This window comes from Empidonax traillii, unplaced genomic scaffold, assembly GCF_003031625.1.
Source record: "Empidonax traillii isolate 1590-97213 ecotype Southwest subspecies unplaced genomic scaffold, ASM303162v1 scaffold576:size640842, whole genome shotgun sequence".
Lineage (NCBI taxonomy): Eukaryota > Metazoa > Chordata > Aves > Passeriformes > Tyrannidae > Empidonax > Empidonax traillii.
The window spans coordinates 467,756-539,844 of record NW_020955769.1 but is presented as its reverse complement, the minus strand read 5'-3'; the positions used below and the strand labels follow the sequence as shown (position 1 = coordinate 539,844).

Here is a 72,089-nt window from a genome sequence, read left to right as displayed (position 1 = left end):
CCGACTTTGTGGGTACCACTCACTCATCTGTTGTGGTTTTCAGTTATTCATATAGCTGATGGAACGAGACTTTAGTCTAATTAACCTGGATGGATGCTGGCATGCTAAATGTTGCTTACTCTGATTTACAGATGATGCCTCAAAAGCTTATCCTAGCAAGGCTTTTCAGAATCCCATTTGCTTTTCACTTTCTGCTGTTTGCTTTTTCCTTGGCATTTCTTTCTGATGGACAATGGAAACAGACATCTAGCTTTCAATTCAGTTTCTATTCTCACATTTGTGTTGCAAGCTCCCAAAGGGGATTTTTACTTGTTTTTGTTTCTTTCGTGGAATATTTTCAACGAATTGCTGTGCGATATTTTTATTGGTCTGTGGTATTTATGGGGCAGGAAAAGCTAGACTGAAGGTTAAGCCCTAGCCTTCGCTTTTCCCCCAGAATGGTGGCCCCTGTGCAGCACTTATGTGAACCTAAAACATTCATCACAGACTTCCTTTGTGCATGAAGGGAAGAGCAGGTATCGACAGTCTCTTATCTCCATTTCTGGCCAGACGTGTTTAGTATCAGGGCAGCTAATTCTTAAATCACCAGATGAACTTCTGCGCCATGTGATTCAGAGAGATCTGCCAAAGAAGAAAATAGTAGGTCAGTCTCAGTGCTTCTGCGTTAACCTGGTGATGTTCATTGCACAGGCGTGAGCCTCGTCTCCTGGGTGATATTGAACAATCCAGGAATGATTCCAAACTCCTCAGGCTTTGCTCTCGCTAGCCTGGTGCACATTTCACCCTTCTCCCATTAGCGGTAAAGTGAGACAAGGAGTATATGGACGCGAAGATGAGAAGGGATCCCAGCGAGGCAGGCAATAGTTTGGCAGTTAAATTTACCATCAAAACCACTCCAATGTATTCTAGAGCCATTTTAAGTGCACTGCATTAAACACAACTGGTAATACAAAAACAGAACAGAAATATGTCTTTGATTTGCCTGTGTTTTACTGCTCTAGTGTGTGCTCTGTAAACCACGTGAGCATTTGCATCCAGGATAAGGCAATAAATGAGAGCGAAATTCAGTGGGCAATGTTCCTGCCTCTAGGCAGCAGGGTCAGAGGTCTGGATTTTCCTTCAAGCTCATACCTGCTGGTGGGAAAACAGAAAAGGGCTGGAGGGATAAGTTGCTTTTTGGAGCAAGAATTAAACAGAGAAACATTGTGAAATGCAACAGGGTGAAAATGAGGATTCACATCACTCATTCCAGAAACATTATAGCAGAGTATGTACATCTGACACATAACAAAACTTATTAAAATGACAGTACAAAGTCAAACAGTGAAAAATTAGGAAAAGGCAGGCATCTTCAGGCAACCATTAGTTTGCTCCCTTATGCATTAACTATGTGGCTACACAGTGTTTTCCCTGCAGGGCCCTGTTTCATTCACTGTGCAAGATAGACAGTGCTAACTTAATAAACAGCATTTCAGTATTTCCTTCTCCTTTGTGTTCACTCTGCTGCCTCCGCGGTTGGGTTCCTCATCTCCTGTGCCCCTATTTGCTTTTTTGCTTCCTGTGCTCCTTGTACTCCCTTCCCTTGCTGATGCTCCATGACAGAAACTCTCAAGTGCAACACCAAGTCTTGCTGCCCTTTTCCATCAGTGCCTCCAAGATATCCTGTCACATTAGTCCTAGCTCCCCTACGTCCTCTTCAACCCACATCCAAGGGTTGCCAGTGCCTCTTCAAGGTGCCACCATCTCCCCACCCAACCAACCTCCATCACCGAGGACTGGCCCCACAGGACCCTCGCCCAGCCGGCCCCAGTCAACTGCAGGGGAAGGGATGAATGGAAGGACCAAGGAGTCACCCCTGTATCCAGGGCTGCGGGGGTTAGGCTGTGACACGGAGAGATGCCCTGCAGAGGGTTTGCGTGCCAGCACAGGCTCAGGACTCCGCAATACAGGCAGATTCCCAGTTCTCATGAGCTTCTGAAGGTTTAAATCACCCAGGGAGTTCAGCAGATGACGTCCCTCCCACAGGCTGAGAGCCTGGGCCCCATCTGATCCAACAGAGAGGTGTCCATCTGAGCTAATCATCTGATGAGCCTTTTGTCGTCAAGGCAGAGAAAACACAGCAGTCCTGGGGCATGATTCATCCTAAGCAGGCAGTTAATATAGGTCAGCAGAAATGTTCCCTATGAGTGCCACTGGCTGTAAACAGAAATAGACCTGGTGAAGCTGTGTCAATCAAATGCCATGCTGGTGGACAGGAGGGGGAGATCACACCATCACCTAGACATGGTCCCAGTCTCCACAGTCTCAGTCCCAGACAGATTCTCTGATCCCATTTTCCTTACCCAGGCCATTTTCCAGGCTCAGTCTCTTTGTTCATCGTGTCTCAGTATTTCACCCTTCTCCAAATTCCAGCCCGGTTTCCCTCTCTCTTGGTCTTACCAGTCCCCAGGTAAAACTCTAAACTTCACTAGGCTCCTGTGCACATCTGCTGCCCCAGCAGCCTCTGAAAGCTGGTTCCACATGGCTACAGACCTTGTACAGCAAATTCCGCATAGCCTGGGGCATCAAGCATGCTGAGGACAGAGGGACTCTTGGGGCAAAAAATTGCTTCTACAATCCAAGTAATTCCCAGAAGACATGTGCAAATTGCAGTTTTTGGAGGCCAGATTTGGGGCAGGTTCATAAAGAGACAGAGGGCACATTTCTGACTCAGAGACTACTCAAGTGCTCAATTCCACTGCATACTGGACACAGAACATTTAAAGAAAAAAATCACCTTTATTTTTTAATATGGACAAAGGCATAATTTTTTTCAGGCTTCATTCTTCAAAACTGTTACATCATTTTGAATGAAACAGTCATAAACACATGCATCCCAGGATGCAAGGAAGACCAAGTAATCATGAAAAATCTCTGCCCAGAAAAGGTCTTACATAACAAAAAATAAGATTTTATGATGGGAAATTCTGGACAAGCTAAATTATATATGAGGCTAACAACCTGCATGTAGAGATGAGACACTGTCAGGAATTGATGTGTCAAAAGAAAAAATGCTAGAATGAATGTGCTACATTAAAGAGCTATAAATCACCAGTCTCTGATGGCCCAGGTTAAAGAATCCTGAAGGCTCCTAAGAAAGAAATTCTGAAGGAAAACACATAATCTCTCAATAAAATTAGTTGACTGAAAGATAGCAAACACCAAGTCTACCATTTTCAGGAACACTAGGGTTATTCATGCAAATCAATACATCTTACTCTTACAAACAAGTTTTGTAATGAAAATTTAAAACATAATTACAGCAGCACTGATTGAGATACATTAAGGTCAAACAAACAAATTTTCAACACAGGAAAATCATGTTTCATTGGTCAATTTGACTTCTTTGTATAAAAAGACAGTGGAGAATGGGTTGCTACAGGCTATTGGATTCTGACAGAACTCTTGACAAAGTCTTTCTTAAGACAGAATTGCATAAATTAGGTAGCCAGAGCCAAAGTAACATAATAAACTAGAGCAAGGCTGCAAAGTAAAAGAAAATCAAGAGGAACAAATTACTAGTTTTCATTATGGTAAAACACCATCAGTGAGATACAGTAAGTTTTAATACCAGGGGATCATATTATTTAACATGGTCTTCTGTCATCTTGAAACATGATCAAGCAGTATAGCAAAAAAAGGAGTCAACAAAGTCCCTTTATTTAGCCAAGGCTGTATAAGCCAAGGCTGTATAAGGCTGATCTAGGTGCCTGGACTACTCAAACCTCCAGTGTGGCCACCACTGGACCACCAAGCCAGAACTCACTGGCTAAACAGTGTATTTACCTACAGTGCTTTTGCAAGCCTGCAGCTGCTATGTTGCATCTTTCCAACTTTAATTCAAAGTACAACTGGTCTTCAAACAAATGCTCCCTTAAAAATCACAGATACTACTTATGAAGCATAACCTTCCCTGCTGGGAAGCCATCAAGCACAACCCATGACATACTTGATTTGGACTTTGAGGATTAATATTCGTACAAAAGGGGTCTGTTCCTGGAAACCTTTGCTTAAAACTCCGTGAAATTTCCACCACATTTTTAAATAGCAGTGTTTCATGTACATTTATAGCATTATAAAAGTTAGAATAGTCTTTCTACAACAGCCAGTCTGATCTAATCAAGGATCAAGTCAAACCAGGTCCTTTGTCCTGGCACATTTGGATAGGAGACTCCTTACACTCTTTGCAGGGTCAACCAAACTGAAGCCAGTCGCTCCGGAGGGTGGCTGTTTTAGTGCCTCACGTGTCTCTGCCTTTGAAGTCTCTGCTCAAAGCTGCTGAGAATGAGGCACCTCTAATCCCAGAATCTGGGCATGCATCCACAGAACACAGCTCCCACTCTTTTGGGCCTGACCCCGCTTTTTGTTGGGGCACGAACAAATCTCCCAGATGGTGCATATAGCGGGTGATAAACATGCCTCGTTCTCCCAGGTATACTTTACTGCTGAGTGTGGGGAGCCAACAAGGAGATGCTGTTTTCTGTGGCCTCAGAAATATTTCTCTCTTGGGATTTTCCTCTCTCATCTGGTAGGTAGGAACTGCAACACTCAGGAGCTCTCGAAAGCTCTCCACTCACAGCAGGCCCCTACAGCACTGCAAAGAGGAACACGGGGAGGGATAGACGAGGAAGAAGAGGTAACAAAAACTCTCCAGGAAGAAGAGCCAGAAATGGGAAGCCCTATTAAGCCTTCACCAGCAATTTAATTTTCATAATGGTCAGGCTTATTTGGAGGCTGTAATTCTGTGCTAGGGTTTGGAGAGTGCTCTGGAAAGAGCTGGATGGTGCCCCGTTTGGTCTCACTGATGTACGGCGTCAATATACCCTATGGCAAGTAATCTCCAGGCAGCGCCAGACACTGGGACAGACACTGCCCATGCTCTCAAACAGGGCTGTGTTTTTCAGGGGGACTCCTTTCTCCTCCTTGTGCAGTCATTTCCTTCTCTGCACACGGTGTCAGATGCTCCACTGGAGATCACAGCAATCTTAGTGATCTGTCTGCTTGTAATCATTAACTGTACAGCACACTATGAAATTGCATTCACTTCCTTTTCCCTCTACCTCTCTTCCATACCATATAAGCCACCGCCTGTCTGCACAATCTGATGTTTGAGCTCAGACTCCCATATGGAAATTCAAATTTTCCATAGTTGACTATCATAGGGAGCCTTCCCCAATACCCTTTTAAGAAGTGAATAACAATTAAGATTTTTTTCCTGTTCTTAGACAGTACACACACACACACACACACACACACAATATTTACTGTTCCTCCAGCTATTTACAAAAGCAGGTTGACATTCCCACACCAGCAATGGTGGGAAGTAGTGAAAAACATAATTCAGGGCTCCTAAATAAAAGCAACTCAACAGAGCAGCCAGCTGAGATGAGCTCTAGCACCACTCCTCTGCTCCCCTTTCACTTCTCACCCCTTTCTCCAAGTCCCCAGCTGCAAAGAAGAAAGACAACAAATCTTCAGAGGTCAAACACTGGTGCTGGTTTGCCGGGGTGGGAGAGTTTGGTGTCTGATGTCAATGTGGGGCTGTTTTCCCCAGTGCCCATTTCAGCATGACAGGCTGTTTTGAGGATGACAGCAGTAAGATGAATATTTGGGGTCTGAGTTGGATGACAGCTGTCTAACAGATTGAAAAGAAGTGTAAGAGGACAGTCATGTGGGCCTGCCAGCAGGGGACCAGCCCTCTGATTAATATCTTCACACATTCTAAAAACTAAAAGCTCTCCCACCTGTCCCCATATTTGACTGCTTCAGAGATTGGGGAAGCATTTTTTGAAGCTCCTCTGGCAGAATAGCATCCCTTGCAGCAAGGAGAAAATGGTCAAAAGCAAGGCAGCTCTGAGGCATTGATGCACTCAGGTCTCCCTGGAGTGATATGCAGAAGGTACTGGCCTGAATGTGCAGACTTTAAAAAAAAAAAAAAAAAAAAGGAAAAACAAAATAAAACAAATCCACAAAACAAAACAAAAAACAGTCTCAGCTACCTGAAAGAGAGTCAGTGCAAGGAAAATAATAAAACTTCTGTATTTGTGCTATGAGTTTTGTGCAAGAGGGACTGTGTCACATGTGCTTGTGACTCAGTACCCGCTGTAAATAGGGGAGGTACAGGGGAGAAGAAAGCTGCAGGCCATCTTTCTCCATGCACAACCAGATATTGCTAGCTAGATTCCACTGTCCTTTGCAGGCAAAAGGAGGTGACAGGGACTGCTGCAGCCTTCTATGTTGACCCAGCATGGACAGATGCAGGTCACGTAGGTGGCAAAGCACATCAGGATACCTCCAGTCCCTTGACAGTCAAAGCTAGACAGAGCATTTGCTCTCTCCCCCACTTAGACCCAGGGTGCAATTGCGCCTGCCATCAGCGCACACCTTGAGGTGCTTTGGTTCTGTGCCTAAACCATGGGGGAAGGGAGATGTTTCAAACAGACCTTCTTGCCCAGACAAGGGTGTTATATTAAGGCATCCAGTGATATAAGCAGTTGAGACTGTTGGAAACTGAGGGCAATTACCACCAATTTTTTTTTCTACTTTGCCTCGGAAAAAAAAACCATGGACTAATTTGGAAAATTTTCATGAACTGATTTTGTGAGAGAAGTTCATAAGTTGGTAAAGCACTTGAATAGGCTGCCTAGACAAGGGGTGAATACTTCATCACTGGCAGTGTTGAAGGCCAGGTTGGATGGGACTTTGAACAACCTGGCCATGGCAGAGGGGTTGGAACTAGATAATCTTTGAGGTCCCTTCCAACCCAAACCATTCCATGATTCTATGAAGTTTGTGGGGAAACCCAACAGGTAATGCAAAACTCCCCTGATGCTTCAATGTGACAAATGCTGGGGCAGGTAAAGAGGGTCAGGTAAAGACCAAAAGCAGCAATTGTTTGACTTTCTTGACAGTGACATGAGTCCCAAACAACAACCTCAGGCATCTTCATAGTAGTGCACCTTTTCTTTTAGTGGTAAGGCTATCGCCTTATCCTGCTCTAAGCAATACCACAGGGGAAGCAAAATTCCAAGATAGGCTCTGTCAAGCTGTCTTCCCTTCAGCTAAGCTATCACAGTTGTTCAGCTCCACAGGATAGACACATACAGCAGTTTTAGCCGGGCCAAATGCACTAAGTGTGAAGCTGTGAAAAGGTTTATCCTTTTACAACATTTTGTCAATGGTTTTCTCTATTAGACTTTTTCTTCAATAGAAATTGTTTCAATTGAGACCCTGAGGGATAGTCTGTGCATAATTTTTCATACTGACTTAACTATATTAGCTTCAAAGCCAATGTAATTAAAGTAGTATTCCCTCCTCCTCCACAGTCACACTTTAACTGGTATAAAGGGACTTATAATGGTACTGTTTACATGAAAATTAACTGCATTAATTTTTCCTTCTCTGCACACCTGTATTACATCCAGACAGCTGTAACATCACCAGGGGATGGACTAGGGATGAAATACCAAAACCCTTCTGACAGATTTAAATGCGTAGATAGATAATACTAATGAGGCAGACTATCTCACAGTCTGGTCTCGCACTCAGTGGGACAGGCTGAGAATCAGCATCTATGGATTTAAGGAAAAGGAATCTACAAGAGTTTGGTTTGGGGCACTCTGTCAAGAAAGTCCAAAAAGGAAGAGGAAGTTATAGCTTCTGGTCTCACACTAGCATCAATCAGGATCTCCACTCCTGATGACAGAGAACTATGTATTGGTTACAGCTATTGCCTCTAGCTATCTCCTCGTACACACAGCCCTGTCAAGTCTCACAAATCCTTGTCTGGTACTAAAATTTGCAGCCATTCTTCCACCCTCCCTATCCTGCTTTTCCCTCTCTCAAACTCGAGGTCTTCTTTCCAAAGGAATCAGCTGCACCCCACATCAGATGAGCACCTCTGAAGTCACCGTAGTCATCTTCTCTGTACAGACACAAACAAAGTGCAACATAATTTCACATTTGTCACTTTCCAAGCTCCTTTCCAGTCTCCCTGATTTGTGATTTCTATTTCAGGAGCTCTGCAAAGGAGTTCCACTGATTAATCCTCCATCTATGAACTAAAAGTAGCTGTAAGCCCAGGCATGGGGGAGGGACCCTTAAACATTCCTGGCGGAAAGAGGAAGTATTAATTCTGGCATGGAAACAGCACTTAGCTTGCCTGCAGAATGACTTCATTTGTTTCTTAATGGACACAACGCTTTGCTGATAAAAGCCCTAAAGTGCCTTTAAAAAAAAATTAAGAAAGTGATTGTTCGTTCTTTACCCATTGGAGCTTTCATTTGTAATGTTTATGCTCCAGCCTGGAAAGCAGAAAGGGTTATGCTCCGGATGGGAAGTTAACACATGTGCAGTCTCAAGTACTTTGTTAACTTTGAAATGGGAAGGCGAAGCCCATCATAGAAGAAATGCTGAGAGTGGCTATTTGTAGGAATTACTGTCCAGCCAGAGCTTTGGGACAGCGCAGGAGGGATGCTTAGACATCTGGGGACACTTTTTTACCTCCAGTCTTGTGTGTTATATGAAGAAGAGATTGGAGATTAAACTCTGCCTCTGAATTTCCCCAAAACTGGATAGTGAGGAAAGTCAGCTCTGCCATGTATCAGGTAAAAGCTGGGAATAAACACCACTCCTTGGACAAAAAGTGTTATCAGCCACTTGGCTCTTCCTTCTGATGCAGCCTGCAGGTGCTGGTATTTTCTTATAATTGCTGATATCTCAGGGAAATGGAGGAGGAGGACTGGTAGATTTTAGAGATGGGAGTAAAGAAGAGCTTTTTAGATGATACATGACATCAGAATACCAACCGAATATCCAGAAACTGAAAATCAGATTCCTTTCCAGCTCTGGATTCTGGCCCAGGGCTTTGTTTTGGCCATTTCTGCAGGCTGAATTTGTGCTGCTGACCACTGCCAGAGAGTCTAGCTCTGAGCTAGACGAACCGTTTGTTCAATCTAACATGACAGTTCCTGTGTACCATAAGGCATGATGGCTAGTACCTTTCTAGGGACCCAGGTTTTCATCTTAAGCCCAACATCCAGACTTTGGTACCTATGCTAAAGTGTTGGGGCTCCTGCTTGTACTCCTTTCCACATTTGCCTGGAGTTGCTGGGTGTGCTGGGTGAGTGCCAGCCCCGCACTGCCATTTCTGCACATCTCCATGGCAGGCAAAGTCCTTCTGGCATCCCCTTGGTATGTATATGGTATGTGCCTGGGATGGTGCTGCAGCGGGGTTGATAATGTTTCCTTTCAAGGATAGTGAGTCACCTGCTCCCACCCTCTTAGGTCTGGGATCCCTTGTTCAGTTAATTTCATGCTGTGTTTCTTGGAGATGCATGATTGACAGGCTACCACCTCCTCTTATGCCTGGAAGCCTCTTCCAGGAAGGAGGGGAAAACAACTTATTCTCAGAGATTCAACCAGGATAGGAGCAGCAGACTGGGTCAGAAAGAGAGAGCTTGGATGTCAGAGTCTCCCCACAGCAGAAAGCTTCCTCCTTGTCCAGGAGATGAGGATGGAACAGCAGAGCTTCTGGAGGCTGGACCAAAGTAAATGAGAAACCAATGTAAAACATTTCAGCTCACAGAGAAAACTCAATGATCCAGAAGTATCAGTGGGAAGAGGGAAGATCTTGCAGAGATCAGTGCTATAAAGAGCAATAAGGCAAAAGACTATGATTAGGTACTCAAACTAAAGCTCCTTGAGTAATGTGTTAGCCCACGCAGGAGTAAAATACCCTATGTAATGTACAGAGCAACTAGGTGCAGAAATCCTGGGCCAAAACTGAAAGTGGAGGAAAGTGAAGAAGAATCTCTGTTTTAGTGTCGCTCTGTCGTAAGCTCTCACCAAGGCTCAAATGCCAGTGAAAACTGCATAGCCACCTGCCCTGATGAGCAGAAAGGGCACCCTTGTGTCTGCAGAACAGGCAGGATGAGTATGAGAGAGATGCAGGAACTTGACACAAAATCCCGTTGAAATTGAAAATTCCTTGACACGGGCAAATCAAGGTGGAAATCAGTGCAGGAAGCCCTGCGCTCTCTTGGGCTTCCCTTCGTCTTGCCTAGCAGGTCAATATGTTGTTACTTGCTCAAAGAGGAGAAACTAGGGAAATCCCATTCCTAAATGTGCTGTTCTCTGGCACTGAACATCCAGCCCAAATCCTGATTTCACTTTTACAGGCATTAAGGCAGGTTTAACATCATCTGAGCAACTTTCAACTTAGAGTGGTGTCACCACGATCAGAATCGTGCCTTTAGTCATTCCTGGCATGAGATCCTGTTTCCCTCCCCCTCCTCCTCCCTTTATTTTCTGTGGTCTATAAGATTATTTGCTAAATATATTACTATGTGTCGTTTGTATTGGCTGCCTCTTCAAGATGTTCCTATGCTGTCATCCCTTCCCCATTCCATTGTGTGGGAATTTCATAAATCACTGCAGGTTACACTCACCTACCATGGGGCCATGCATCACCTAAATACCGTCTTCACACACTGCCTTTCAACTCAAGGACAATAAGAGAAGATGCTCGTGCTGGCTGGTCTGCTTCTTGCCTCGCAGAGGATGTGTGAGGAAAACTCCAGACACAGCAGTATATTGATCTAAATTAAACACATACACACAATCTAATAGCACTGACAGGAAACTGCTGTTTAAAGGCAGAAAATTAAAGCTGTTAATATAATAATGAACAGTTGTGCTTACTGTCTGTGCCTCTGACATTTCATATTGTCGTCTCACTAGCTAATCACACCGCCTCTCCCTCTTTTGTGGGAGTTAAACTGTTTTCATCCATTCACCCAACAAGGTAGCTCCCCAATTGTTTGACAGTTACTAATATATCCTACCTGCTAATGAGCCACCGAGGTGGAGCTGCACAGGTGATGGAACAGCAGCCACCCACCGCTCCACAATAACCCTGGTCAGGTCAGGCACAGCGCATTACATGCTTGCTTCCCACTCACCTTGGTCCCTTAGATTAGGGCAGCCCCCCAGGAGCCCCACTCACTCCCTTGGTGCTGATGGGAGGACATCAGCAGCAACTCTGTCTGAGCAAAGATGCTAGGCTGCTGCAGGAGGAGGGGAGAGCCACAGCCATTGCCTTTGGCCAAAAAGGTCCCCCCCCGGGTCAGGGCTGAGAAGTCAGACCCTGGCTATGGTTGTCGACCCCAGCTCAAGCTGCTGCACCGTCCATGGCTTTGCAGGGGACATGGGCAGGTCTGCCCATGCAGCTATTCCCAGAACAAGCTGCAGAGGTTTTTGAGGCACTGCACTAGGCACTGGTCCTGGCTTTTACAATAATTTGGCTCCTTTAACTTCCATTTGAGAGCTGTGAAGACTGCAACCAGTTAGGCTGCAGGGCTGGGCCACTTCCAAGGGTCTCCTCAAGTTTACTGACCAGCTGCCACCTGCCTGCTCTCCCAGATTCAGGGGCATGAGCACTGCAGCTCAGTGGCTTTTTTTTGCTTGGGGAACTGTGCTCACTGGTAAGTAAATATCTCTGCTCCACAGACAGAGAGCCTGTGGGGAGGGGAGGAGGACAGGCTTGCTTGTGAGTCAGCAGCAAGACTGGGAAATGGACCCCTGCCCCAGCCCCCCGCACTGCTGGTTTCAATTTCAAACAGTAGAAGAGGGAGAAGGGGAATGAGGCTCATCTGCCTTTAAAGACAACCTGCAAGCTGATTTCCTCCAATGATTTTCCAATAAACTTGGCTACATCGCTTGAGTGGTTTCTTGACAGCCTCAGCATAACAGAAAGGGCACCACATTCCCCTACAGTAGCCCCCACAAGGGCTGCACAAGCTCAAAATCTGTGGAATAAATGTTACACTACCCAGGCCAAATCCTGCTTTGTGCTGCCCACCAGTCATGTCCTAGGTGATGTGTAGCTTCCTTGTTAATTGTAGTGGGATGAGCTTGAAGTGGCCAAAGTAATTGCACCTAGTCATCATCATGACTGGGAGACACCTTCTTCTGCTTGCACAGCCAGTGTGTGCGGAGTGCCGTGTCCAGAAGGCAGGAGGGAAGGAAGAAAGGAAGGCAGGAAGGCAGGCATGAAGGCAGGCAGACAGGAATGAAGGCAGGAAGGCAGGCAGGAAGGAAAAGACACCATTCATTCTCAAATCTGGCTCCATTGGCTCTGGAACTGGCTCTTGAGACGTTGACTTGAAACATGGTGATGAGCAGGAACTTTAACTGGTGCTGTGGTCACATCCTTATCAAGGCTTCCAGAGGATAAATGAAGAAAACTCTGCAACATATAGAATTATAAAAGCATGTATCCCTTGGTGAAACTTCCTCTACCACCCATCTCATAGAAACTGGTTTCTGCCATGAATCACGGGGATTGAGAGTTCATCTTATGAAATTAAGTTTATTTCCATAATCCATATTCATGCATAATTTTTTTGTTTTGTTCTCACTCTGTTTTTTGGACACATTAATTTTTTACAGCAAGGAGTTCCACAAACCTGTAGCTATGTATTACACAAAAATAATTTTCTAGCTTCCTATATGCAGTTTTTCAATGTAATGAATCATCTCTGAGAAAGAAAGTAATTAGGAGCCTCCAGTACACCCTGTCTAACCCATCTATTGTTTTACTCTGGTCTACCATGTCCTTGTTATATATATCCTCTGTTTGATAAAAAGATACAGTATTTTCCACCACTTCTCAAGTTTTTTCTGCGTGGTTGCCAATTCATTTTACTTCTACATCATTTGTGGACAGATTTCCAGGGGAGAGTATAGTATTGCAGGTAAAAGCAAGCCATCTAGACATATAATGGCATTGCCACGTAGTTGATCTCCTAACACATTTACAGCTGATCTTTGCCTTGCTTCACCACCTTTCTGCATACTGGAGGGGTCTCACAGAGTTCTCCGCACTGGAAATCTGATTTTTCCTTCTCTTGAGTGAAGACACATCAATGTCACTGAATGGTTTAAATTCTCTCTCCCTGCTCCTCGCTCGTGATGGCACCCACATCTTTAGGAAATGGATTATTGGCTTTGTTTGGGTTGGCATTTTTCCATCCTCTGCATTTCTGTCCACCTGTCAGCTTCTCTATCAGCTCTGTCTGCTAATGGGCTCCACGAATTATCCTTCAATCATTGAGTCAGCCCCACATACACAGACCCACACTCGTTGCTGGGAGCAGCACTAGATGAAGATGAATGGAGACCTCTTCTCCTGCAGGTTTCCCTAAACTCTCCACTGAGGAGCAACAGGAAATCAGTCTCCGAGCCCAAGCTTCCCATTACCAGAGACATGAGGAACAAAATAAATCTTCATTCACCCAAGAGGGAAGCAATACTCAAGAGGTGACATTCAGGTTCCTGCAGGGAACAGTGAAGCAGTCAGACAGCTCCAGTTGCTGTGCAGCTTTCCCAGGTTTGCTTTAGTGCTTGGGTCGATAAAATCCAGAGGACAGTCAGCAAAGGCCACTGAACAAGCAGGGACAGCAGAAGTCCTGTTTCAGAGGGAGGGAAAAGACAGCGAGGTAAAGTGTAGGGGATCTGTTGTGTGGAGCAGAGCCAACTCCACCATCTTTACCACCACACTGCAGAGCATCAGCATGCTAGTCCCTCAGGATCACTGCCAGAGAGTGGGATGCTTGGTGGAGATGCCTCACTTCTGGGCAGCCATGGCCGCTGGCACCACATGATGCGTGGTGAGAGATGGAAAGTGGTGACGGGGGCGATCAGAAAATCCAAGATGTGATTGGCCAGTCCTGGCCCACATGGAACAGCTGGTGGGCATGGGGTGCAAATCACTGCTACTGCACCTGCTTTTCTCATTGGGACTGAGCCCACTAACATCCTGCTACACATGGATCCCATTCTCTGACAGGTAGGTAGCATCCAGGCTTACTGTGCAATTAGCCACTCAGAGGTCTCTTCTAGGGCGTGTTGCTCCTTGCTTGGCCCACAGCACAACCAAGAGGAATGCAGGGAAGGATGTAATTTCCCACTGCACAGGCAGTGAAAGTATCTTTCCTAGTTTTATAGGCACCTGCTGTCAGGCTTTAAAAATAAGGGACCCAATTTCCCTTTTCATGGCGTTCCCTTATATAATATAAAGGAGCTTTAAATTGGAGTGATCTATATTCAACTCATGGTTTCTTTCCAGTGTCATGGTGCTGTAAAATCTGTTGTAGTGTAAATGAGAATCAGGTCCACAGTGTTCATCTACAGCACAGAACAGCACTGGCCCAAGGCTTTGAGCAAGGAACCAGGGAAGGGGGAGAGAAGGAGAAATCCCATGGTCAAGAATGGAGTGATGTAAGAGGGCAGGAAGGAAGACATGACCTTGATAGGCACATTTGAGAAATCATCCTCTACAAGCTCATGGCTGTAGATGGCCCTCAGGGATGTGAGTGTTCAAAGAGGATTCGCATGGGTGAATTAATGTGGGTCTAGGTTTGTGAGAGAAACAGGCACCATGCAGGTAACACCTTCAGTGACACAGTATATTTGTGTATGTATAAATCTATATATGTATGCTTATGGATGTCCCTGGGTTTTGGCAAATCTTTTCAAATTTGTTTCAATTCCACCAAGATCGAGTGGAACACTGATAATTTAGAGTTATCCTTCCTGTACAAGATAACCAGTTTCATACACAGTGTAAGCAAATATGTCAAGCAATTTCTTGGTTCACCCATCTGTAGCTGCCAGTCATGCTAGGATTTATATGTATTAACTGTGTTGGATCAAATGTTGTCTCAAACGTTGGATAATGTGGTGAGAGAGGCCAGTGTTTTTCCAACTGAAAACATGCTGGAAGATGGACAAGACTGTGAGAAACAGAATAGTTTTACTTTTTTAACACCTGACAAATTCCACGGGCAAAAAGGCCTCTGATTTCAAAACTGGGTGGATGACTGTGGTTTTAGGGTATACCCAGCTTGCATGGAGGTAGCCACTGCCACAGGCAGCATTCTCTTCTGACCTCCTCTGCTATGCCTGTGGGTGCAAACTGATAGTTCTGACTCCTGGGCTTGGAGGAGGAGAAGGTATCTCAGGTGCCAAGTCAGAGAACAACAACTGCTCAGCACAGGTTTCTGTAACAACTGTCAGCCTTCCCCAAAGCCCGCCTTTTTATATCAGGGTGTCTATGCAGCCTCTCCTTTCACTGCTGATGGCTGGGCCAGCACAGCTTGGAGGCATTTTGGCTTTATCACAAAGATCTACAGAGGTTCCCAGGTCACTCTGTGCATTCATCCTCCAAAGAAATTGGCATGGAAGGATGAGGCGAGCAGTGTCCTATCCCTTGTAACCTCACTGAGCTCCAGAGAAACTTTCTAGCTGGAATAAACTGTGCTGAATGAAACCCTGGGACCTGAACCAGACCAGTGGCTGAATGCTGGCATGTCCCAAGACCCCTACAGAAATGCTTTGAGTACTGGAGGAGAGACAACCTCTCTGACCCTTGTGCCTTTGCTCTGGCTGAAACTGCTGGATAAACCAGTAGGTGGTCAAAGAGGAATCTTCGGCTTCTCCCTCGGAGCATCATGAAAAAGTCAGCTACAGGTTTCTGGGATGCTGAAAGAGAAAGGAAGGAAGAAGGGAGCTTGCCAACTCAGCAAGGATGAAATGTCATGAAGTTTGTAGGAGGCAGCCTCCAGCCAAAAAAGAGGCTTTTTCTAAGGCCTCTGGTATATAAAAAAGTTGTGCAAAGGGCAAACTAATGTCCTCTCACCACGGAGTTACTGTCACTACCTGACACAGCATTTGGGGTGACAGACAGGACCATGTGATTGTCAGTGGGGTGGGTAAGAGACCAGGAGATCCCATTAACTCTGTCCTCTCATGGATTTCTTCTTCAAAACAAATTGACAGTTGGCTTCACGCTCCCCATACAGAAAACAGCTTACTGGTGTCCAACTGGTGGTCTTCTCATTCTGCAAACATCCATTGCTCCTCACCATCACGGAATTCTCTTCAAAGAGAGAGGTCAGGCACAGTTCAGCTATTCAAGCACTGCACATTTGCCAGCCAGAAAATGTGAAAAGAGCTAAATGAATTGAGTGGGTTAGAGCTGGTACAGGATGCTGGTACTCTGTCCTAGGGAGAAAAGCTCAGACATTTACAAGGGGTTAAAGATATCACTAGCTGTACAATTTGTCCAGGTCTTCCTGACTCTTTTGTTGAGCACAGATTCAAAGGGCAGAGTGTGGCTGTTCCCCACAAACCAAGTCACACCAAAACACCAGTGCCGTTTCTTATGGCAGCTAAGTTTCCTTAATACTGACACATATTGGCGCTACTTACTCTGTAGGACAGGTCATCCAAGGGACACCATGTGCTTGTCTTCTTCCTGTAACTTTCTCTTGATGAGACCAGTCGCATCACCCTCCAGCCACCTTTGCCAACATACCCCAAGCAGAGAGACTGCCATCACCAGCTGAAGCAGAACTGACCGAAAAAGAATCACAGCACTAGGCTCTTCCAGAATAAGACCTGTCCACAGCAAGCCAAGGGATGAGCACGTCAAGAGTAGCTTTTCCCAGGCTCCAAGGCAAGAAGCTGTTCGTAGCAGGTTGTGCTTCCCAGAAGACTTCTCTGGTTGGCATTGTTCCTCCAAGGCTCCCTTTGCTTTTGCTATTTCCTAGCTCATATTTGACTAGTTAAAAGTTTTATCAGCCAGGGCCATAAATTACCATGACAGCTTCTAGGAAAACTCAGCCCTTTCGTCTCCTGCTCATTTCCTCTCTGTCCCTTGCCATTGATCAAACCTGCAGAGTTTTAGCCTTCTCAAAGCAGAAACAAAGAGAACTCCAACCCTGTCTAATTGAGACGTAGGTAAAGTTAAAAAGCAGCCGCCATGCATGTCTTTGCCTCAATTAAATTGGCTCCTTGATATTTCTGATAATTCCTTTCTCTTCTTTCCTTTTCTTTTTTTTTTTTTTAGAGCAGTTTTATGATTAATGGGTGCTGTGATGTGCTGACATTTCAGCTTTTCACATATCCCATGCCCCTGTTAAATGGTGGGGGCTCAAGCTCCTGTTTGCAAGGAGCAAGAGAACTGCAAGTTGACTATTAATCAAAGGGGTAATTCAGCTGGGGAGGGAGGGAGAGCTCAGAGCCTGGCTCCTGGCAAACACAATACCCCCCAGGAAATTTGAAAACGTTTGTATCCGATGCACTCAGCAGCTGAGAGCAAAGTGGCTCAGCTGAGTAGCAAGCTCAAGGCAGTATCACTGCACTGCTTGAAGGTCATTAATTTGTGTCTGATGAGGGAGAAAAAAAGCAGTGAAAGCCAATGCTTTTCCAATGTGTGGATTGAGGGCTCTAACAGGCCCTGAAGAGCTGAGGCTGGAGAGCAGGAGTTGTGTTTCAACCCATTAAACCCTGGCCTGACTTCCAATGTCAAAAAGGAGATGGATGATGGTGCTGAGAGCACAGTTTCCTTGCACAGGAGTTTGGAGGCCATATAGTAAACTTTGAACTGGAGAGAGTGTGGGGAATATCAGGCTTTGCTGGGGGCTGCCTCTGTAATAACAAGAGTTTCAGACATTGTAACTGTTTTCAGTCCTAAAGCACTTCAAGAAACCCGAGTAAAGGAATCAGTCACCATGCTAAGAGAGGAAGGGCAGCTTGTCAGGAAGGTGGGACTGATCCTTCCTCTTAAAGGGAGGACTGAGAGTCCAAAAGCAGTGAATGAGTCTAAAAGTAATGTTTAACCATGCCCCTATGATACATCCTAAGTTGCATGAGCATTACGGTTGCTTGCCAAAAAGCCTCAGATTTCCATAGTCAGGTTTCTTAGTCAGGTCTCTGCTAGGTCAGTCATTCTGCAGCAGGGGAGATCAGATAAGGTGGTAGCCTGAGATGGGTGATAAACTTCATGCACAAGCAGAGGAAAGCACAGCTGAGGGATGGACCATCAGGATTCTCCCCTTTTTCCCGCGGTGCAGCATTTCTGAAGAGGGGTGCCAGCCCAGCATTTAGCATCTAAAGAAGCAACAAAGCATTGAATGTCCTTTCATCTGAATGGGAGCAGAATATACTCCCTTGCCGTTGAAAGGGGAGTTGCACAATGTGATGTGTTTAGCAACAAAAAAAAAAAGACACGGGTTAAAAATAAGCCTTCCAGAAAAGGGCTGGAGAAACTAATTTCAATCTTCTTATCAAAGCACAGAACACAGCAGTGTCAGGACAGCTGAGGGGGCTGCAAAACGTGGTACAAGAGCAGGAATTTCTTAAGTCAGCTTTGTGAGCAAAGGAAATTCATGATGTAATTACACCATGCCAGCAAACACAGCAGCAATAGGTCTCTTTTGTCTCTGGATTTCTGTTCCTCCCTAGATGTGTATAGTAGAAGCAATCCAGCCAGTTCAAGCTACTCCGCGTAAAATAGCAGCAGTGAAGAAAACTGTAGGAAGCTCTGTCTGCTATGGCCATATGGGGTTTGTAGATGATGTTCCCGGTCCTAGGAAAGTCTTCTCTAGGAGACCAGGGCGCCTACAAATCACCATACTGTCTAACTACTGTGGAGATGGAAAAAGTCATGCTTACTGTTTGGGAAGACTTGTAGAGCAGCAGCCCTCAGAGAAAGAATCAAAGCTGGTGCAGCTGCTGTGGTGGAGCTATTGCAGAGCGTGCTGTGATTCAGCACCACAACAGTAGTTATTCCACGCTGGCTGGGAGGGGAGAAAAGAGCAGCAAAACAAAGAGGAGAAGCCCTTGGTCTATTTTGCATTGCCACCTCTCTTTCCAAAGCACCAGCAGAGACATACAAGAGATGAAAGAGTCCCTTCTTGGGCAAGCAGTGTCCAAACACCCTGTCCTTCCTTCGGCCCTGACAAACCCAACTTGGAGAAGTACTGAACAAATACTCTCTAACATAACTAAACCAAGGGATGAGCAGCAAGTGTTTTCACTGAACTAGAGCAGTTCCCAAAATAAGGGTTGGGAGGTCAGGGGGATCCAAGAGAAAATAATTTAAGGAGGATTTGACAGGGGGCTCAGGGCCACAAGCTTCTGAAGAAGAAACATCAGAGGGACATGTTGGCACAGCTTACCTTGCCTGGACAGTTTCTGGTATGGGCGAATGTCTACTGGGAGACACACAGCTCTAGCCAGCCCTGCTGGGGTAGGAGGATGGACCAGCAGATTTTATGATATTCTATTTACTCCCATTTTCCAAAGCTGCTATGAAAGGAACCTCTTTGCAAATAAAACAAATCATCGTCTTAATTCTTCCACAACCAGGCTAAAGCAGAGCAAATAGATTTAGATATAAAACCCAAGGGACAGGCAGCTCCATTGGAGGCCAGGGCTTTATCCAGCAACCTCAGCCACATCCTTCTCCCCCTGCTGAATAATTCAGAGCTTCATTTTCTTATCTCCTCTAATCTGGGTTTGTACAAACCAGCCCTGCTGTTAAGTAACATGAGCGAGATAAAGAACAACAAGGCATCTTTGTGCAGGGGGAGCCTCAGCAGGCAACAGATACCTCCCCTTTGTACTGCCACACTTTGAGAGAGGAATTGGCATCTTTCCTCTGCTCTGGCACATTTGTTTCCCTCCATTTTTTTCTTCATGCTACTTTCCCAACGAGAATTCATTACGTGCCTAGGCTGGCCTCTACCTAAAGCGAGGAAAGCCAAGCAGCACTGAGGGGGAAAAAAAAAAAAGGAAAAAAAAGAAAAAGCCCCAAGCTCTGTAATAGACTTTTCATGACATTTATTAAGCCTTTTAGAAGTTTTCCTTCTTTCTGCACTAAATATCAGTTGCTTAAGATAATCTGTGAACCTGTAGAGTGGCCATTAGGAGCTCCCTGGTGACTAGGTTAATTCACAGTAAATTACAGTCACTGCCAAGGAGATTGCAGGGAGGTTAGGAAGAGATTGGAAGCGGCAGGCAGCAAAACACTGTAGCATTTACCAAAACCAGAAAATAGAACAGTAATCAAAACTCTCCCTTGTAAGGAACAAGGAGGCCAGGCATTGAATGCATGTTGGAATAGTCATTTCCGAACTCTGACAAATGCTGGTAAACATTGGGATCAACATTGGGCAGGTTTTCTGAGTGACCAACCAGCAGTAGCCAGTGCTACCATACACAGGAAGCATGAAGGACACTCACAAAGAGACTACCCTTTTCCCAATTCTTTTTTAAAGTGCTAGAACACAGGAGTGCGGGGCAAGAATCAAAAACTTGGCTGCACCAGGCACTGTACACATGGGAAGATGTTCTTCAGGCAGACAACAATCTCTTTGCACCTTCCCTTCCCCTTCTCCTTCTCATCACCATCATTCCATCCTTTCCCTTCTGACTGTTAATATGATGACACTAACCTTGTCATCAGCCCCATCACTGGTGTTGCTGTGAGGACCTGGGCCCTTTCATAAGCCAAATATTTGCTCGTGCACTGGGCGTGCCACTGCTCAGAGGCAGGCTCTCTAGGTGTATGATCCTGCTCCTGGGGAAGACCAGCTAATTTTAAGCTTAAAATGTGGGGTAATTTCCCTGTGCAAGTCACTTCTTGCAGAGAACACTTTGCTTACTTTCTTCTGTCTCAGTTCTGAGCCCAAGTCTCTCCCATACGTTTGGTCACTGTGGTGCTGGGATTAAGTACATTTCCATAACCACATTTGAGAAGGGAAAAAGGGGAAAATACCATGATCCAGGCAATCCTCAAATTACTGAACAGTAATCTGGGTCACATGCAATGTCTAAGCTTTGTGACAAAATTGTGCCTGGAGAGCTTTTTGGAGAATGACAAAGAGTGGTCTCTGCTGTAGGAGTGTCCCTAGCTACCTGGGGAACTGAAGCTGTCTGCTGCAAACCTCCTCAGTGCTCCCAAAATAATTGTGTACATCCAAAAACTGCCAGGATTTTTTCCCCACCGGACACAAAAGGCTCCTTTTTCAGCTGCCAGACACATAGACTCCCTCAACACACTGGCACAGTATCTGCATCCCTTCAAGAGACCAGCATAGCGAGGACAAACTTGGCCTATAGCGGCAGTGTCACCAAAAAGAGGACACATGGCAAGTGTCACCATCCCGCAGTGGCTTCTCTCCAGCCTCCCACCCAAGATCTCTTTCCCTTCTCTTAATTTTCCCACAGTCTCTTACTCCAGCCCCTGCTCTGACTATCAGCCAATATTCAGATTTCTCTGATATTCTGGCTGTGGCTTCTTAGTGTATGAAAGCCTCGTGTTCAATAGATTCACAGTAAGTTGGTAGCAGATCATCCTCCAGTGTGCTGGGGTTTTCTGCACAATTCAGCTCAATTTGTTCTACTGCCTTTCTAGGGGGTAATAGGCTACAAGGTATAGAGGCCCCTGGAAATTCGGATATCGTCTCATCCTCCCCACTCTTCCTCCTTTCTTTTCTTCTTCCCTCCCTTCCTCCCTCCCCAGCAGTCTCTGGGCTGCCAGATTTTTTAATATGAACTTTAATTTTTGCTGCTAGGAAAATGTAAATGTACCAAAAAATAATTTGTGCCTTTTTGCTTTCTTCCTGAAAATATACATATTAACCTATTTGGAAAGGCTTCCTTTCTTCTGCCAGTTGGTATCAACAGTCAATCAGAATCTGTCAACATAGCAATTTTATCATCTCCAACTCGGGTAGCAATGCAGTCGTCATGGGAACCAAAATAGTAACTATGGAATAGCTGCCTTAGTAACAACAACAACAAAAAATGTGTTGGCATAGAATTGCATTTGTAGTAAATTTCAGTTAACACTTTAGAAATTAAACAGTCACTGTGTGAATCCTGGAGTTTGTGAATCCAAGGGCCCTCTCCAGAGAAATGGTGGCTTTTAAAGTTCCCTGAGATCTAACCTTGTTGCTGACCCCTCACACTACAAGTTGAAAGAGGAGGAACAGAAGGAAACACGTCTTTATTTTGATCTGGACATCTGTGTAATGTGAGATTATGGATGCAGCAGCTTTATCCTGCTTGAATAGGCAACCTGCATTTCTAATGTACAGAGTTAAATTTGTGATGCTTGGGAGAACTACTAACTACAGAGACTTTAAAGGCAGCTTGCTTTGGTCCTTGTGAAGATCCAAAAGAACAAGACCGTGGGCAAACAGCAGGAAGGGAATCTTGGAAACTGCTGTATCAGTGCAGACTTGTGGCCCAGTACTCTGGGGCATATCCACATTTCAAAGGAAAATGCATATTCTCAAAATGCTTTTGGTCACATATGCACGGAGATTCAGTTTTTCAGGATAGTGGGTCATTCCCTTAGTCCATTTGATGCTCATACTATATTCCCAAAAGCAAGAGAACAGAAAGGGAGGGGATGTCTAAGAAGAGCACTTGCTGAGTTTTTCTGTTTGGATGACAGGTTTAATATACTCAGTGCTTTTATCCCCTCCAGACCTCTTGTTTCTGTCCTGTAACACCTTCAGAAACAGAAAAAGTCAGTTCTAGCTTTACTTTGTACGTGACCTCTAAAGATTCTGCCAGATCTCCTTGCATTGCGTAGATGAACATGACTCTCTTAACAGCAAAGATGAATAGCTAATTTCCAGGTCAGCTTTTTTAATTCTCTGTCAAGGAGGTGACCTGCTCAGCTGAGCATCAACACTACCCACAGCAGCAGGTTCAAATCCTAGCACTGTCTTCTCTGCCCTGCATGAAGAAATCCAGTTCTCTAGCATGGAGGTCAATCAGACAGTCTGGACACTTGAGGAGAGAGCTACAAGAGTCCCAAAATAATAATAAAGTTCCTTGTGAAATGTCTTAAGGTTCTTTATAAAATGATAAGCACTTTTAATTGCAGTTTGCTAACACTACCAAATATATAGAAACTGTATCTGGCACTAGAAAGGTTGAGCCACGGGAGGTTGAAGGCTGGAGAAGATGTGGGGAAGTATCACTATATACTTACAGTGGTCTTATACCTTTCCCAAAAGGTCCAACTTTTGGCTCCTGACAGGTAAAAGATGCTGTGCTATGGGGATCTTTGATATGCATGGTGTGGATATTTTAATACCCTTCTATACGCATGCCCATTACTGGCCTACATCCAAAAAGCAGTTTTATTTAATTATTGCTGTATTAAAATTGTGAAACCATTGTCATAAAAAGGGAATGGATATTTGTCTTTCTAGAATGAGAGGTAGTTTAAATATTTGTGTGATTGCAGTGTCACAGTCAATCATAATCCACCCACTTTAACACCTTTCTGGGGAAAAAGACCATTGAGATTGTCAGTTTGTGACGAAGGCCAATGACTCCTGCTCCAGCAAATGATGTTCCCAAGTAAAACACAGGCATTTAGAATGGTATAAGTGATATACGCAATTTATGTGACCATTTGGCCAGATGAGTTTGTCCTACTGACTGGTTACCTAGAGAAAGCACGCTCAGAGGAGAGCAATGGTCAGAAAGGTCAAGAAAGCTTCCCATTTTTCCCCCTTTTGAAAACTTTTTGTAAGTCAGAGAAGTGAGGATGCCTTGAGATGTTCCAGAGAAATCAAAAAGAAAACTCAGTTAGAACAGTAACAAAATCTGTGACATGTAAAGTGAATTTAGACCTAAGGTTTAATGCCATTATCTTAAAAGGGCATCTCTTTACATTCTTCTCAGCACTGTGATAGTGCAGTGGAGAACAGCCTGAAAAGGTGTTTGTCAGGAGGAAGTGTGAGTATGGGAGAGTTTGTAGGATTAACCTTTCAGTTGCGGAGACCAGGGCTGTGAGAAGTGGATATGAGTAAGTGAGGGCTGCAAGGCTATCAGCATGGACAGAGCTGACAAGGTTACAAACCAGTTTGTGTGATTAGCCAGGAGCCACAGCAGAATCAGTGACAGAAGTGAAAATAGATTAGAAATTCTGCAGCTTTGAAGACAGGAACCAGGACATTGGCTGAAGAATAAGGTTAGTTTGCTCAGAGGTTCCTGTGCTAATGAACAGGGGCCAGGGGACTGAGTGGGAGGACTGTAAAGCTGATCCAGAAAACAGAACTACAGGTGGGAGAAAGACCGACAGTGGAGGTATTAGCAAGTCCAGGGTGTGCCCATGCAAAAGATTGTGGCTATTATTTTCTTACTCCACATTTCCTTTACCACTCTCTCTCTATCACTTGCCCCTTCTTCCTTTCATCCTGGCATACCGAACCACTTTTACAAGTAAAGGTGGGGACAAGATGAGAAACCTTTGCAGTTTTACTGCTCGGGAGAGCTGACCACTAATCATGAAGTCCAAGTGGAGCTTTAACAGACTAACCAACTTCAGCGACTGTTTGCCAAATTTCCTGTGTTTTCCTATGTCTATGAGCCATACCTCTTCAGTCCCTGAAAGATGATTACTATTCTTCTAATGTCTAGAAGACACAACAGAATTGTGATTCCTTTTGCATTGTGGAGTTATGGGTTGATCACAGTGTTAATGGTGCCTGGCTACTACCTATCCTGTTCTCTAATCCTCAGAAATTTTCCATATTCCACATATGCTACAACTGAAATGTTTTAGAGAGCAATTGAACCCCGAGAAGAAAGAAGCAGGAATATTCCGTAAATCCACTAAAATCTGCTGGAATAAAGAAGGCTTTAGGAAAGGCAAAAGGAGAAAATAAAGTTACTTCAAAAGACAAATGGGACATAGCAGAGGAAGTGCACGAGAGGCAGTTCATCGCTGTCCCTCAGTGCCACCTCTGGCTCAGGAGGTCCCATGACTGCAGTCCACAAGTAGCCAAGGAGAGCACACCAAGGAAGCTTCATTACCTAATGGCTTATTTCTGGGGCTCTTCCCTAGGCAATTGCTGCTGCCAGATACTGGATCCTGAGCGAAACAACTTTTGGGTCGCACCCAAAGCAGCTGTTGGGGTGGTCACGTCCTGATACATTCCTGGAAGGCAGCTCTGACTACATAAACTGGGAAGAGATCTCAGTTCAGGAGGAAACAGTATGAGCAGTTCACAATGACTGTGCTCTAAAAGCATGGTTTACCTTTGTCAATTCCAGGAAAATTTTTCTGAAATCAGGTCTGCAGCTGCTGACCTATTTTTCCAGTTACAAAGCAAATTATGTTTGAGGAAAAAGTGACCAAAACTGAAGCAAATTTTCCCATATCTCAAAATAAGGAGCCAAATGGGGATGACATCTCCAGGGTGCCCTCCATGGCTGATAACAATATTCCTTGTAATGCAGCAGCCCTTAGGCAAGGGAGAGGGAGGTGAAGCCCTGTCTCAGCCACACACACATCCCCCAGCACAGGCAAAGAGCTCAGCTCCACTAGGGTGAGGAGCTGTGTGAATGCCACAACAAATGGAAATCCAGGCCTGAAATGGTCTCCTGCCCAGCTTTGTGAAGCACTATATTATCATTTGATGCAATTATGTCATTAACTAATTTTCAAATTTGCATAGAACCATTAATTTAATCTTTAAATAAATAGTATGGATTTAGAGCCAGTGAAAGCCCTCCAGATTAACTGCTTGGTGAATGAAGCCTTCCGCTTATCTGTGAGACAGCAGCAGGACAAGCTTTCTCCACATGCTGACCTGCCAGTAGGCTGCAACCTTGATTTGACAGATAAGTGCACAGCATCTTCTGAGGAGCTGGAGGAAGGAGCTCAGCTCCCTTACTCAAACACCTCATAATCTCTCTTGGGCAATTACTGCACATCAGGGCAGAAAGTTCTCACGGAGTGCAGCTGGCACTGAGACTCATTTCACTTCCTTGTGCTCGAATCTCAGCATCTTCGGAATTGAAATGACTAGCAAGTTGTCACAGGGAGCCAGAAATGGCCCCTCTACAAAATGAACACTCTGCATCTGTGGGCAGCCACAGCAGAATAGCACTTCCACATGTTCTCACGCTGTCTTATTGTCCTCTGCCACCCACCTCACTTAAGCTATTTATGCCGTGCTCTACACAAGATACTCACACTTCCTTAGAGACGGAGAAGATAGACAAGGAGTCTGATGGTTGCTTTATGACAACTGGTTGGATTACCTCCACTGCCTGGAAGCTGCCTCCGCAACCACTGCTCTCTTGCAGGTTGCAATAAGAGGCAGCCGTTGTGTTGAGGAGGGGCAAAAGATCCTTGTGTTCCTGATTGGTGGTGGATGGAGCTGGATTCCCTAGTCTATCTGTCACAGCTGGGCAGGCTGACAGCTAACAGGCCTTCTCCCTTCATCCAGAAAACACACAGGGACTACACCACTAAAGGAGGAAGAGGAGGAGGAGGATCCAGGCACTTGCTCCACTGCCTTTGCGAAATCCCAGGACCACGACATAACCATGACAACTACTGCTCTGCAACCAGAGGAGTGAGTTGCGGCCAGCCATGAGGAATGGCAGACAAAAAGCAGAGGTAGAAGCTGACAGAAAGGGGGTGACTTGGCAGCCTGTGGTGTGAAAACAGCCCCTGTGCCTCGCACCACTGCCAGGGAGGCACACTCAGCATCCAGGCACACCTGGACCAGCCGCGTGGCTCTTGGCTGCTCTTATTATTCTCTGCAACCCTTCAGCATGACTCTTGACAGAAAAATTACCAAATGTAATGCACTTGTGACTTAGTTAATTTGCACCTGTATCTAATTTCAGACCTGCTAGAATAACAGAGCAGTTCTGTAATCAAAAATGGAGGGAAAAAAAAAAAAAGCCAGACCTGCCACTCACCGGCTGCTGCGGGGGAAACTGCCTCCACTTCATACAGGGACCCCACACGAGAGCTTTGCACGAAGGTCACAGCAGGACACAGAGATTTCCCTGAGAAGGGACAAAGCAAACCCCCATGTGTGGGACTCAGAGTGAGCCTATAGCGATTCTCAGTGGCAGCTGGCATTCCTCCCTGCTTTCTCAGTCAGCAGTTTCTTCAGTTTCCTAAATGTCTCTGCGCTTTCGTTTGGGGAGATTGTTCTGAGCAGTTTACAATTGTCTAGTTGTGGCTAGCGGCCTTGACTTTTTGAGAGCCAGAGGGTGCCATATTTCATGGCCAGAGAAAGCACTAATGAGATAAAGTCCCTCTGGCCCTTGATTGTGGCTCATTAGGGTACTAGTCACAATGCCTCAGTTTCTCCTCGAGGCTCTGTGAAGCCAAAGCTGTTAGACTTCATGTGTCATTTTTAATCCTCTCCCTCAGTCCCTGCAAGGGTCTATCTATCTCTTCCACAGTATTCAAGATACAAAATGAGATTTAAGAAAGTCAAAATCACTTCGTTTTTGGCAGGTATCCCAGGACCCTTACACAGAATAGTGCCGGGGGCTCAGCCCAGCCTGCTCTACACCATGCAGTGTAGCACACCAGCCCACAAACCTCATCTGGGCTCACCACTGGACCTTGGGCTGGCCTCAGCCTGCCCAGCCATGGCCAGCAACTGCCTCTCCTTCATTGTCTGGCACAGAGCTGTGATGGCAAAAATGTTTTTTTCTGAAGAAAACCAACAAGGAAGAGCTTTGGTTTACTTCTTGACCAACTTCTGTGTCCAGCCCTCCCCAAAGAGGGCCTATCTATATCTGTCTCACTCGCTGGTGCCCCCTTCCTGCATGGATCCCATCGCAGCATCTCCAGATATTCCTTGCATCCTGATGACCTTTAACCCAGGTGCAATTCTATCCTGTCACACGACCACTAAATCATCTCAACCCATCCCCAACCTTCTTCCTACACCTTCCCTCAACAGCACCTGCTCCTTCCCCAGTGAGTGTGGTGATTAACCCCAACCATCTTCACCGTGAGGGGAGCTGGAGACAGTACAGACACACACACACAGCATGGAGCAGCCTGCACTTTTCCACTTTGAAAGACCAACAGCCTTCAGTAGAGCTGCATAGAGAAAGCAGATTGGGACACAAAACATTTTGAGATCTTCAGATGAAAGGGGTTAGTACATCATTAACATCAATTTCTTTGGAGACATATGTTAAGCACAGGTCTTGGAATATGTAAGTCTGATATTTTAACCTTGTCTTTCTCACTGACCCTACACCTCTAACCCTGGTCAAGCATTTCTAGGCTAAAAGAAGATAGGTTCTAACTGTCCTGTCTTGCCAGGCTGGCTGTTGTGGTTCTGTAATTAGGTACAGCCCGTAGATTGCTGTAAATGTACAGGGCAATATGTAGGCATTATCTATCTATAACAGCCTCCAAACTCAGCATACTGCAATAGCAGGTGTACCACAGCAATATGCTCCCTGAGGAAATAGGTCCTTCCACCTCACAGCCTTGCTTCTCTCCCTGTGAAAGTGCTCTCCTGGGCAGCCTGTACAGACAATAGCCGCGCTTTACAGCTGAAGATGAGGGTTGAACCAAGAGGAAGGAATTTCAGACGCTGTCTTGGGATGTTCTCACACATCATGCTATTATCCAGTGGTCTCTGCACTGGAATACAATTCCAGGAGTGGTTGCTCACTCATCCAGGGAGAATAGTGCAAAGCACAACCACTGATCCATGCTGATCATCTCATCACTGCTGAAATTTCCTCCCAGTGATGCCCTGTAGCAACAGAGCTCAGAGAAAAGTCTGGGTGAAGGATATGCACTTCTGTCTTCAAAGGGAAAGCTGAATCCACCATTCTCATCCTGACATAGGAGCACAAAGGCCATGAAAAGCCCACGCCAGCATTCACACCAGATCCACAAGAGAGAACGACTATGGGGAGTGAGGCAAACTCCGGACACCGAGCAGTGTCAAGGACTTCCTTTGCATCATATTTGGCTCCCGCAAACCCTCTCCTTTAGGAAGCTGAAGAACTGTTTCACATTCATAGTACCTGTGCAGGAATTCTTCTATGCCAAATAGCCTTTATGTGAAAGAGTCTTTCTATGCTTAAAACTACTAGCACAGAGGATCTGGAATCCTCTTAAGCCATGGTGACTCATGACTGGATAACTACCTGCCGCCCTGCTCCTCTGAGACAAGCAGCTACTGGACTGGCATTCATCAGTCCTCCTAGTTTCAGTCCTAGCAGAGAGGCCAAGCCTCAAGTACCCCAGGGAAACCAAACATCTAATCCCTCCAGGTGGTGCCTCCAGGGCAAGGTTGAAGGCGTATTAGCGATACAGTGTGGGAGAACTGTAGTGTATCTCAGGATTCAGAGCTATCAATCCAGTGCTGCGGTGGGGAGATACAAAATCTTTAATTAACTTTTGCTCACTTGCTCCCAGCGCTGGTGGAGGTGGGTGGATGTGATCGTTGCTCAAGGGAGGATTCTTCCCTCCCCCTGCTTTTGAATTCCCAAGCAATTAGCGCTCTGTATAGAGCAACATAAATAGAGCTCCTCAAGCCTGGAGGGTTTCAGTTTTGTTTTGTTCTGTTTGGGATGGGTTTGCCCTCCTACCTGTTCTATCAAAATACCAAGCAATTTATGGACCACTTTGCATGTGTTTGCACACCCTTTTTGCATCTTAACTGACAACCTACATGCTTTTTTAATTAAAATTTTATTGGCTTTTCCATGAGTGATGTACCTACTGTAAGTAAGCACGGTTCAGTACAGATAACATGTGGTTTGTTTAGCTATCTTGCAGGAGATTATTTCTGTTATCATTGTAAGTTGATTATTGTAATTATTGAAAGAGAGAAGGCTGACAGAGAGAGAGCATGCAGAAGGGAAATGGGGGGGAATTAAAAGATAATAATAAGAGATAATAACAGTTTCCTTTGTTCTTATTTTTTCTCTTGACAACCTACTGTACATGTTAAATTCCAGTTTAATGTTAGAGTCAATCCCTCCTGTTGCTAACACACCCCCATCAATAACACAAGGTCTTTAAACCCTGGATACCTGCAATTAAATTCGGTATCAAAGAAAGCCAGAAACTGCCTCTCTTGTTAGCACTACCAGCCCTCAAAATGCTTCTTTTCACCTCTTTCTTCCTAATTCATTTGATATTTTTAACCCTCTTTAGAAATTGTACGGCCTGAGTGTACACAAAATTAGAGACAAGCATTATGTGGGGAGGGTAATGTGTGTGCATGAAAAGACTGAGGGAGAGAGATTATACACTGCACAGATAACCCTGAGGTCCTGGCACCACTTTGAGGCCAGTGTATGGGATGGGAAGGTGGAAACCCCTGAAGGCCAATCACAATGCTGTTGGTGGAACACTGTGCTACCCTGCACTTGTCAGGAGGGACAGGTGTTCCAGTAGCAGCAAACATTCCCTGTTCATGAGAAATGCAAGAGAATCTTCAATTGCTGGTCGTCTCAGTAAGAAAAGTGCCAACCGTTGCAGGTGGGGGTTTTTTCCCACATTTCAGAGACGCTGGCCAATGCTTATAGCTACTGGAGGAGGATATCAGAAAGAATCATCAGTAGGAAATGGCAAGACCCTCATATAATTCAGATGGTGTTGGTAAGGTTACTTTTTTAGGTACTTTGATCCAGGCTACTAGGGCTTCCAAGGACTGAGACTTCTCTTAGAATATGAGAGGAGGGGATGGCGCAATTGGCTTGAGCTACTGAAGTGTTCTGGGCTGCAGCAATGTCTCCCACACCCCGATGACTCTGTGCTCAGTTGGGTTAGCAAAAAGGGAAAAGGATAGGTCCTTGTTTGACAGCATCACATCTGGGCATTAGCAGTAGTGATGTACGTTCACATCTCTACTAACTGGGTGTGTCCCACTGAACCACTCCCACCAGACTGCAACCCCCCTCCTCAGCAGGGATATGAAGGGTTTCATGGTCAACAAAGTCAAACACTGCAGAGACATGAGCGGGAAATCTGTCCTCTACGTATCAAATGCAGAAGTGCCACAAAAGCAGTCTCATTTAATACCCTGGCCTGACTCCAGCCAGAGCCCCTGTGTCATTCCAGGAATACTGCGAGCAGCAAACCTCACTCAGGTTGGGGGGGTCAGAAGTGAAGCCATCCAGCTAGCAGCTACTCAGATGCTTCTCAGAAAATCCTCCCAACAGACCAAGCCCCACGAAACCGACCTGAAAAACAAAAACCAAGAAATCAATGCTGTGCTCTTTGCAGGTTTTCTGCGGTAAATAAATACTGCATTACCTACACTGTGCTCACATTAAAGGATTTTCTTCACTATGGGTGGTTACTCACTTCAGCATATTTGGCATTTGCTTCCCCTCTTTGCCAGAGGACCTGATTTGTGATGTCTCATGAAACTTCAAAATGAAGTGCAGCTCTCCTTTTCTCTCACGGAAAAGGAGACTAACAAGCTGCACACCCTGGCTCACCTCTCCCAGGGAGGGAGAGCTACAGCCCATGTTATTGCTTTATAATGACATGACTATTTATGGTTGCAAAAGTTCTTGTCGTGGTTCCTCTAGTGAGGAGGAGAAAGACAGGAGATAAGACTTCGAAGGTCAAAACAAATGGGCAAAACAGGAGAGTATTTTTTCTACTGAGGGGGTGAGGGGAGAAAGGGGGAGAATATGCCCCTTGAGATCATCTGTGAACACACAAAAGCAGTAGGGATCAAAACAGCTGATTTTCATTTCAGGGGTAAAAATCCAGAGATCAGACTGTAAATATATTCACAAATAACCAATTTTACCATGCCTTCATTATCTAGCAGTGCCCACCCTGACCTGCAGGAAGCAATGCAATGAAAGAAACTGGAAGGAAAACATTTTTAAATTAACCCAGATTTCTCAAACCTTCTCGAACAGGCAAACAAACAAATAAAGCAGCCTGAACAGTCACTCACTTTTTGGATGCAAGCTCACGTCAACTTTTATTTTTCTGAATTGATTTGCTTGTCTGTATTGCTTGCCGCTTTTATTATTTGGTCCCTGAAAACGTTGTAAAACCCAACTAATAGGGGTACAAAATAGTAAGTTTTATGTACATTGCAGAAACTTGTATGTGATGCAGTTTGTTAAGATCTCTGCCATTTCCCCAGCAGCGTGTCAGGTTTGTCTAACACCCAGCCCCTGACTTACAGGTTTACGGTGCCGATTTATAGCGTTGTAAGTTTAATATAGTGGCGCGCTGTAAAAGGGCTTCTTCTTCTTTTTTCTTCCCTTTTTTTCTCCCTCCACCCCTCCCACCCCCTTTCCCTTAATTAATATTTTAGATCCCAGGAAAGCACCACAAGGGCAGGCGGCGGGAGCAGGGCTGTGATGTACGCCCGGAGCGCCTGGAGCGCAGTGCCCGGAGTAAGGGCTCCCGGTGCCGGGGCGGGCGGGGCTGCCCGGGGCAGTGCTGCCCCCTCCCGGCACCGTCCTGGCGAGCATTGCTTAAAAAGCCGTAATGATTTTAGGGGAAAAAAAAGAAGAAAAAAAAAAAAAAAAGAGAGAGAGAGAGCGCGCTCCCTAATTTAGAAGAAACAGCCAACCCCGCCCAAGATCGGGGCAACCAGAAAAATTACAAAAATTGGACAGACAACGGCCCCCTTAATCCCCTTTTGCTGCTAATGTTGGCATTGAAATGTCAGTAAGAGGGGCAAAAGCCAAAACATGGCAGCCCTTGTGCACTGATAGTAAAACATCAGCCTTAGGCACAGGAGGTCTTTCCTGTGCTTGGCTGATCCGCCTGGAAAGACTGTGCTGCAGCTGGGATAGTGTCACATGCTGGGGCCACTTCTTCAAGGCCTTCACCTCCCTGAAGCTTACCTCCAGCCCAATAGAACACCCCTGAAATGCTAGGGAACATCTGGGTAAACACAGGAAAACCAGCAGCATTGCTGCTACTTTATAATATAATAGAATCCTACAATATCCTGAGTTAGAAGGGATCCACAAGGTTTATTGAAGTCCAGCTCCTGGCCCTGAATAGAACAGCCCCAAAAATCACACCGTGTGCCTGAGAGCATTGTCCAGATGCTTCTTGAACTCTGTCAGACTCGGTGCTGTGACTTTTAATCTCCTTATTTGCCATTCTCCAGTGAGTTGTTTTCCCCAGATCCTCAGTGGGATCTAACAATACTGCCTGCAAAACCAAGCTGTATTGTCTTACAAGGGAGGAGATGTGGCAGAAGTAAGTTGCAAAGTGAAGATGCTTCAGGGACAGAGGAAAGAAGAGATGCTTTGGCTTTCACTGCAGACCCTCTTCCACTAAGCACCCTCTACTCAGAACATCTGCTTGCCATTAGCCGTGCCCATCACTAGAGTCAGCTCCTGCTTTACTCGCTGCTTCTCTCTGTCACTCTTCTCTCCTTCCCTAGAACACCAATTTGTCTGATTGTTTGCAATTAACTGTTGATTATGGTGCACAGAAGTCCAAAGAGGATAATTAAAAACCGTTCAGCCAGCAGCAGTGGAAAGAGTCTGCTGCTGTAGAAGAGAGAACAGTGCACAGTAAGCACATCCCTGCTCAGGGCAGGACAACATGACCTGTTGAGGACCAACCAGGCTGGCGTGCACAGGTAGGCAGGTTGTAGGGAGGGCAGAGCAAGCCAGAGGCTGGTGGTGATCTCAGAGAGCTTGGATGAAACACTGCAGCTTAGTGCTCCTGCCCCCAGAACATGTAAATAGGAGTAGTTCCCCTTCCCATTATACCAACAGGACCAGGAGCCCTGCAAGCACAGCATGCACCTGGGTCCATAGCAGCAGCATCAAGTCCCTGAGCAATTTCATCAGTAACTTTGCTGAATGGGTTGAAGAAACACACTTTTCTGCCTTCTCTAGCAGCATCTCTTTTTAGACAAATTGTCAGTGGAAAACCTTTCAAGAAATCACCTTGCTGTGAAATACGCTTTTGTTGCATGAAATAAAGCACACAGGCAAATGCTGGAGCTGATAATACAAAGTGCCCTCTCAGTCCTGTGTCAACACAGATCATTTTTATACACAGTAATAGACAACATGGGGTGTTGAGGAGAAGCCTGGGCAGGAACAAAGTACACATGATAAATTTAAACCTTGGACGACCAAGTGCAGGAAGCAGAGTTTTATTGAGGTACAGGCATTTTGCCTTCCCAGTTATACAAAAAAGAATTGCAAGTCAATTAGAATGAAGAAACGTCTGTCCAGCTGTACAGTCCACAGACCTCAGAGCCTCTCTCAGATGACACCTGTAAACAAGAACAGCCTGTGACTCTGTAAAGGAAAGTGGGAAGAGGAGTCTACAGTTAGGACTGCTGTTTGTCTTTAATACCATGTCAGAAAATAAAAATAAAAAAAAATAGCTTTTCAACTTGAAAAATAAATAGCTTTTCCAAATGAACCATGTAACCAGAAGGAGCTACCGAACCTGCTCCACCGTGGGTGAAACCAAGTCTTGGTACATGGTCAGCTGAACCAATACAGATGTTTCGGCTGAAAGAAAGGGACCTTCTTTCTTGGCCCCTTGTCTTTCTTTAGCTCCCCACTTCTCCTGATCCTGTGAGCTAAGTTGTCCATCTCCTGGCCCCTTGATCCAACTCTTGTTGCTCAACAAACCCCCCAGTGAACTATATGAATCATTAGCCTGGCAGGATACGATCCTAATTTCTGGGGTGGTTTCTGCTATTTTAATGAGTTAAAGCCATTCAGGGTATAACACAAGCAAGGTAAGGATCTTAAATGCGGCTAGAAGAAAAAAAAACTTCCTTAAAAGGAGAATAGCACAATGCCAAAGCCTAGTGAAGTGTTTCAGTATATTACAAGAAAAAAACCTCAACTAAATCCCAACCTTGACCTGTATTTTGGTGATCATCTTGTACCCCAGATACAACCAGCAATGCAGAAATGGGTAAAAATGAAGAATAAAAAGAGTAATTGAACTGCTTTGATTTTCAAAGAGAGGTTCAGGACAGCCCAACTATGGTTACAATGAATATCTTTTTTTTCCTCCATGGGAGATCTGTAGGGATATAGTTGCTGTAAAGATAAGGGCTCAGCAAACTGGTAAGACATGATTGCAGAAACTGTGCCATGCTGCTACAACAAAGCACAGTTCAAGACACAGATACAATATTTTCTCTGAAAAAGGTGGAGCTAATTACAAATCTCTTGTCTTCATAGAACTCTGCTTCTTGGGTTCATTTCATGAAGCCTAAGCAAAGAAAATGTGAACAGCTGGGATACCAGAGGCAGAGTGAAAAGGAGCAGGAGTTCTGTGCAGGAGAAAATGCAAAAATACAAACTGAATGAGACTTGATACATTAGGGAGGAACTCTGCTTTGACTTTTTTTTAATAATATCCCACAGCCTGAAGACACAATGCTAGTGCTGTAAGAAAATAGCTTTCCTCTGAAGCCTGATGTTTCAAAGGAATCAAGGCTTAAAGTCCCATTAGATGCTTGTTTAGGGACTAATATGTTTAGCAGCTGTAAAACCTAACTATAATGTCTTGCTGTTTGTCCACTAAATCGCATTATGCTCTAGCAGTGGGATGTATACTCTGCTTAGCTGTCCTGCCTGTCCCCAAAAGTAGAGTTTTCTCCCTGAATGTGCCACTAGCATTATATGTTCTAGTTCTAGACCTTGCATTTAGGGCTGGTCAAGAAGGATGTGGAAAACATCTCTGAAAGACCTGACCTCCTGCCAGGCGGCTCAGAAGCAACACAGGTGAGACTTGAACTGAGATTAAAAAGAACAGTTTTTCTTTGTAAGAATCTAAGAAGCAAAGGGTAACTCCTGAAATACAGAGCTGTGGGACACTGCTTTATTACAGCGACACAGTGCCTCACCCACAGTTTTACTGATTTCTGCACTGTTGGATGATGGACAGGTCTAAAGGGGATGAAGGTTTTCTCATGACCGGCACCATCTTAAAACAAAGCAGGCATTCCATGTTTCATTTACAATTTCAGCAGGAGCTTTGCTCTCTTGAACCTAGTCTGCTTTGGTCCATGGATCCTATCCAACAGAAAGTTTCATCAAAACTTGATTACTCACTGAATCTGTGTTTCAGTGGACTGATAAGTCCCAGTGTCCTGGCATTCAGGCTGCTAAAATGTGACACCTTGAAGCCTCAAATCTTCATGTCAAACATCTAATTTACCTCAGTCCACTGACAGGCTTTCTTTCCATTCAGAGAAGCTGTTCTCAGTGTTTACAAAGTCATCCTTGCAGCCCAGTCTAGCTTTTCTACTGAGCCTCATAGCCCAGTGACAATTTTAAAGCTCTCTCTACTGCTGTGGATGTGGCAGACCCAGGACTGACAATCCTCAGAATTCAAATCAATAAATCATGCCCCGAAATTGTGAGTTTTGTCCAAAAGTTGTAAGAACAGATAGATTACTTAGGGACAATTTCAATTTCCCTTAGTCTGTATTTCCCTGTGAGTAGCTGGCTGGAGATCTGGGCTTTTTAGAAAGAAGGAAAGAACAAAGACATTAATTCCATGCTCCAGGAGACAGACCTGCAAGACGTAAAATCCTGAGCTGGCAACATCTCCAGCCTTGGGGTCTCTAAAGTGCCACTGGGTGAAACCAGCCGTCATAGCTCATCAGCAGAGAGCAAATACAAAGTTTATTGTCTAATCATTGTTTCTGGAAGAATTATCTATTCTTTATCTCTGTGAGAGCGTGAGAGATTAAGTTTGGAAGCCTATTAGCCACCGCTGAAATGCCATTGTTATCATCCACTGTTAATCGTCACGCCTGACTCTAATGCACTTAATCAGAGCAGTTGACACTTGGGCTCTAAATGAGAGTCAGCCAAGCAGGACAGAGCAGGCAAATGCCCATGGCTGCTGCATGGGGCTGGCATCTTCTGCTCATGACAGCTTTTGAGTCAAATAAAGACCCCAGCAGCAGGGTTTAAACTCCTGGCAGATTTTTCCAGATCCCTAACTGATTACAGCTGGTCTTGGCAGTACACTTAAATGGCACAAGGAAGATAGCAGAAAAGCTGCCTGTCATGAAACATCCAACACAGAACTAGCAGACATGCTGAGGAAGCCAGGCCCTGGTCAGGGAAAATGTTTCTTGGGGTCTTTTTGGAAACTCCTACCTGCCAGCTGTTAATGGATGAGGCCGAATTGCAGTCTGCATGTTAATGAGCCTATTATGAACAGCACTTTATCTTGTGACAAAGGTGGATTTAATGGAGTTGAAAGGTTTCCCAGAGTAAATTTCTAAATGTCCTAATAACCAATGAAGACTCCATTAGTGTATTTATTAATTACGACACAGCCACGTTTCAGCAAGGCTGTTTCAGCAACCCAGGGTATGAATCTCTCAGTACAGGAAGCTCACAGAGACGTGTCCTGCAACCTGAAGATGAGAGCCTGGAGGTGCATGTCACAGTCCGAAGGATCTCCTCTCAATTCTGGGCCTCACAGGTGGACTGCTATAGCAAAATATCACCTTTTAGCTTGAAACACCTTGTTGGAGCAGAGCAAAGCAGAAGTTGGAAAAGCCTTTGTTGGAAAAGAAGTTGGAAAGCAGCTTTATGCTGCACAAACATGTGGAATCCAGGCCAGAAGAGACCACTAAATAGTGCAGTGTAACCTTCTAGAAGCCCTTAACACGGTGTTCCTTATCTCATCTTGTACCTTTGCTTCCACTCTACTTTATTTGGCAATAATTCTAGCCTTGAGGTCTATCAGGAGATCCGGGTGCTTATCATCCAAATGCTCCAAAACACCTCCTCAGTCTGTCTGTCACTGATGCAATTCTGGAGTGGGAGGAGGGCCTGTCTCATGTAAGTTTGTCATCGTCATCATCATGGCTAGGCTTTGTGAGCGAAGATTTGAGGCAGACTCTGCTCACGCTTCCTGCAAGCGTGCCGATGGCTAAAAAGGCCAATGAGAGATAGGCAAGTCCGGTTGCAAAAGGCACAGCGGAAAGACTCCTTAGGCAGTATTGGTTTGTAGGTTCGAGCCAAAACTCACAGTTCCCTAGGTATTCCCCATTGTTTCTCTGGGCTATTTCGATGAGGCTTTTGCCTCTACCGTGAATCCTCCAGCAAATGTGATAGCCACGTCGGCTTCTACAGTGCCTGCTTTTACAAGCTACTATGACATGTACCACTTGTTATTCTTTGCATGCCTGGGCTCAGATCCTTTAGAGGTCAGTCTCAAGGCTAAGACTGATTCCTTTGTCTCAGGACTGACACTGTCCTTTTTACCCTGCTGGTCAGAGGACTCTATCTATCTATCTTAGATGCTCTGGCTGGGTTTCCATGAAGATTGTCCAAGGCAGAAAGGAACGATGATAATTGTTTTACAGCACTGTTAGATAGAGGACATCTTTCTTTGTCTTTCAGATTATGATTTGGCTTAATAGTGATGTGTGAATGACTGCAGGCTTTCTGTGGGTTTGCTAGAGTCAAGTTTTTGAACTCTTTCCTCCCCTAGGAACTAGCACACTCTGAGGTGAGGAAAACAAGGTGTGCAATTAACATAAAATTCTGGCACGATATCATGATTCACATTATCACCTGGGTTTTCCTTTCAGTGCTCATCACCTTTGCCTCTTATTGAATGCCTTCTGTGCACAGAATACCTGTGTTTTCAATTCGCATCTCATTTGGCAACCACACACCTGTCAGAAAAACCTTGCAAATACAACTGCTCACAACTTTTCACTGACAAGGAGAATATGGTCTTTCCTACCTTCACTGAAAACTCCAGTTGGGAAACTTGCTGTGAAAGGAGCTGCACAGATCTATAGGAGATGCTTTCCTTCATGCCAATTGGCTCATTAGTCATTTTAGAGGAAAGGTTCAAAAGTCTATTTAATTTGGAAAAGGGGACTAAATAGTGTCCTTCAACACAGTTTCACTCCAAGCTCTCAGCTGCATTGTAATTAACTTTACTTTCTCCAGCAATCCAAGAGCATTTTCAGTCAAAATAAGAAACAATACTTCTTCTATAGTACTTTCTATCAGAGACTGAATTATCATATCATCCTACCTTTACTGCCTTTCTTTGCTGTTGGATGAGCTGACCCAAGGCACTGTGGAGCAGCGTGTCTCCACTGACAACCACCAGTGGGACACTGGTGGGACAGACTCCATCTCACTGGCCCCGACTCACAGCCTGTCCCTACACGCTCATGCTGCCTCATTTGAAGACACCATGAAAGAGCCCATGCTGCTTGAGCCCTATTTGTGGCTGGCATCTCTCACCAAGTAATTCTGGTTCTCATCAGACATCTGGCAAGTATTAATACTGTACCCAGAAGAAAAAAGGTTGCATTTTGGTCTTCTAACAGGAAGAAAAGTAGGGTCATTCCATCTTTACTTTGAAGCAAAGAAGAAATTTCTCTGAACATGGAAATGGTTCTTTTCAGACCATCTGGACCTCCCCTGGACTCAAATGCCATCGTGCAGTCATATAACTGCAAACTTCAACATCACGGAAGGGTATCATTAGAGAAAGAGGTCAGTGCTGGTGAACACAGGTATCCACGCACTTCTGAGAAACAAAAGGACTATGACAGATGTAGGAGTTTTTGTTTTACCACTCCTCCAGGGGTAAATTGCAGGAGTCCTGGCAGACATCCTGTGAGAAAAAAAAAAATCTTCCTAGTGTTTGTCACAAGTGACCAGAGAAGAGCATAAAACCACAAATAAAGCCATTTGTATTGCTAAATCAGTCCTGAACATGGTGGTTTTTCTGGAAAATACAAATAATATAAATTAATTTGTCAGCTTGTGTTTAGACCCCAGCCTCTTCCACAGCAATACATTGAGAAGAGCTGGTTGAAATAATTATTCTCGACTTATGCAATCATTCTTTTTATTTCTGAAGGCTAATGGAGTGAAAACATGCTTTCCAGACCTTTGCTAATGACAGAGTCAGAAATAATGATCTGGGACCCTTATGTTCCTCTCATAATGAGGAAAGCAACACAAAATGATAGGGATGCAAGTCCTCAGCAATCACTTGTTCTTTATTTAAAAAGCAAATGGAGCATTCAGATGAGTTCTTTAGGTTAATGGAGCCACAAATAAGGTTTTGGGGCAAGGATTTTTCACAGATAATGCAATACAGGCAATATCTTCTCTGGAGGACAGAAATATTTACAGATGTTGAGATTTCTCTATCATAGAGAGGCAACCTAAAAGGCAACACTGAGAGGACAAACCAAACCTGTCCTTTTCTTCTCATCCCCCCAAGTCTGCACACACAGTCCCCCACGGTGCAGAGGCACCACACGCCCAGCCTGGGTGTCAGCTGCTGAAGTGGTGCAAGATGGTCACAGGCAATATGAGCCCCAAACAAGATTCAGAGAAAGGGACACAGCGAATTTGAAAATTACTCCTCATGTGCCTGCCACCCAAAACTCACAGCTCCTTGCCATGCACTTTCCTGTCCCCTACTCCATACCCTTGCCCAAGCACAGATCCTGGCACCAAACCAGCCCCTGCAAGACCCCCACAAAAATGAAATGACCCAATGACTCCTGCTCCACTGCTGAGGGTCATGAAATTGGACAGACCAAGCCCAGGAGGCCCCTCAGAGGAACCTCAAGGAACAGCTCAGACAGCTTTATCCCAAGGAAGAATACAGAGGTAGTCATCTGCAAGATCTTCATCTTCAGAGATTAGGAACAGAGCATTGGAAGTCCCCCAGGCTATTTACTAATGGTCACGTGCAATTTGTTTGACTTCTGCTACAAGCAGCTGGAAGAAATGAGAGCCTAGAAAGACTTCTGCCCCACTGAGTCCTTCATTCTTAAGGAGATTGCACCTGTTTCTTTCGCACAGGCTGGTGAAGGAAGCGGCAAAAAGGAGGCCCCATAACCTTGGGACAGCAGTTCAGGTCCAGGTCTCCCAAGGGATCTCATTTCTTGCTACATCACCACGTGAAGCAGGTTCATGTTTCCCTTCTGGTTCTTGTTGAACTCATCAGTTCTCCTGTAAACAGACCTGAAACAACATCCATAGCCTGGGGACTTTTAGAGAAAGGGACCTATCTCCTTGATTGTTAGCACCACATAAATTAATTTTACACCAGCGCTTTTACTTCTACTGCAGCAAGAGGAGAGCCAGGCTTAGGTACAATCTCAGACCTTAGCTCTTAGCAAAGCCTACCCTGCAAAGATACAATCTTCTTAATCCTTCTCATACTGCTAGTTCAGGTGGTTTAAAAAAGTCCGGATGCAGGCATACCCATGTAATTGATTGGTCAGTAGCAGGAGGAGGCCGTATATAATCTACCAAATAAGTTCTGAAAGATGCATAATTAGTACAATCAACATCATCTCATTCTTTTAAATATGAGACCATAACAAGGGAAAAAAATTTCTAACAACCACTATGATGCTTATAACTCAGTAGGTACCATGAAGCAATCTCCTGGAAAGAAAGAGAGAATAATTCACAGAAACATTTGGTTTTTATCAAAACCTGCTTAGAAAAAGAAATTTAAACCCATTGATCTGTCAGGGTTAACAACAAGAGAAGCAAGTTCAAGAAATTGGTTCAATACTCAAGACCCTATTTTAATAAATCTAACTGTTTTCCCAGGCTGTGATCTCATCAACTCCCACAAGCTTAGTGGCAGGAACTTTTTAATTTGTTCATTGGGAGTCCTTGAGCGTGCAGAGGAGCACCTTGAAGCGATGGAAGGAAGATGGTCCTGCAAATCAGGACTTGAGCCCAGTACCCTGGCGACGTGTGTCTGGTATAAGAATCTGTCAGAAAATATATGGAGACAACGTACCTAAAATCTGTGGCCATAAAATATTCTACAAGACTTTGTGGGTTTTCATGAGGGTAGGTGATGTTTGATTTTGAGGAGAAAAAGCTACTAAATAGAGCATCTATTAACGGATTCATCTTCATTTGTGCAACTTCTCCTCTAAGATTTTTGACTTTCACTCAAGATCCTGGATGAAATCAAGATATTCCTAATAATTAACAGGAAATAGACTCCCCTTCTATTGTCTTTACATTATTCTGTAGAAGTACGAGTCTTCGATGCTGTAAAGCAAGCACAAGCTGGAGAAATTCTGCTACTATGACTTTCTCTCCCTACTCTGCCCAAGACAGTATGAGATGCTAATCACTCTTCAAACCTCACAGCATGAAGATTGACTCTTGAGAGTCTATTAACGAAGACCCAGCTGCAATAACCTGGGCTCATGTTTTGGACAGATGGTACAAGAATGCCCAAATAATGAACTGGGAGGGGCAGTTGTCCAGGAGAGTGCTTCAAGGAACTTTAAGTGCACATTTGACTAGGCGTAATTTATCAGCCAGTGCACGAATCTTTAGTTGTAAGCATAGCACCAAGTTCAAGGAAGATATGAGCCACTTTAATCAGCTTGTCCCTGGGTGGGAAAAGCACACAAGGAGAAGGGTAAAATCATTAGCAGAGTGACATGTGCTGAGCACTGAGTAGGTCTCAACAGTCACTTACACCCCCACTGACTCTGAGTCACTCGTTGCTGGTACAACACTGTCATCCTCACCTGTAAGAGGCTAACATTAACATACACAACCAGCTAAAACAGTCTGTGCTGGCAAAAATACATTTGCAAAACAGTAACTTATGAGATCCGAGCGTATTACCCTCTAGTAACAGATATTTCAAGATTAAAAAAAAAAAAAAAAGGGGAAAGAAAAAGAAAAAAATCCTGTGTTAGGGCTACCATGAATAAGAGTTGACCAGATCAGAACAGTTCCTTTTTCCTGCAATCCAGGTGAATGACTTGGCATTTGGCAACATTAAAAAGCATTCCATTGAAATGGACACTGCAGACTACACTATTTTATCTCTCTGTGTAACCACTCTGTTCCCATCATTATTGGCTACTCCTTCAGTTTGTGTGTCATCCTGAGATTTTATCAGCAGCAATTTTGTATTTATTTCAAGATCACAGACGGAGAAATTGAAATAACACCAGACACAGACTATTTCATAAAAACCTCACTCCCATCAGTCAGCATTCCCTGCCTCTTTTGACTCAAGTCAAAATATTGTGCTGGGCCATGCTGAACACATTGCAAAAGCACATTATCTCTCTGGAGTCACTGTCGACAACTGAATTTGAAATCACATACAAAATGAAAGTTGTTCTGTTTAGCAGGCTCTCCCTCCTTGAAAGCTATGTTGCCTGATATTATTTTATATTTCTAGTTAGAAACGGAACCTCATATTTCCCTGTGCAATATTTTGCCAGATATTAACTTCAGGTTGTTCAGCTTATAACTATCATAGCCACTGCTGTTACACACCTCTGAATTACTGGCAAAACCTAAGACCTTTGCAGTTGTCTGCAATATTGCCAGCACTCCCACGTTCATTAAAACTAGATGTTTCCCAAACCAACCTTCTCAAGACTCCTAGATATATGTTGTCCTAATAGATAATGTTTAGCAGATTCTTCGGTTATTTCTTCTGGGAAGTAATCAGCCTTATCCAAGCCCATATGCTGTGGCTTTTCAAACGTAGAGTAGGAACCATGACATAATGCCTTTCACTTCCTATCTTCATTATAATGTCTTTAATTATCTGTTGCTGGTAATGACAGTATTCCTACTGTTCTTAAACCCACAGAAAGTTCTCATTGCCTCTGCCTTCTCTCGCTAAACCAGAGGATTGCGTGGTGTGTTTGACTGTTCCCCCCCCCCCAATAACCTCTTTCTGCCGCCCCTTTCTCCTTTCTCACCCTCTGAAAGGGTGTTGTGGACAAGGAAAAGAAGGCAAGTTCTGGAGAAGGATCGGAAAGGATTCCCAACAACTGTGTAGGGATTCAGAGGCTTTCTGCAATTTATCTACAGATTAATAGGATCTAAAGCCCTGCTGCAATTAGTGGAAAGTTATTTGAAAAGAAAAGTTTGCTCCCATCCTCAGGGTCTTAATGCTGTTGTACAGAGCTTCTCTCTATCAAAAAAAAAAGTAATGAAAAGTAAGTTAATAGTTGGCAAAGAGGCCAGAACAAAGACAGGGACAGAAGTCACTACTCTGAACTACTAATTTTGTGTCTTTTCCCCATTTCACTCTTTTTTTTTTTTTCTAAATTACATGCCCTATCTTGTCTTCACTGCCACACGCACAGCTGAACTAAAAGCTTTGCGCTCAGAATAAATATCTACTACAAGGAGAAGCTTGTTATAGTAATAGCACATTCACCGCACACAGACTGCATTCTAATAACTACAGTCATGTAGAGAAATCCTCTTGAATCAAAGAAATACCACAACGAATAATGAGAATGTTCAACAAAACTCTCTGAAGCAAACAGGGAAATAGAAAGATTGTTTGACCTCTTAATACACCTGCAATGCCCAAGGAATGGCTGCATTCCACAGCCCCCTGAACAAATGCCTAATGCCTCTAATAACATCATTTTCCTGCATGTATCTGTAACAGCTGCATGGCTCCTTGTAGCAACAGGACAAGTCACTTGGGATTATTTGGAGCAGCATTTTGCAGGTGTTTTGATTTTTGTGTTATGTTTTTTTGGGTTGGGTTTTTTATTCAATTTGAATTTTTTCTTCCAGTAACAGTGTCCATTGACTAGACTAAGTCATCAAATGCAGCATCCATTTCTTCTCAGAAGAGTTAGGCAGTAGCAGAATACCAGGGATGCACGTGTGCAGTCAGTCAAGGGCTACTTTGTTAGTCATGGCAGCCTGAAGAACCAGCTGCAAAGAAACACATGGCCCACTGGACAAGCCACACTTCTCTGGGAGAAGTAGGATGAATAGCCTGATCTTAGGGGTCTCACAGTCCTGAAGAAGCTCTGAGGGTCAGAGGGGAATTTTAATGAATGCCTGAGGCAATGGCACCTGCACCATCTCCGTTGGCTTATGATGGAAGCAACCTTCATAGGCTTTGGGTTCACCCCATGTAGAAGTAGTTGCAGAAAGAGTATTCCTCATTGTCTGACATTGGGGATGGGCCTATACACTCCCCAAAGTACCCTCTATGGACTTCAAAGCATGAACTTATCTTCTTGATGCAACCATGCACAGAGCAGAGGCCATCAAGTTAATTCTACCCTAATCATCATCCAAAATGGAAGGGGAATAGCTGTGAAGCTGTTTTGCTCTACAGCAAGGCTAATTTTCTGGGCACTGAAAGGTCTACTGGATCTATACAAGCTGAGTTCTTATCTCACAGAGCTGCACTGTGCCAGGAAGACTCACCAGCTTATTAGGAGAGGCCAAGGCACAGCCCTGTGTCAGGTTTCCAAAACAGTTTGATTCCCACAGAGTTAGGTTTGTGAAACTCCAGTACCAGGTATGAGCACCAAACTGTTTGGAAAATCAAGCCCTAAGCTCTTGAAATCTGCCCTTTCTCATGCTCTTCCAATTACTTCATGCTCTTCCAATTACTACTGATCTCCACACTTAAAAGCCTGGTGGTGCCGAGGGGTGATGTGATCAGCACGGTAACAGAAATAGATTTTTGGAGTCTAATAAGCTACATTTAGTTGAAACGTTTTAGCCATTCTTCCTTAAAAGCAGCATTAAGAATGGGAAGAAAATAGTATTCGGGGTGTTTTAAATGATAGTCAGAGAAGGCAGAAGTGTTTCACTAATCCCTCATAATTCTCTGGCCGTGTCAGAGGAAAGCCACGACTTACTCAGACTGTCAAAATGCTTTTGAGCAAACATCACAAAAAAGAGAAACTATGGGAATTCAAACAGCATAGTGGAGACAGGTAAACTATTATTTTGATAAAACTTTAACAAAGGGAAAAGAAAAGAAGAATAAGATAGTCTATTTTCACCCTGACAAATGTCATATGCCTCAAGGCTCCGCTCTGGATCCCACACTGTTTAATTTGCTTGTGTTTTTGAATGATCTAGAAAGCGCTGGAACTGAAATGGAAAAAATGCACTAGCCACAAATTTTTAGGTGGGTAAGTAGTAAGAATTATTATGATGACATTCAGGAAAACCTTAGGCAACCAGATGACTGGCCCAAGTAATCAAATTCAAGTACCAAAACACCAAAGACATGTAACATTGGAAAAGGGGAAAATATTGCTTGCACAGAAATCTAAATGTCAGTGGGAACTTCTTTCTTAACCGAGAAAGCAGGGGTTTTTTTACACCCATACCATGATCTGTACCCCCAAACTGCTGAGGGCCCTCATTGCTGCACAGGGTATCCCCTTAGCAGGCACGCGCCCAGTGTCTCTGGCACAGGACACCACATCAGCTCTGAGCAGCAATTGCCCCTGTCCCACCATGGGAGAGGTTGTGTCTCGCAGTTGGGCAACAACACCTCCCCTTCCCGCCTCCCTCCCCCAGCTCACAGCATGGGGCTCTGCCCGTTCACACAGGCAGCGCCTCCTCTGCATTCTCTTTCCCATCACACCCAAATACACACATGGGTCCCTCCGGTGCCCCTTGGCCTCTGTCTCAGCGAGAAGCTCCAAGCAGGAGAGAAGAGAAGAACAGAGCATGCAACATGCAAGAGAAAGAGGCCGTGATGTTATAGGGAGGAGGAGAGTAAAGGAGGAATGGTCAAGAGCCGGGGTTGGGGAGGGGATGCAGCAGGTGCAAAGATGTAATGCAGGTGACGCAAGGAAACTGTTCAAATCATCGCTGTAGATGTATCCATGTAGATTCAATCTGTACGCAAATGATAGCAGATAGCCAAAACTGGTTAAAAATTAAACACTCAAAAGTGTTTGAGCAATTCTACGTAAGCACTACAAACCCAGCTGAAGTCCTTCACATCGTGTCCCTTCTCTGGCTCTGAAAACTTCCTCAGAGATACTGCACAAGTTAAATGGGGACATGATTTCTGTTAAAGCAAGGTATTAAGAAGACATCCTAAGGAAAGAGCAGAAGACAAGGCCATTAGCTAAGGTTAGGGTTAAAAATGACTACAATAAGAGTGCTACAACTGGTGCAGGGAGAAAAAGGGAGGCCAAGGGAACAGGGAAGCTGCAAATGCATTCTGGACTGAAACCACTTCCACTTCTAGGGCATCTGAGGGACTTGGTTAAGGCTGCCCTGGCAAAAAGGGTGAGTGAAAGGGTTAGGAGAGAGACAAAAACTACTACTCCAGTTTGAGTAGGGCAGGAAAGGGGCTGCCAAAGGGTAGATGGTCTACAAAAGTAGCTCTCCTATAAGATCGTGCTTATCCTAACCATGCTGGGAAAGCTGAGACAAAAGTTAGCCAAGGTCAGCAATTTGGACTAAGGTATGGATTAGGGTGTGTGTTTAGGGTATCTGTATTTTTGAATGGGGCTGGAAGCAGGCTGCCAAACTAATGCTTAAGCTGTTGAAAGAATTCATCCCCTGAGACCTTTTGTACAATAATGTGAGGAAGGAATATGTAATCTTTAGAGCATACTCACTTTATCCCTACTCCTTACTTCATAATGTCAGGAAAAAAGACAAACAGTGAAAAAAATCACAGCAAAATTACCACAGATAGAAAGAAATATTAAATACTTCTTGCAAACAGGTGTTTAAGCCTATGTACTCATTGCTATAGTAGACCAAGGACACAGGGTGATTCAAAATGAAAATGTATTTGTCTAAGGATAACATTAGTTTCCAGAGTCATGGGAGTTAATGATAACAACAATTTTTATAGTATATTAAATGCCATTCTTCAAGACTTAATCCAACCTCTAACTATTTCAGGATCAGGATGAGATCTAATGGGGCTTGAGAAAAAGGTTGAAAGGATTGATTATCCTGCATCTGCCTGCTGTGAGGTTCTTACATCTTCCTCTGAAGCATGTAGTGCTGGCCAGGGTCAGAGGCAGGCAGCTGGATAGGAAGGCACCCTGGATTAGCTTGTTTGTACTCCCCCTGCTCTGCCTTGGCTGCAAGCTATGCAAGGTTTTATGTCTGTAATCCACAGCTCTCCTTGAGGAACACAGAGGGCCTCTGAAATGCTAAACAACCCAGGGAAAGAAGCTTACCTGAAGCCATGAGTAAACCCAGCAGTCAAACCTCTGGCACAGATTTTGGCTTCTTCCTCTTCTAAATGGCTCAAGGTTTGGATGTCTTTGTTTTCAGCCCTGTATCTGAAAGATAAAGGAATTAGCAGGATTTCTTTAATCTTTGTGTTCTCCCGGATAAGTGTATTAGGGGAATTTTGTAGGTTATGGAAATATTTATTTTGAATTAAAATTAAAGCTGCACCAACACTGTGTGTTACTGTATCTCAGTGTAGGGCAAAACTGAGCCATGCAGTCCCCTATATCTGACTGCAGAAACATCATTCCTTTTGCCCAGACCTGGAAAAATGAAATAACAATTCTCTCTTTTCAGCCAAACCCACCTTATACCTGTTGCGACACAGAATGCAAGGAGTCCAAAAAGTCTCCTTAAAATAGGTGTTTTATTTTCAATATTTCATAGAGAAATTGATTTTGGCTTTCAAGCAGCAAAGAACTAGAGGTGTAACCTAGGGCATTATGGAGTCAGCATGTCCAGTTATTGACAGAGGATGACAATAATTCTATTTCTGTGTAAACTTCTTTTAGTGAACGTAAGAATATCTCAGTTGGTCTTACCTGAGCTCTCTCCAGCCTGTTTCCTCTAATTTAACCAAAAGGGAGGTTGCTTCTACTGTTTAAGATGGAGAAGAGTATAGAAAAAGTGACAGATAGCTAAAAGGCAGACATGTTTCCTCACTATGAGCACAGTTGTTGCTGGTGTCTACAAAATTTCCTTCCCAGCTCCAAGGGAAATACAGTTTTTGGAACAGATCAAGTCCAGAACACACACTGAATCTCATAGGCAAAGATATGTGAGCAAATTGAACATATTTCTCAGGTGCAGCGCTCCTCTGCCTGAACAAAGGGATATAGGGGAAGGTGAGGAGCACAATACAAACCCTTCCCATCTCAGCAGCTCTGGGCCTCTCTGATTCCTCCTCAGGGCTGCATGAAGCCTTCGCTGAACACAGCAGCCCGCCAAGCAGCATAGCTCCGGCACCAGCTGAAGTACTCTCTTACCTAACAACCCGAACAATCCTATCATAACCTTCCAAAAATCTCTCGCTCCTAGTCCTGACTCGGTCAACACTCAAGGAAGTGCAGTTTAATGAACCCTTTCTCATGAGAATTGTGTTCAAGTACCCCATCCAGATAAGTACTGGCTCAGGTCGTATTGCCTCAGTTTCTCCTGCCACAATTTTTCCCCCCCCTTCTGCCTTCAGTAAGCTCTTTAGATTCAAGCACTCACCTCAGGCCAATTTTTTATTTCAAAGCTGGATTACTGCCTTAACTCCCTCTTCCCATTTTTCTACCACTTAGTTCAATGCTCTCTGACTGTGAGGATGTAACACAGCAACAAAGGACCAGGAAAAAGACAAGGGATTAAAGTATAAATGGATCTAAATACTTAATAGCTGGAAGTAAGAAAAGTGTGACCTACATTAATCAGAGGCAAAGCAGTGACAATGGGCTTCAGCTGGTTGTGTACCTAATTGTTTGTGTGTTTATTTATTTATTTTTAAGGCACTGCGTAGCAAGAAAATATTCTTGAAAAGGTTTCATTCAAATGTAGCTTCAGATATGATTTGGAAATTTTCTACAGCTTGGAAACAAGCAGACAGCACTTGAGGGAAAAAAATAGAGTTTAGCTTTATGAAAACTGGCACACCAGACAAGAGACAGTCAAGAGTTACAGATTGAACCCACTGTGTGTAAATTACTGAGATTTCTGTTTAATTACACCACAAGGCTCTTTGTTGGCAGTTCTTGAAACTTATTCAACCTTTAAAACAGCAGCTTGAAGCTCCAGGCCCTGAAGTCAAGAGATGATATGAGAGTCTCAGCTTCCTTCACAAATAACACTGAATGTCAACAATGTTCAGATATCAAGAAAAAAATCAAATGACTTTAATCTATCTATTTCTGACTTAAGAGTTTTAAAGGCAAATTCCGACTTGTCTTCTGAACTGCTGGAGTGAGCAGTGCAGTAGACATGGGGCTGTTGTAAGTGTGCAGGTCTCTCAAGGCTGCTGGCTGCATCCTGTATTCTCACTCCAGCTGCACTGGGAGAAAGGACAGAAGATGCAAATGGCCATTGCAAAGGGCTGGGCTTGTGCCACCTCCTGCTGCCTTGTGGGAAGTCTGGGAAGAAGACTTGTTCTGCTGAGACTTTTTGGCCTGCCCAAGAAAGGGTGTGCCTTTGGGGGTTCCCAAGCCTGAAGCAGTGAGCAGCTGAGAGTGATGCGTTCATTGCTTCAACCCATTCCTTCTTCGCTATCCTCCTCTGAAGCACCACAGCTTGACTCATCGCTGTACTGCTGCCTCAGTAGCCTCTTGAGCTCTGGGCTGGATTGGGTTTCATTTAACGAATCAGCCTTCTAGCCCCCATTTTAACAGTAATTGATTGGAGATGCTTTTAACTGTTCCTTCTGGGTGTATTAATTTTTTACAGATTGAATTTGGTTTGATGAGGCAGGAAACCTGAAACTATTCCTGGCATCTCCTGTATACTCAGAATAACCACTCTAATGCATTCAGCAGAGCACACAGCAGCAGGGTGGTAAGAGATCAGGGTGGGGGACGGGGAGGTAGAAGTGGGGTAGGGGAAGCCTAGGTAGTCATCCATTTCCAAAAGACATCAGTAAGTGATTGCTTACCCGTGTCATCTTTTATATTAAACGTTTTTTCCCAGCAATGCAGGTATTTTGATCAGGCTGGGGCTGCTGACATTAACAGATATTAAATATACTCAGGAGAAATATGATCAAATGTTTGAAGTGTCTAGTAAATGTGCTGTTAGCTGCCCTCCCAGGGAGACTTAGTGCAAGCTATTGTGTTTTGCTGAGCGAGAGAAAGGCTGGAATATTAGACAAGGAATCCAAAGGCAATTTTATCAGCAGTGTTATGCAGCTCTGGAACACATTGCTTTTCTATTGGAAGCTTTTCTATTACAGCCATCAAATTACTTGCTATTCTTAAACACTGAAATGCCATTTTGCATTTTAAACCCTCTGAGCTGGCAACTGTAAAAGATTGCTATGCTCAACAACACCTCCTTATTGTGACACTGTGGTGATGCTCTGGGCAGGGCTGGGCTTTGATGTCCTTTAGATCAGACAAAGGCTTTATCCTTCCTGTTCACCCAGAAAGGAGTAGGAGACACACTTGGCCAAGCTTACTTCCAGAAATGTAGTGCCAGCAAACTCACCATTACAGCTCAACTACTCTGCTCCTGGAGCAGAGAAAACAACAGATGAGAAGATAATTGGCAGAAGAGATGGGAGGTTGGCCCCTCTGGAACTTATGTAAAAGAACATGAGGAAAAAAGTCTGGGAGAAGATCCTCCTTCAAAGTGTATGTCTGCACAGGGGCTATTTCTCCTCTGTTTTTCAGCTTTTGAATTCAAGAGAAGGAGCGTGAAGCTGCTCCTTCCTCTTGGCACAGGAGGGCCTGAGACTCTGAGACCTCTGTTAGGCTGGACAATGTAAACACTCCCTTGCAGAAGTTCGCTTATCCTCAAAGCAACATTTCTATCCTGCAGGACTCTTCTACAGGGTTATAAAAAGAAAACCACATAAACATAAAAGGCCACTTTCTTTGGTAAAAGGCCAGGTTTCCCCTAGAGAAAAACGGTTGCTACATTCTACAGAAAAAATTCAATTGGTTATTAACAAAGTTACATAGATTAGTGACACACAGTATTTTTCTATCTTGGAAAGCATCCTCATTCCTTTAAAACTTCCCAGTATATCCAAATAATCCAAATAGAGCCACGTCTATAGTAGATACAACCCTTCAAAATACTCCTCTCCAGCCTAAAGTTCAACTCAGGCAAAATGAAGGACCAGTTTGTTTGGTTGGTTTTTTTTAATTTAAGAAATTAAATACCATGTTTCTGGTATACATCTACACCTTGCCTGAGGCAGTCAGTCCCAGAAATAGCCTGAAGCCTAGGACATTCCTGAGACACAGGACTCCATATCCAAAGCACCTTTGTAGATGATTTGAATCCAGCCTGAATTCAGTCCTGCCCACCTTTCCAACAGACAATGCTAGTGCCCTCCTGGTACGGACATGGACTGTCTCACGTGTCCTGTCAATTATGTGATGTTGCTGCAGGGCAGAAAAGACACCGAGGACAGAGCCATGCATTGCACACTGAGGTCTCCAGGCCCACTCACCCTTTAGCACCCGTACAGTTTGGTGTTCCCCTTTTCTCTCCTCCCCATAAATGTGGACTGAACAGCTGGATTAGACCAGGAGTATCCCAAGGCAGTGATTTAACAGACTAGACAGGCCAGTGTCTTCATTCAAGGCTTTGTGATTAGTCATTAATTAGTCACAATGGTCAATAAGGAATTGGCCAATGCACTGCAGAGGATTTTAACCCACTGTTGAAGCAGCAGCAGGTGCTGGCTTTGGAGAACCAATGGTCTCATTTAGCCAAGCAAGCCCTAGGCCCTCCTGTTTGTTAGAGCAGCATGCTTATTTTAAATTCAAACCTGCTGTCTTTTTCTGCTCCTCTTCTTCTATTGCTAAAAATGGGTTTATGACAGATCTTGATGGATATGAATTGTCTGCCATATGGTGTTTCCTTTCCTGACTGTTATCTCCATATGTCAAATGTACTTGGATCTGATGATCTCCATACCAACGATAACAAAACAAACAGACAAGGAGAGGCCAGACTACAGGGGAAACAGAATCCCTATCAGTGAACTGAAATACCAGCAGACAGCCTTTCTACAGGAGACTGTACAGTTTACATGCTGTCACTCAAAAACAGTGACTCCTTCTAGGCACTCTCACACATTAGTTGCTCCCTGACTGCTAAGAAAGAATGTGTTCAAGGGGAAATTCCCTGGGGATCCACCACCCAGCTTAGGATATACAGAGTAGTGAGAGACCTAACGAGTAAGGTTTGTTTTGCCTCCAGCATAACTGGTGCCAAGCTTTTTATAATTTGGTTTTTTTCCTGGTAAATTGGGCAAATTATCAGAAGTGCCTCAAGTGAATTAAATTTTCCAGAGATTTGATCTCTTAAGTCCCTTAGACACTTACAAAGTTGGATCCCTTCTTTCTTATAGTTGTTACCTTTCTCCTTCATTTTCTTCTTATCACACTGCCATTTTCTTTTGAGCCTTTGAGACTTCTCCCACTCTTCAGGAGATCCAACATCTTAGAAAACACAGGATCATAAATACCTCATAATATGAGATGGTAGGATTCCAACCTTACAGCATTTTGTCCCTAATTACTTTTGTCCCTAGTGGTCCCAATTTTTATTTCCTAAACCAGATGTGGGAATTCCTGCTCATCTTTCAGGCTGTTCCCCCCTGCAATGAGCATCTGTGAACATGGGAGTGCTCAGCCCCACCAAAGTCTCCTTGTCTTGTCTGTTGAAAAGAGGACAGGCTATTCCAGGGAGGCTGGTGACAGTGAGGACAGGTGAAGCCCCACTCCACAACACTTTCACCTCTGTAATGGGAACTTTCTCTGAGGCAACACAGATACAGAGTCACACTGCACAGCCCCTATGACCATGTTGCATCACTGGAAAGGAATCGTCTTTCCAATGTGAAGTGTATCTGTAGCCCTGCCTCTTTCTTCCTGTGCCCAAACTTTCAGCAATAGAGCAAGGCACAGTGCCTTTCTTCCTGGCTAAATTCACAAGAAATGAAGTTGTTCTTTACAGGCCAAGGTAAATATGTGCAGTTCCTGAGAAAGAACCCACCAGCAAGGTAAAAGTTAAAAACCACATTTTAGCTATGATAGTTTTTGACTTCCCAAAGTTCTACTTTTCTGAATTCTTCTTTTCTTTCTTCCTTCCCCTCACAGTTATTGCCCTGCTGAGCTGCTCAGCAAGGGAATCAAAGTGTTGTAATAGAGATCTTTGCAAGGTTAGAGAAGACACCTTTCACTTTAACAAATGATGGTCTCCATCTGTTTAGCATCCCTCTCATGTGTCTGTAACAGATACAGGCAGAATTGATTATCTTTACTTCAGGCTTACTAATTAAAGCCCTCCTCTGATGTAATGGTACCACTAAAATTTCCACTTGGGTCATCTGTGTTTTTCTGAGGATCCTATCTTTTTTTTTTTTTTTTCCCCAAAACAGAGGAGATTGTATTTAAGGGAGTATATTTTTTAAGGGAGACCAGACAGCAAAGAGATAAATCTAAACAACACAAAGGAGCTCTAAGACCTAAAATAATTCAGGTTGGAAGGTATTTTAGAAGTCCATCTAAAACTAAGCACAAAAACATCAAGCATAAGCTCAAAATCAGCTTCAAAAGCAGGTCAGGTTGCTGAGGACCTTGTCCAGAAGTTTTGAATATTTTCAAGATGGTGATGCCACATCCTCTCCGGAGACTTGTTCCAGTGCTTGACTGCACAACTGGCAGGCTAATACAGCAACCAAATAAAGAGGTCTATGACTGGTATCTCATCTTAGCTACACTTTCAAGGCAAAACATGGAAACTAGGGAGAAATATGGCCAGTATTTGCCTGGAGCTCAGCACCTACACAAGAAAATATTATCATAGAATCATGGAATCAAATGGATTGGAAAGGACCTCTGAGATCATGAAGTCCAACCCTTGGTCCACAGTGCTAGACTGCGGCACTAAGGGCCATGTCCAGTCTCTTCTTAAATACCTCCAGGGACAGAGAAAAGGCCCATAAGAGGAGCTGGTAAACTGGTATTTCAAGCTTTTGTTAAATTACAAAACACATCAAGGATGTTAGCTCCTAGGGAAGCATAACTTAGCCTGTGCGGTCATTTGGTGAGCAAAGAGGATAAAATAAGGACTGTAATAACTTGAAAAGCTGCTGCTCAGAGCCCAAGCACCTCACAGAGCATCCCTCATCAAAGGGCTGGCCACACTGCACTTCAAAACCAGGAGGGTTTAGGGACTTCCTTATCACTCATTATGTTACCTATGTTTTTATTAGTCTTGCAGTGCTACACATACTTGCTTTGCTACATAATGCGGCTGCAGCAAATTTCCTTCCTTCTGTTCCAAAATCTTTTTCAGGATCTTACCCAGTGATCCAGGTCCATAGTACAGTCAGTAGAGGGCACACATGCAGAAACAAGCGGTAGTGAGCAATCCAGATCAGAGGAACAACAAACCAGGTTACGCCAGCTTCAGTGCCAAAGCTGATGCCCTAAGTGCTGAGCCACTGCAGAAAGAGATCCCACTGTGACTGGGGATGCTTTTGTGAGGAGTCAGGCACAGGAGAGGGGCAGAACCCTTCAAGAACTGCCTCTTTCTAAAAGTCACCTGCTAGTTTGAGTGCAGTTAACAGAGGTCAAGTTCCCAATGAGTCCTGGGTGAGTCCCTCACTTTAAAATCTTGCCACCATTTGCTGGCTCTTGTGATGATAGTGGTTCCTCGGATCTTTCTCATCGAAGGAAAAGAGAGAGGCATAGGTTGGAGCAGACTTTTTAATGCCCAGGGAAAGCTGAGATGTTTCTAAGAAGCTGAAATACATGTGTCGTTTATTTGTCAAATTAGTAACACCTGAGATAATGAAAAGCCTACTGCTTCTCTAATTAAATCAAATTTTGGCTATTGGCTCAGGCCAATATTAAGCAGATTGGTTGAGTTGCCTTTCTTCTACTTGTTCGTTGTTACTAAATGTGTATTTAGAATATGAAAAAAAAAAAAAAAGAAAAAAGGAATGTGATTCATTCTTTTGAGCAAACTGAAACCATTAGTTGGTTGAGACAGAATGAATTGACAATAAAACATGCTTGCATACACTGGAGTTTTTCTTTGCTTGAGTAAGTCTAGAACCAACCAAGCCTGAGATTTCAGTATTTAGCATTAAAGTTCACACTTGTTATAATGCAAAACTTCTGGGTCACTTGCTCATTAGCCACAGAAGTGCTCTTCTTGGAAGTGCAATATAAGTAAATAAACAAGAGTTAATGTATGTAATTCAATTTAAATTCAAGAAAAATGAACTTGGATAATTTTAGAGTCATTCAGCTTTCCAAGACTCTGGTCTTCTGACTGAGCTTTAACAGCTGCTCTTAAAGCAGCAAGCAGTTTAGCAAGAAGCACTGGGATATGGGATGGGCTGAGGGCCAGAAGGGATCAGTTTGGGTGGACAGTGATCACCCTAGCATTAGGGCTGAAAGAAAGCAACAATTTCAGACCTTCCTCCACCACAGCTCCAGTTACCAGAAGTCTGCCTGTAAGGATTTATATAGTAAATAGCTCCTAGATTTGTCTCTTGTACATCTCTGACCATTAACTACCAGTGTTATTGCCCTTGGGGAGCACTTAATGTCTCCATCTATTTTAATTTCTTATCATTTTGCACTGGTTCTTTAGAAATGCAATTTCATGCATTGCTTTCTTTCAGTCAATACCACCTAGACAAATTGAAGTTGGTACATACACAAACTCCTTAAAGATAATAATGCCCTGAGATGAAAGGAAAATATTTGACTGCTTCATATACTTGAACAGGAAGGAATTGAAAGAACCACTACCAACATCAGACAACCTTGCCATTTAGTTGTATATTTCAAGAGTTTGATTATATTGTGTTGTCAAAATCTTGCAGTTCAATTCAGTAAGATTTTTGCCAACACAGTGTGCACTTCAAAGCTGCTGGTGCAATTGCTTCTGTTTAGATGGTGCCCTTTAATCAATGTAAGATCTAGTACTACAGATAGCATATGTAGAAGTCATAGAAAGCCTTTCCAAATCACAACATTTACACGCTCTAAAAAGCAGGCCTATCTGTGACTGGAAAATAATAGATACCATAAAGCTTCCCTAATTAGTGCATTCAGTTTTGGTGCCATCTAAAGACTGAAGCACGTAAGTCTCCATGTTTAAAATTAATTCTACAAGACACAGAGGAATCACTGTAGCGCACAAGCAGAACCAGGAAAGATGAGAGAGGAGGAACTGGAACAGCAAAATGACTGTGGCACTAATGATTATGGCTAATAACAAGATGTTGCAAGAGTTAAATTGTCCAGAGAGAGAGAGAGTGAGAGTGTATGTGTATGTGTGTGTGAGTGCATGGGGCTAGAATTGAAAGGGTGAACTGCTCAATCTCAGTGGAGTTGAGCAAGTTTTTTAATATAAATAACTACTTGAATTTTTAGCTTATAGTCTATTTATTCCTTATGAAGTGTCTGTTCGGTGATTTGAGATTTTTTTTTCTGACATTAATTCACCATTGGAAATTGACTCTGAAAACCTGTTAATTAATTCAAGTGATCTACAATTCATTCACAAGCTGCTTTTTGGAAAAATTCTGCGCCAGAAACTGTGCTGGTTTTGTATAGATTTCTAGACGAATGAATATGTTTCTCGATCCCTAGCTGCTGTGCCTCATTAATTGCTAACACTGGTTTTCAAAGGTAGATTTTATTACAAAATTCAATGTATTAAAAAAAGTCACACACTAGCTAAAATTCACAGTAAAAGTAAGGGATGAAATTTTTCCTTTTTTTCAAAATTTTTGTGTTCATATGTTCTTCTGGGAACTCTGGCCTCCAGCTCCCCTTGGGAGAACATGGAAGAGACAATGACAACAAAGTCCCAAAACAAGGGACAAGCATCACAAACGTCGTTGCAAACATCATTGCAAACATCACAGCAAAGGACTAAAGAAATCGGAATTAAGGATACATTTGTGGAGAAAGCAGCAGTTTGAGCCTGCATCTCTTAACATGAGAGACATTTCAGAAAGATATTTTGCATAAGTTGAAGAGATATCCTAAGCAAGCACAATCCCCGCAAAATCATTTGAAATCACAAATGCTGATGGCAAGCTGATTAAATGAATCCCTTAAATGCTTGATTTTTCTATATTGTTAATGAGTGGAAGTATCTTGAGTTTAGATGGTACATTTCTTTGTACAAGAGAAGGATGGTCAGATCCCATCCTGCTAATGCAGCAAATCTCTAAAAGCCACAACATTTGGGTTAGTGACAACAATGCAGATATTGCACCACATGGCTGCAGCTGCCAATGTCGAATTTTATTAAGTGACTTCTAAGGAGGATAAAATAACTTCCTGCACATATCTGAAGATTATATACAGCAGAGTTGAAAAGGGACAATGTAAATGGTAAGTAAATAGAAGAGAATGTCTGTATGGTGCTAAGCTAAATCAGAGAATCCAGGTGCAACACAGTGAAGACTCACACATACCACACATTTCAAACACATTACAGGTCAGTTCCCTGATTCAGCTGCTCAGATGGATACCTAATGTGAGGTATCACAAAAAAAAGGGCTTGTAATAATAGAATCCACCAAATTAAAGGACAGAATCACCAGAGAAGGGGTAGAAGCCAGAACTTTGAAATACAGACAATTTGATAGCTGCTCTGCACAGAGGCAGCTAGAGGGAAGCTGAGTTGGTCTTTTCCACTTAGCAAGTGCTAGGAAAAAAAAGATAAACTTCTGTTTTCCTGTGGGTAAAATAATCTACTGTTTCAAATTCCTTTTCTATGGCAACATTTATGACTCCCAGACAATGGGGCAGCATCTTCCCCATTTCTCTTAGTACCCCTTCCTCAGACAACTCTTCCCATGCTCAGCACTGCTTTTTGGTACTTATTACTTCCTTGGCAATGTTAAACCTATGTCCGTTGTTGCTGCTGTACATTATGGAATCAGGTTGGACTCCCAAATCCATGGAGGAAGGACTGACAACAGGCAATAGTTTAAATTAATTGAGATTTCCCTCCTCATTTGGAAACAACTCAGGGATAACATAAACCTTGTCATATTTGAAGGACAGCTTAATACTACACTCCTAAATGAGACATGACTGAGTCTTAATCCCTCTAAGTGAAGCTTGACTAGTTCGTATTAATAGTTTATTATTATCTCTGATGGTTCCCCCCACTCCAAATCCTATGTGCATCATTTACATGGGATTTTTAAATGGCAACACAAAATCCATTAGGAGAGACATTTTCCCATTTTAATAACATTTTCACACACATCAGCTAAGTCAGTCGCTGGTGCAAGCTCAGCCTCACTTTTCTGCAGTGATCAGAATTAAATGCCAGCTGATCTCCTGGGAGGCTACAGACTGAGCCAAGCGTTGCAGGCTCCTGTGGTAGATATTGATGCTCTCAGTGAATTCCATACTTATTCATGTGTTTAGGAGTAATTCAACACCACGTTCTTACAGAAATCACAGGATCCCAGTCCAGCAATTTTTGCTAAGGGAGTTTCTCCATACCCTGAGATCAGATTTTAAGCCACCTCACTTCAGCCTCTCCATTTCTCAGTGCCAAGTTAGAACCTGTCTCCACGGTGGATCAGGTGAAGAAGTGGCCCTGAAGTTAACACAGGAGCTTAGAGGTGAAGATGGGGGCTGTTTCAGGTCAGGAACCTAAGAAACAGATGTCAAATTCAGGCTTTGCTGTTGTTTAGACAAACTTGATTGTGTTTTTCAAGAAGGAGCATAAGTCCCTTTATTTCCCCTTCCCATGGAACTGGTCTCTCTCTGTCTCTGCTGTTAGAAGCTGAAAAGAGAATCAGAAACACCTGAGTGCAACCTCCCTAACAGTTATGTCCAGCACTGCCTGGAGTAACCATAACTGGCCATGATTCATCCAAAAAAACAGCTGGAGACTCCTAAGCATCAGCCATGTCTTTTTACAGGTAAGATTTTTCTTCCTAAATGTTGTGAGCAAATAGATCACACTCATTTTCTAAGGATAATAGCCCACAACACCGTACGATTCAAGAAGCTGGGCCATCAAACCTACAGATTTGGACTGGCAGACAGTATAGACGTGCCCTTCTGAGGACACCAGAGGAAGACAACTTCACTTGCAGAAGCAGGAAATACTCTCCCTTCAGGGGAGTTCTTCCACGGCTATTACCTCCTCTCATCCCCCAAGAACATCTCTTCTTAATAACCTGAGCCTCAGCCCCTACACTGCTATAACAGAGAGCACTCGCTTTGAGAGTAATCCTTAAGGGAGGGTGCACTGCTGACAGCACTGCCATCACCCAGAATGCTTTACAGGACTATATACCATTTGGGAAAAAAAAAATGTGCAGGATACCTGTATAACAAAAAATCTTTCATTCCATTTGAAGTATGAAATGGATCAGAGGTAACAAGTGTTTTAATTGAGAGTGCATACTGAATCCTTTGTTGTCTGTTCTGTGCTGCAGTTATAGGTGATCATAGGACACCCAAAAATTATTGAGGGTGCAAACTGGTAATGTTATAATTCCTATACGGGCTCAGATGCTGAAAAATTAAATTTTGTTTGCAAGTTGCAAGGGAACAAAAAAATGGGATGTGGTATTTTATACCTAGTAGCTTTCTAAATTTATGAGAATTTTGAAGGGTGAGAATTGTGCTCAGTCTCAGCAATCCTGTCATCAGACAAGAGGCAGAAGAACTAAGGAAATGTGCTACCGTGTTCTAGCATTTGCTAGTAACATTCTGTGATTGGGACTATTGTAGCATCTAAGATAGTCTTGCTTTGCACCTTGCACAAGGCATTCATGCCTGAACAAAGAACATACAAAATGCTACTCTTTGGATTTGGCAGCGAGTTATAGGCATTTGGCACAAGCATACATTTCAGTGTAAACTGCAAGGCAACAAAGAATCCAATCCCATTCACTCCACAAAGAAAAGAGGAGGGGGAAAAGAAAAAAAAAAAAAAAGAGTATTTTGCACTTACCTAATGACAAAATTTGCCAGGTCCGAAGAGCCTTGTTTTTTTAATGTTCCTATCAGCCTTGCTTTTAAAACGGGAAGAATGGTAGCTGAGGGTAACTAATAGCTTACAGGGTCAGTCTCAGCGGTAGGATTTGAATGAAGAGATGAAAGAAGTCCAAAGGGAATGAAATTCCCGGACCACAGAACTATGATCCTTTTGAGAATCATTCCCATAGGGCCACTTAGCAACAGGCCACCATCCAAGCACAACACTCCTGAGAGCAGAAGAAAAACTTTCTTCTTTGTATCTTGCCCTCTCCGTTGAAAATGCAGTTTTCAGCTTATTCCCTAAGGAGTCAGAGCCTCATTGGGAAGAAATAAAGCTGGCCAGTCCGAGAGTGATTGTGTCTCATGTTCTGCAAAGGCACACATTTCTCTTATCCCCAGGAAGAAAATTGCCTCATTTTATATTCAGATTCAAATGTACTGAAATTATAAGCAGTGGAATAATTACCTTCAACATGACATACTAGATCTGACCTTAATAAGACAGCCTGGTGGCCTTAACTGTTGTGGGACTGGCTCCTTCCACTTGTAGACCTGGGGATCATTTCCCCATTCGCCTTCCAGTAAAAATAAGTCAGGTCCTTCTTGCATCATGTCCATGTGCCCTGTGTGACCCAGGGGGCTAAAGCAATAACTCATTCAGTTCTGCTGCATCTGAGTGCTGACTTGACCAGTGCCACTAAAATAGATACAAAGAAAGTAAACATTTACTTAGAGAGAGGAATAGACACAGCTGTGGAGTTATTTTTAATCTTTAATTGTTCAATACTGAATTTTAGCAATTCTAGGAGAAACTCTCTGCCCTCTGACACAATGATTTTGCTGTGAGTGTTGATGGCTCCGATGGAGTAAGGACATACCTCTTTGACAAAGGTGTTGGGTATCAAAATCTGTCACACACCAAAATCTGCCAGCTTCTTCACTCCTGACCTCCAGGTCACATTAGTATTCCAGTGCCACCACCACACATCTCTGTCAGTGCTGCTCAGTCATGACTTACACCCCCTACTATTACAGCACCAAGCACCCCGTGCTGTGTAGACTACTCATTTTTCTGATGGGGTATATATATAACACAAACCATCACAGAAGTTGTAATCACTCACCTTTGTTCTGAAATCTCCCTGTACTTAGAGAAGGGAAAGCTGCAGGATAGGAGGGAGGGAGAAGAACGGATCTGTCCGGGACACATCATTTGGAATCTGCTGATGTGGTTTTTAATCCCTCTTTTCCTTGGGGATCAGGTAATCAAAAGTACATAAGAGATGAAAATCAACATTCCAACTTCCTGCTCAGGAACAGGAGCAGCTGGAGAGAAATGTGTGGATATAAGTGAGATCTAACAACTGTGTGCAAACTCTGCTCCCCAGAGAGTTGCATACATGAAAGTTTGGTTTAGAGCTTGTCCCTCACTCCCTTGACAAAAGAGGTATTAAGGTTTTTGCAACTAAATATCAAAAACCAGGTTATTACAGTGCTTTCTTCCGGAACTTATGCAACTGTTATGTATTACCAGTTCAAATTTCTACATAATCACGGATTTCTTCAAACCAAAGGCATGACACATGCCATAAACGCCTGAAGTGCTATTCCTTAGGTGTGAAAGGAAGCACTCTAGTATCTCTTTTACAGGGATGCTGGAAAGACAACACTGTAAATGCTTGGAAGGTTTTCAGAGGTTGTGGGTATAGACATTGTACAGTATGAGGAAAGGCAAAAAGAACCAACTCGTGTCTTTAATGAGAAATTACATGTATGCATTAGACCTGGAGACTTGGAGAAAGGTCATCTCTGTTGTTCCCAAGTCTGTCCTTGGTCTTCTAGGTGCCCCTGGAAAAAGCACTTTTCTTCTCAGTACATCCATTTCCTCAGCCATAGCATGGGAACAATACTACTGACCTTATAACTGAGGAGATTGGGAAAGCTGAATTCACTTATGTGCAAAATGCTTCACAGTTTGCATCACAGACCATGGATTAGAATAAGCAGTGTCACTGTCCTGGTGCAACCCCAGTGGAGCTGATTTTGAGACTCTCATGTTCCAGTGCTAAAGCAAGGAAAGCAAAAGCCATTCTTGCTTTAAACAGCAGCAAAGGCTTCTTGCACTTTCTGACACACACCTCGGAAAAAGATGACACGGCACATTGCAAGCCATGTGTCAAGGACAGCCACACAACGTGCCTCTGCAACATGAGAAGCCATACCACCTCTTCCATGAAGTCCCATCCCTGGGACATCCCATCCCTCTGCAAAACACACCATAAGCAAAAACAAGGGCTGCAAGAGAACCCCAAAACTCTGTTGTATTTTTGTGCTCCACAGCTTCCCTGGATCACTTGGGAGAAGTCTCTCAGTGCCTCTGATCTGCCTTGGAGAGCCTACCAGGACAGCAAGCACTTCATGGTAATTTGTCACTCAGTGCTGCAGGTCAGGGACTCATGTTCCCTCTCCTGTAGAAAGCCTCTGGCAGTAATTTTCCAAACTTTAGTGTATCCTTTGTCTCTGAGAAAGATCCATAACCTGAAGTTGCAGAGGGTCTCCTACACAGCAGGAACTGGTCAGTGTCCTGCTGCTTCCCAGTGACAGGGATTTTGCTCCTTGCCTTATTTTGCATGGCCTCAGCATTTATGGTTTGTACCCTTCTATACACCCTGCTCTTTGCAGTGCCACGATGGAAATGTCTGTATAAATGTGAATTTCAATAGCCATTATACTCTCAGCACAGCAATCCGTGTTTGGTACCTCAGAGCCTGTTAATCTGTAGTAGTCATGAGGTTACTTATCTCTGGCTCTTTTCAAATACCTCAGCAGTGGATACAAAAGGGAAATGGCAGGAGCTATTCTTCTCTGGAGTCTGAGAGGGGTTTTTTTCCTCTTTTCTTTTCTTTTCTTTTTTTTTTTATTTTATTTTATGCTGTACTGTTGCTACATTACATTCAAAAGCAATGGCAAAGTTTGCAAGAGAGATGATAGATGAAAATCTTGCAAGTTTCTGCTACAGTAAGACTCAGCCCACAAGAGCACCTATTTGCAGGGTGTTGTTTCAAGGGCCCAGACTGCTTAGCTGTCTGATAGCTAATTAAAGCACTGTGATCTCAGAGCTTTGAAAGATTTAGTTCAGATCTTGCTTGGGGTAATTTTTAGCTCTACAACCTATTTGCTGATGAATCCTCAGCTCCAGCCTACAGGTGTTGAGCTACAAAGGGATGTTTGGAGAGGGGTGCTTGTAGACATGGACTTAGGCACTGTTAAAAGGCAAAAACAGATGTGGATCCACAGAGACTTGTAGTGAGGATAATGAGAGCTAAAAATGTGCAAAGAAAATAAATTATGAAAGAAAACTATAATTTTGATTGGATTTGGAGTGTTGTTGCTATGGTGAAAAATTTGGGATGCTGAATCGCTTAACCTCTACCATTGCTGACATCCAAAGTTGAAGCCATTTCATCAATCAAAAACTGGAAAAGAGTTCTCCCTAAGGGACAGTCCTTATCCCTTTCTGTCTCCCTAGGTGGAGTGTTGCAGAGCGATAGAGCACTAGGAGATCTCACTGTGTAACCAAGCGTGACTGAAACATGGCCACAAAAAGAGCATTAAGGCACAGGCTCCATGATTAACCAGTTAGGCAAGTTGGACACACTGTCTAATGAGGGACTGAAGAAAATTCTCTCATGTGGGATGAAGTGTCCCAGATGAGAAAATCCAGGGAAATCCATTTGTGGAGCTGGGTTTACAAAAAGAAAGGGAGGTGTTGGACTTGCACTTCCAACCACAACTGGGCAGAGCTGATCCTGCAAATGGAGAACAATTGTACCAACTAAGACAGGACACAAAGTATAGCAGATGTGAGGGAATGAAGAGAATGCTGAAGGTGCTTAGCAAAGAGACCCAAAAGATGGGAGTGGTCTGGCTCTTGTGAGGAGTTGGTAAAAATACAACTTTATTTTCTACATATGGCAATTAAGATACTAAAAATTCTTCAGTAATTTGGTAAATGAGAGACTCTTAGTCAAGAGACAAAGACAAAATCTTCGTATTTGTTGTGCATCACCCAGTCTTTGGAATAAGGATATAGAGCAGGATTTTCTCCTTGCCTACACTGCAGGTTCCCAGAAAATTCAGTAAAGGACAATGCTGAGCTCCTTGGAAGTATCTTTAATTCCTATTGAATTTCTGCAGGCACAGCCATATATGAAAATAATCAAGACACAGCAAAATAAAAGCAAAGAGCAAGGCCTAGCAGCCCAAAATAAACTATGCTCCTTTTCCTACTGATCACCTCAACTCCTTGCTTTATTCCTAGCCAAATTGGAGAGGGAAATAGCTAAAGTATTTCAGATAAAATAAGCCAAATAATGCGTACCTGAAAAAAAAAATCCATCTCAAAAGCCATGGGCCAGGAGCAAAGAAATGAAGTTGAATTAAAATCTGGCTTTCTTCCCTCCTCTTCCACTTCCCCACTGAACTAAAAATCTTCTGCCAGCATCTGCTTGTGGAAAGGCAAAGGCTTCAGGCATCTGTTTTTTTCTGCGCAGTATCATTTTAATTACATGAGCAACCACCAGTACAGTAAAGGAGTCTTGCATTTTCTTCAGCAAGTCTTCTTGTTTGTCTGGCCTGGAAGGAACATGCTTTTGGTGTCTTTCCTTGTGCATCCTCATGCATGGCTCACTGTGACCTAACTGCTGTCTGCTGTTCCTGCCTCACGGGGATAGATATTCAGAAGGAAGAAAGGAAATGAGAGAGTGCCCAAGGTGCTTCACAACATGACTTGGTTTGCCTTCTGAATTATTGCTGCCACAAGCTAATGAACATTTCTCCCCAGACTTTCTCTCACAAGGACGGAAAACTCAGTTGGCTTAACAGGATTTTCCTGTTGTTGTGGGTGCAGGCTATGCAAGCCAGAAATGAGAAATATTTTCATGGTTTGAGGCAGCTGAACAAAAGTAATCAAAAGAGAAAAAATAAAGAGAAGCTGTTGTAGTAATCAGGACATGCAATGAATGAGCTCAGATTTGCATTCAAAATTAACCTCAGAACCTCAGAGGCAGAGAAATTTGAGGCCATCTTTTCAGCATGCTTCCTTGACATCTACTGGACTTTCAAGGTCATGAATAAAATTTTGTTGTATATGTATGAGTGTATATTTCCCTGCTGATTATTTATGTGAACTCTGGCATGGGTTCTTGTGCATACAGTCGGAGTTTACTCCAATGCATTTGCCAATGCCTCAGTACTGGTGAGGCCTCACATTAAGTACTGCTCTCAGTTTTGGGCCCCTCACTGCATGAAAGACGTTGAGGCGCTGGAGTGTGTCCAAAGGGCACAGAAGCTAGGAAAGGGCCTGGAGCACAAGTCTTATAAGGAGCAGCTGAGGGAGCTGGGGATATTTAGCCTGGAGAAGAGGAGGCTCGGGGAGACCTTATCAATCTCTACAACTACCTGAAGGGAGATTGTATCAAGGTGGGGATTGGTCTCTTCTCCCAGGTAACAAGAATGAGAGCAAATGGCCTCAAGTTGCACCAGGGGAGGTTTCGATTGGATATGAAAAAAAATTCTTCACTGGAAGGACTGTCAAGCCCTGGAACAGGCTCTCCAGGGATGCAGTGGAGTCACCATCCCATGAAGAATTTAAAAGTCATGTAGATGTGGCACTTAAGTACTCAATAATTGTAAAGGTCTTTTCCAATCTGAATGATTCTATGATTCTAAAGCTATTTTCTGGTGTTTACCTAAGCAAAGTAATAATCTAGTTGTACTTACAGCACTTTTCAGCCAAAACACTTGGGGCACTGCAGAACAACAATAGAAATGCTTTAGAACACAATCCAAACACAGTATTAAGAACATCTTATAATTCAAACAAAACATGCTGAGTTCCTAAGAGGCAATGCCATGGAGATGTAAAAGAGAATAAATATGTGGTTACAATGGTTTTGTTTCAAAGCACACTGTGAGCAAGTGTGGTTTTAGATGGATTTAGCAGAGAAGTGGCGGTGGGGTGAGCTCCTCACACCAGAGCCCTCTCTGACAAAGATTGACTTTAAAAGCTGAGCTGTGTCTGGTGCTAACACAAGTCAAATTAAGCTGGAAGCAAGCAAGCCAGGGGTACTGCAAGGATCAGAGCCGTAAAGGGCTTTCACTGAGCAGTATCAGTGTGTGACAGTCTCTCTGCCCCAGAGGAGGCAGCTGTCAGGTTGAACACAGGGCACGTGAAATTTAATCTTTGCCTACTAGTTTTCACCTACTAGTGGGGATTGAGGGACTGACTTCCTAACTGATACAGGAGCCATGTGAAGATACAAGGAATGACACTGTGACCCCAAAGGTGAGGCTGCAACAAATAGCAAAACCTGTGTTTTGTACCCATGGCCCACCCCACGTACAAAATAAAAAAAAAACACACCACCCTCCTCTTTTATTGTTCTCAGCCCTTACCTTCCCATGGATTTACGAGGAGAAACACAGGCCAGCCCACTGGGAGCACCAGCTTGCCTGCTCAGCCGTCAAGGGGATCCCAGCAAATGCCATCAGAGCAGTTGTTATTCCTCCCATGCAATATCTCTGAGCACAGCACAGAGATATAAAGCCAGCAGAAGCCCCGCAAACAAGAACCCCGTGATTTGTTGAGAGCCTTCTCCAAGGCTAGCTCTACATAACAGGAGCTGCATCTGAAGATAAGCGTCTTGCTCCAAGGCTACTGAAAGCTGAACAAACCCATGTTTCTTTGTTGTGCAGCAAGCAGAGCTCTAAGCTGGATGCTGCCCAGTGCCTTCCCCGTGTAAATAGGGGAGATCCTGCTCAGATGCCAAATGTTAGAGCTGCCTTTGAGTCCCTGACATTGATTTCAGCAGGATACAATTGCTGAAGCTTGGTTCTCACTGAACAAAATGAAAGACCTTAAGCGAAGTTGTGCCTGGTGGAGCTGAATTTGGTGTAGCAAGAGAAAGGCTGAACACTGCCCTCTGCCTTTTCAGCTCTATGAAATAGGCATTTTTCACTCCCAGACTCCTGTAGAATTCCAGGAAAAGTGCCAGGAAGCTCTCAAGAATGAGCTTTAGTTCAGGGCTGAGCCCTGCTGGGAGTGTGCACAGTGAACTAGAAGTACTGGTGCGAGGCAAGAGCACTAGGGAGGCAAAAAGTGGTAACCAGGAAAGCACTAACACTCGAGTGGAGCAGGACTGTTCAGTATTGGCTTGCTTAAGGGTGTACCAGGAGGCCATGGATCATGCTGGATGTCCTGCAGGAGTCCCACTGCCATTGCAGCAAAAGACCCCAAAACAATCTGTCTGGCTCTTGACAACCGCGTGCCAGAGTTCCACGCTGTGTGAGACCTGATGTAGTGTAAAAATAAATGCAGTATTTTAATAGAATCCCACTGACATAAACACAATCACAAAATTTCATGTGCCAATTCAATCACAAATGTCACATCCATATTTTCACTCTAATTTAAAGACCATTAGATGATCTTGGCCCAAACTTTAATTTAATATATCCAGGTAGGGAAAGAGCCTTCATTGTATAAACAAAATTACTTGTTTGCTTTATCAGAGTAGCATAGAATACAAATTAGTTACCAATATTTGTACAGCATTTAGACTATGACTGAATTGCTTAGGTTCTTGGAGTATCCTCTCAAGAGGAGACAAAAAGAAACTGTTCTAGCATCTCTGTGTTCTCTCCAGCAGCTGTCCCCATTTGATGCAAGGAAGTGGGTCTGGCTGGCAGGGGTCATACTGGAATTTCTCTTCCACAATGACACTCCCCCCAAATGTCTAATTGTTTCATGAAATGTAGGGTGCTACATATCTCAGAATGGGCACTCCCAATGAAGGCATTGGTGACTGAGAGAATAAAAATTTAAGGTCATATTGAATCAAGAACCAGAAAAGCTTAAAATTTATACTATCAGAGCCACTACTTATTTTCTTCAGTCTGTGCCTTAGCTGGAGAAGTTCCTCTGGCAATAAAACCAGCATCCCTGCAAGACTTGGGGCCAGATACTTTAGGCTAGTAGACCCACCCAGGTCTAAATTTATTAGGCAGGGCCATGCAAGAACAGCCAGAGCATCTCTGTCATTTCAAGGTTAAATGTTTGAATTTATCTAATACATGAAAGAAGGTGAAACATCAGGATATATTGGACCAAATGGTATAATTGGCCCCCCAAATGAGGACTGAATTCCACCTGTCCAGAATCCCTAAAGTTCTGCCTTTCTCTCCAGAGACTTCCCATTATGCTGCCTCATGTATTATCAGTGACACCAGACCTATATCTATGGCCTCTCTTCCTGTCACAGTCCCTACACATCACACAGTGACATTGTCCTTTCCTTCTAGCTTTCAGAAGGGATGACATTTTCGACATCACCCTATGAGCACGGAGTAAAGAAACAGCAAAGCAGCAAGCTATTACAGGATGAAAATGCACAGATCCACCTAGTTAGCAATCTGAGGGTTTTGCAGGTAGGTGATGTCCCCTGTAGGTTTCTTCTTCAGATGGATAGAAAAAAGGTATATGGAAGAAAGAGTCTCTCCCAGTCCAGGGCACTTGGTGAGAAAGAGACTGAGTGTGTTCAGAAACTTCCAAAGTTTGTCTCGTTCCTTTAGGGCACAGTTACACTTTTGGGTGTTTGAATTAAAAAACCTCCTGGGGTTTCCTTGTCCATTTTGAGAAACTCCTTTCTTATGTGAAACACTTCCCTTGGATGTATGGGCTCAAGGAAGTGAAGAAAATGTGCAGCCTGGGAGAAAAGCCTGGAAAGGCCAGCTATTCTAGGCATAAGTTTGAAGCTGCTGAAAGAGACAGGTTATGTTTCACTGAGGCCACTTCTGCCTTCCTATTCTATTATTCTCCTTTTCCCACTTCATTTTTGCCTGAAAATAACTTAGGGATAATAATCAGCAGTAACACAAATAACAAAAAATGACATATACCCAGAAACTAATAAACGAGATGCTTTTCTGGACTCTATAACAGTGTTGGAAGTCACTGAAGAACCTGACAGCCACATTGCTCCAACCTCTCCGTATCAGTTTCTTGCTTTATTTTTCATTGTTGTCAGCACTATATCTATTCAGCAGTGTTATATGTAAAGGAAGAAACAAAGCATTTCGTGATGCCCAATTTTCTGAGGTTCTAGCTCAGTTTTAACTCAGTCTTTCTTCAAGCTCCTTTCAGAGAAAGAGATGAATCATGATTAAATAGGGGGCATGAAAATAGGAAACAGATAAAGAGAATATGAAGTGTTTCTCCTGGAATTTTGTTCATTCTTCAGCCATTGCCCTCCATTTATGTACAAACAGGTGAAAGGATGGGTACAAATATGTTCCAGGCTAGACACAGTAAAATTGATGAAGACTGCAGACGCCAGAGCAAATGAGATCTCTGAGGGCTCAGAAACAAACTTGCTGACATATCCACTCAATATTCATAGAAATGAGCTCAAGAAACTTTGCTCAGTTAAAGACTGGCTGTGGGGAAAAGCAGATCCAAGCTGAACTCCAAAGAAGTGTTTTTCTGGATGCATGAGATCTGGGTCAAAAGACACATAATTGGCTGAGGGATGCAGTATATTATAATGACATCTTCCAGAACCAGTGTTTTGAAGCAGTCTGGCTTAATAATGCTCAACTTTCACATTTACAGTGGTGATGCAGTGTTAACATCTGTATAGCTAGCTTCATAGTATATCTGTACCTATAAATACAGATTCCCATGGACAAAGAGGACTTTTGATTATGTGCATTAGTGAATAACAATTAGGACAGATTCTTTTCCTAGTGACAGTAAATCTGGAGTAAATCCATGGAATTAATTGAAAGTTCAGCAGTTTTACAATAGTATAGACCATTGTAATATATTCAGTTGTGATACTGCAGACTTACACTGACATAATCATATATCTTGAGTTCATTTCATTTGGAGAAGGAAACTACAAATTACTAGAGTCAGCTTTACTCATCACCTCCCCAGAATCCCCATAAAAGCTCCAGAACAGGTATGACTTTTCCAGATTAAGCAAACGTGCATTGTCATTCTAAACAATGCCTTCCCACGTGGTACCGAACCATGTTAATTTAGTCAATTGCAGGAACATCTTACATTTCCGTAATACTTTTCATCCCAGAGGTTTTAGTGGAATGCTTTGACTCTCCTTTGCTGCACATAAGCTTATTAGTTAAAGATATGTTTATATCCAGTGCTTGCAGCCTGTTCTGCTTCCCACTGCTGTGAAGCTCCTCCCTGGAGCCTATGCAGCTCAGTCTGAAGCTCTGGACAGCCATACCACCCACTGACCACCCAGGAAACTCATCCAACTGAAGCCGTGAATGAATGTGAAAGGCTGTCAGAGTAAAGCCACACTTTGCAGGTGAAAATCAGCCAAATCTCACTGCTTGTGACATACACATGAGGCACGAAGTGGGTCGTAAATCTGAAAACAATGGATAAATGGCCTGACCTGAAGAATATGAAATTGGATGAAGCATACAGAGAGACCCAGCCTGAGAGAGAATCTAGGTCAGATGAAGGCCAGACAAAAGCTGAGCATTTTTGTCATGTTGCATTCTCAGATTATGCCATGAATATCTAACGCAGAGAGGAAAATCTTCCATATAGGTTTTGACCCTCCTTTACCTCCACTTTTGATAATAGCTCTCATGACACTGAATGCAGAATATTATTTAATTGAATTTGTTAACTAACTCTGGCAATAAGGGAATTAGAGCCCTTAGTAAATCTTTTCACCTCAAGATCTAAACAAACAGGATCAGATTGCTATCTGGTGTAATCTAATTGAGTTCCATGGATTTACAACCACAGCCAAATTTTAGCCAATAAAGAGAAGAATATAACTGTTTCATTCTAGCATTTGTGACATCATAAAGCTAATATAACTGTGCAATGAAGGGAAGATTTCTGAGCACATTTGTCTAATTTAAGTCTCATTTATAATGGAAAGTAATTAAACACATTCCATGAAATTGGAGAAAGCAGAAAAGAATTCTTAAGGATGTCACTTCATCTGTGGGACTGAGATGTACTTTGTTGTCTCCTGCTGTTTATCTTTAGCTCTGCAAGCAGGAGTTCACATTTATGTTCAGCTATTAACTGCCAACCTAAAGCCCATTGGAAGATGCATGTCGTTTCCAGAAGGATCTTAATAAACACCACGAGTGGAGAGACATTTCACACTTGGCAGTTCATCTGTCAGAGCAAGAGATAACTTCAAATTATTTCCATGACCATTCTGCAAGTATTTGTGGAAGATGACTAGCACCAAGAATATAATACTTAGGGAAGACACAAGTTAGAGAGGACTCACTGGTTTCTCAAGGAGAGAGCCCAGCTCAGCAAGCTCAGGGGTGACACTTGTCTTACCATTGATATGCTACACCAAGTTCATCAGGCCAGTTGAAGAAATTGGAAATTTCAATGAAAAGCACAGCATTCCATGACTCTGGGGTGCCACTGTCAAAGCTCTCTCATCCACGTCATGGCAAGCAGAGCATCTGCAGGAGGAGATTGGCACAGACAAGTGCTTGCATCCCACAGAGAAGAGCGCATCCTTCAGCCTCCGTGGGGTCCTGCCTCTTTAGCATTGTCAGAGTGATAGTCTTCTGTTTCTCTAGGAAACTCTGGAAGCTGCTGAAGATACTCCAGCTTAA

At 43.6% G+C, this 72,089-nt stretch overlaps 1 long non-coding RNA gene across 2 annotated transcripts; it reads right to left on the bottom strand.

Moving 5' to 3' along the window:
* Positions 1-30,496: 30,496 nt before the first annotated feature.
* Positions 30,497-67,011, bottom strand: LOC114064752. Of its 2 annotated transcripts, XR_003572804.1 has the most exons (4): positions 66,855-67,011; positions 47,649-47,753; positions 31,479-31,512; positions 30,497-30,897 (listed from the first exon to the last, which is right to left on the bottom strand). It is a non-coding gene; the product is annotated as an uncharacterized LOC114064752 (long non-coding RNA). The 2 variants fall into 2 exon arrangements; XR_003572805.1 differs by lacking the exon at positions 31,479-31,512.
* Positions 67,012-72,089: the final 5,078 nt, after the last annotated feature.